The sequence below is a fragment of the Lactuca sativa genome, chromosome 7, assembly GCF_002870075.4.
Source record: "Lactuca sativa cultivar Salinas chromosome 7, Lsat_Salinas_v11, whole genome shotgun sequence".
Classification (NCBI taxonomy): domain Eukaryota; kingdom Viridiplantae; phylum Streptophyta; class Magnoliopsida; order Asterales; family Asteraceae; genus Lactuca; species Lactuca sativa.
In genome coordinates, this window is record NC_056629.2 from 152,428,914 (window position 1) to 152,501,002 (window position 72,089).

Below are 72,089 nucleotides of genomic sequence, written 5' to 3' on the forward strand. Positions count from 1 at the left end.
GACTGCATGACACGTACACTTATTGTTCTGCATTTGACTTGTTCTATGATTTATACTCTGATTATAATGTATCATTTTTCTTTATTTAAACAAGTAATTGATGATCGTTCTTCTATAAAACGAAATTTTATGTCAATATTTTTGTGACGTTTCAAGTTGGTATCATAGACTTGGTTTGAGGAATTCGGGCACACTCTTGGTGTGTGTCTGAACTCAAACTGATGATTTGGTAAAGTTTTTTTTCAAAAATATATATATCTACTTAAGGAAAGAGTTTTCTAAAATAAGAAAAGGTTGTGGTGCATGCAACCAGCCGATCTCAAGTAGCTTTTCCCAAATTACCCATACATGTTATCTTTTATGCTTTGATTTGTGGATTTGTGGAATCGCATGCTAGTTAGGGCTAAGGATCTACTTAGTTTTTTCATGTTAAATGCTAGGAGAGATGCCTTTACATGTCTGTTGTATGAGCTTGTAGACTTACATGCTAGTTCTGATTAGCCAGAGATAGGATGGCCTGATATATGATGCCTAGTAGTCCAGGAAGCATGGGATGCTGGGATGGGTTGGTTTGTATGCGTGAGGCAATCAATAGAGGAAGTGGGAGATCCTAGTATGTATTGTAGTAAGTTGGATTAGAGTTATACTGCACAAATGTTTCTTGCTTTATGCTTTGTGGAAGTCCTAGGTGATGGGAATCAGTTATTAAGTGAATATGTCAAGTCGCATGTGACAAAGGTTGGATAATCTCAGAGTGACAGATTTGACTCTATTGCGCAACTCTTGTTTGATTCCAACCACTTTAGGGATGAGTCTATTACTAGAAGGATTATCTGAGCTTTGTTGAATGTGATTGTATTCATGAGGTGGGTGACTGGCATTATGGGGAGTTCTTTAGCAACTGATGGCAGGGTGAGGTCGGGAATCTAGGGAAGCCTAGGGATTTCTTCAGTGGATTTTGTTGTACTGGTTAGCGAGTGTTGATGTATGGATTTGAAAAGGTGACTTAGAGGATTCAGGAGGATTCTTGAGGAAAGTATGGATAGGTTTGGAAGGCAGTATTGGGCCCGTACTACTGAAAGCACAGGATCAATACTCGAATCAGAGCTCCGGTTAACTGCATGGCACGCACACTTATTGTTCCGCATTTGACTTGTTCTGTGATTTATACTCTAATTATATTGTATCATTTTTCTTTATTTAAACAACTAGTTGATGATCCTTCTACTATAAAACAAAATTTTATGTTAATATTTTTGGGACGTTTCAACATGTCGCAATCTTGTTCCAAGCAGTGGGGAAGAAGTTGTGGGTGAGATTGTGCCACCTGTCACTCTGGGTTTTTAATCCAAAACTAATTATCTTCTAAAATCCATAAATTTCACATACAATTTCACTTTTTGATGTTCTTTATATCCATGCATAGGTAGTAACGTGATCTTTAACTTTCGTTTAGACTCCGTCGGCTAATTTTGAATTTGTTTTTAAAGTTATATTTTAGCAGGCTCAGACAGTTAAAGTTCGTCAAAAATTCATAACTTTGTCATCCGACGTCCGTTTTCGGACGTCTTTATATTGTTCACCTCCTATTAACGAGATCTTCGATTCTCTTTTTGGTTGTGTCAGCTAAAAATCGATCGATCTAAAATTCGATTTATGGGATGAGTACTGCTACGCTAATCTTAGAAAATTCATAACTTCCTCAAATGAAGTCAGATTTGGACGTTATCTATATCTATGCTCTTGGTTTAACGTATACTACAACTTTTATTTAGATTTCTAAGGCTAAAAAGTATTTCATCAAAAATTCACTTTTTACGTTACGTAGAGTCGTGTTGGTTTAGTCACAAAACTTTGACGGGTCATAACTTCTTCGTTATAAGTCAGATTTCATTGTTCTTTATATGTACGAAATCCTTGTGACATATACTATAACTTCGGTTTAGATTATTTAATCGAAATAATCTTCTATCAAAAAGTTGTTTTTAACACTTATTATCTCTAAACTGACTAGCTGAATCAACAAAATAGGAATTGTATAATGTTTCCATATGTTATCTTTTCATCATAGGTAATAACCATAACTCTTATGTCTTTTCACTTGAGTATCTAACTCTTGGACTTCTTGACTACTGACAGTGCTCAATCTTGCATCTGCTCTTCGTACTATGTTAGACTTTCAATTGCTACTTTCGAGTTACAAGCTCGATCCTTATTGGAAGGACCTGCTCCTTCTTAAATAGACTTAACTTAAGATAAGTTCTGTAACTTGATTATCATAACAAACTGATGGGTTATATTCTAATGACCTCAAGTCGTATGATGCAATTCTTAGACTTATGGTCTTTTGAGTCAAATTCCAGAATGGAATATACCTTTCTTCATGTTCTAATGTGATACAATTACATTCTAGCATGTAGCACTTCTAGCTACTAGCTTCTTTACTTTAACGGCGCTCGCGATACTTCTATTGATCGCTTTGATTATCTTTCACTTCAATCTTCTGGCTTAAGTCAGATGTTACATCGAACTTGGTTCTTCGAACATGTAACATACTTATCTTAGTCGGACTCAATTTGATATGACCACTAGGGTCGCAATATCAATCATCTTCTTATTCATTGCTGAAACGATGATAACGACAGACATGAACAAAACAGAATCAATTACTAGTGCCTTGTTAACCTTGTGACTTTCCCTGATTCAAGTGCGAGTCATGTACTTCCAGTAGTATAGGTATCTACTACCTTTCGCACCTACTCATACTCATCCCAAGTATTTCCTCTCAATTTAACAAGTCACTATACAAGAATTTCACATAGTCATTTAACACATTGGATAACATAACTAAGGTTTTATATTATTTCTTGAAATGATTACATAGATGTTCAAGATCACCCTACATTATGCCTCTTATATTAGGCTACACCACATGATACTATCTACATGGATACTTTATATCTTGATCTTTGAATATATAGATCCTTACTCCTGGTCCCTTTCATCCTCGCTTGCTTGATTAAGGATCATCTGAAATTCTCTTGCCTTTGGCTTTGGCGATACGTTTGGCTTGGTAGCTCCTTCCCTCTTTGGGTAGTCTTGCTTGAAGTGTCCTTCTTCACCACACTTAAATAAAACTTCTCTCTTGGTCATGCATTCATTGGCATACTGACCAATCTTCCCATATTTTAAGCAGGTCACCTCTTTAGAGCATCTCCCAATGTGCTTCCTTCTGCACTTTTCACACCATTTTTCTTTATTGCTATCCGCTTACCTGTTGTTGTTGGGGTTAGACTTCGGGAACGTATTTTTCTTCTAGGATCTTAAAGACTCCTCAAACTTCATCTTCTCGCGAACTTCAACCTTATTGGTGGTTCTGACTTTGATCATTTCTTCAACAGATTTAGTAGCCCAGATGGCCGCCTCAAGAGTAGGTTCCTAGGATACTGGCACAGTGTACTCCCATGGTAGTCCTTTTATATACTTATTGATTAGGTACGATGAGCAAAGCAAACTCCATCTTGTCTGTGAAGGCATTGGTATATTCATCAATTGACATGTTGTCCTTTTTCAATGTCAGAAACTGGTTCTCCAACTCTAGCAAGTTTTGGGCTGAGCAGAACTTGCGTTTAAAGTGTACCAAGAATTCTACCCATGTCAATTGTAGTGGCTCATTGGGGCTTATGATCTTTCCCAAAGTGTTCCACCAACAAACAGCCCCACCCCTAAACTAACGCACACCATAAGTAGTTTGTAGCTTGCCCTTGCAATCACATGTTATGAAAGCTAGCTACATCTCAAAGATCCAGTCCATAACTTCGATTGGATCTTCCTTCCCAGTAAAAGTTTATGGTTTGCAAGTCGTAAAGTCTTTATACTTGCATCCGTTCCTTTCAATTCCTTCATCCTGGTTATTTCTCCTAACCACTTGTGGTTCGGCTTGACTAACGGTTCTACTATAATTTCCTTCTTTTGATTGTTCAATGTTCAGTTCAGGTTATATAATGGGTATAGTAGGTTCATCCCTATTAAGCAACATTAGTCTCATCTCTTCCCTTTGTTCGTCCATCATAGCCCGAATCATTGCTTGGACTCCTGCCATGGTGACTGGATCGGGTGTAGCTGCTACCTCTGGTACACGCTCAATTACTCGTAGCTCCGACTGCAAGTTTCCATTAGCGTTTCCTAATCCGTTGCGATTTCTAACCATGTCGATCTATTCACCAAATCAGACGTTCGGTATCTAGTGACGAGAATTAAGATAGGAAAAGCTTTATTCACGACATACGTATAAATCTCTGTATCACTCCGAAAAGTTATATGTCAGTTCTAATACCATAATTAAACGTTTAGAAATCTGAACACATGAAATTTACATATCCGGTCGGCGGTAGACCATAGATTCGATCAAACGATAGCATCATAAAGCATATATCATTTAGCACATAAGAGAAGTTTACCCATATTCCCTAAATAAGCTAGTGCTCATGTCTATTCAGAAATACTTCCTAAAATATAATAGACACACTCCTCACAATCATCGCTTAGCATTCTAAGTTTAAGTCTAGAAATAAATCCTTACTCCTAGTTCGCTTAAACTAATGCTCTAAAACCAACTGTCACATCCTCATTTTCACGGCCAAAAAAGACTGATTTGTTTATGCTCATTTAAAAATCATAGTATCATTTTTGAAGAATAATATTGCTGAATTTGTTCCTAGAAAACATGATAATGATATTATCAAAGCATTTCAAAAGAAATATATTTTATTTATGTTAAAACATTGGGATGTGTAACGACCCGTTTCCGGTATGTTAATTAATTTGTTTTGGGCTAAGTTTTCAAGAGGGACTCGGCGAGTTCTAGCCTGACTCGCCGAGTCGGGTCGCGCATCTTGGGCACGCGGGAGCCGGCGACTCGACGAGTCCATATCCTGGACTCGGCGAGTCCATCCGTCTGGGTGAAACCCTAACTCCCCGGGTTTGCTCACTATTTAAACCCCATTATAGCCTCCATCTCGTCACTTTCCCCCTGAGAGCACTGTGAGAAACCCTAAACCTTCCTCTTGTGAGCTTATAAGTGATCTTATTCCATTTTGGTGAAGGGGTGAAGAAGGAGAAGAAGAAGGAAGCAAGGAAACGAGTTCTAGTGCCAAGATCCAAGTTCAAGTGTGAACTTATTCAGGTATTTTCGGAGTCCCCTTCTGGTTTCATGCTTAAACTTCCATTAGAGCTCTTTTAAGGGCTATTTGATGCTTGTTCCAAGCTTTATGCTTGCTTGATTGTATTATTATGCCGAAATACCTTTGGATCTGAGTGTTGGGGTGTTGAAGAGTCCAGATCCACTGTCTTTTTGGGGTTACATTGCTTATTAGCCATGGATCTACCCTTATTGTGCATATTTGAGTCTTATTTCCCTCATTCATGTAGTTGTGCACGTAAAGTTGGAAACTTTACGTGGTAAAACAGCTTAATGGACCTAGATCTATCTTTTGCATGTGTTGGATTCAAGAGAAATCGAGTAAAAATATGTTGCATGGCGGCGACTCGGCGAGTCGGAAGAACGACTCGACGAGTCACGTCGCGGGTCTCGAGTTCTCCAGTTTCTTCAGTGTCGAGTGGACTAGGTGAGTTAGGGAGTGGACTCAGCGAGTTATGAGTAGACTCAGTAATGGAGGGACTCGGCGAGTTGTTCATACAACTCGGCGAGTCCAAGGCAATCTCCTTAAGGATTAAGAACAACTCGTCGAGTCTGTTCATCTGACTCGGCGAGTCGGATGAAGATCATCTGAGTTCTTGGATCCAGAGGGTACTCGTCGAGTCGATGCCACACTCGACGAGTAACAGCATGTAAGAGTTGAACGGAGAATCTAGGACTCGGCGAGTCGGGTATCCCGACTCGGCGAGTCAGACCTGAGTAAGTCAACTTTGACCAAGGGTAAAAGGGTCATTTTACCCTGAGTATAGTGCTAGTGATTGATTGAGTGTGTTTATGGATTTGTAGCCGAGGAGATTCAGGAGCAGCAGCCGTTAGCTTTCCGAGCCACACACTCATCCGCTAGCTTACGAGGTGAGTCTCCTTTCTGTAGGGACGGGTCTAAGGCCACAATGCCGGCCCGTCCAGTTAATAGTAGTTTCCGGACTTCGGCCCGATGTAGTAGTTCGTATGTTTGATGCCTTCGTGGTTCAGACACGTTTTATGTGCTATGTGTATGTGTTGGTGTTCCGGGCCACGGCCCGATGCAGTATGCTATATAAATGGTTATGATATGTTATGCTATGTGCAGTCAGTCCCGGACCTCGGTCCGATGCAGGGGACACGGTCCCAGCCAGTTCCGGACTTCGGTCCGAAGCAGTCAGTTCCGGACTTCGGTCCGATGCAGTTAGTTCCGGACTTCGGTCCGATGCAGGGGACAAGGTCCCAGTCAGTTCCGGACTTTGGTCCGATGCAGTTTCCAGGCTTCGGCCCGATGCAGTGGGCAAGGCCCAATATGTGTTTATGTGTTATTGTATGGTATGTGGTAGTTTGGGGGAGCTCACTAAGCTTCGTGCTTATAGTTTCAGTTTTGGTTTCAGGTACTTCCGCAAGCAAAGGGAAGAGCTCTGGATGACGGCATCGCACACACCACCGCCTCAGCTTTAGCCTGGGATTGATTTAGATGTTTGATCTGATGTAGCATGATTCAGTTGTTCCGCACAGTATTTTACTATGTTTTGGAATACATCACGTATGGCTTTATTATATGATGCTCTGATTGCAGTTTTTGATTATATTAAAAACAAAAATTTTTGGGTCGTATTTTTGGGTTGTTTCAAGTTGGTATCAGAGCCCTGGTTTGAGGGATTTGGATACACTCTCGGGTGTATCTGAACTCAAACTAAGGGGAAATAAAAGATTTTTAATAAAATGTTTTTACAAAAGAATTTTGGAAAACACTTAGGAGGAAAAAGAATTGTTTTAAGATAGAGGTGTGTGCATGCGGTCAACCGAGCTCAAGTAAGTACTCCCAAATTACCCATACAAGTTATTTGTTCAATTTCAGTTTAGTAGAACAGCATGCTAGAATAGGACTAAGGGTGTAGAAGGATGCCTGATGTGCCTGCTTATGTGTTACAGCTCTATGAATATTGCATGCTAGAATTGAGTAGACAGCAGTAGGATAGCCTGTTTAGGTTATGCCTGATAGTGTGAGCTTAGGATCCTATGATAGTGCAATTTCTTGTTATAAGAATAGCTTGCGTGAGTCTGTTTCCCTTGTCCGAATGCTGCTTGCTTTGTGCTTATTGGGATTCGAGTAATGGGAGTTAGCCATTAGGTGGACACGTCACACCACATGTAATCAGGTTTGAATAATCCCAGAGTGCTGGAACTGGCCCTACTGCGCAGCTCTTCTTTGAGTCCAACCGTTGTAGGGACGGATCTTTTACTTGAAGGATTATCCGATCCTCATCACATGTGATGGTGTTCAGGTGATGGCTAACTGGCAGTGCAAGGAGACCTACAGCAGCTGAGGACCAGTCGTATTGAGCTCGAGTTTTCTCTAGGGCAAGCCTAGGGTGAGGGTAGCAGAAAATAGCAGCGGTAGAAGTAACTTGGGGAAGTCGAGGCAGTTCTTGAGGAAAGTACGGATAGATGTGGAAGGTAGTAGGGGCCCATACTACTGGAAACAGAGGATCCGTATTCGAATCAAGGAAGGCCAAGATTAGACCAGGAAGCTAGTAGTCGTATCATGATCCCTTGAAATATTTCAATGTTCTGATGTTGTTATGATATGTTTCAGAATGGTAGTTTTGCGTCCGAGGCCAGCAGCCGGCAGTTCAGATGCCGAAGGAGGATCAGGATCGGGATCCGACCCGGAGGTCGGACAGATGGATGAGCAGACCAGAGAGTTCCTTTCTTCTGAGATTACTCGCATCATACTTGAGCAGACTCCTGTGATCTTCGGTTCGATCAAGGAGGGCATTTTGGAGATGATGGATGAGAGACTGAGTACCTTCCGTACTGAGATGGCGGCCATGATGGGGTCGCGCACACTCACTTTCAGGGAGTTCAGGGCGTGCGGGGCTCCTGACTACCACGGGGCACGGGACCCCATAGCGAGTACCAGGTGGTTGGCGGATGTGGCCAACGCATTCCGCACTAGCAGATGTCCCGAGGGGGACAAGGTCAGATTGGCGTCCTGTCTCCTGAAGGACAGGGCACGTGACTGGTGGGAGGAGGTAGGACATACCATCGGGGATGATGCGGCATTGGATGCCATGACCTGGGCTGATTTTTCTACCAGGTTCAGAGCGGAGTTCGCACCGGTCATTGAGGTGCAACAGTTAGCCAGGGAGTTCCAGGATCTTACCCAGACTACCGAGACAGTGGCGGAGATCACCGCCAAGTTCAGGGAGCGGGCCCTTCTTGTTCCTCAGTATGCAGCAGACGAGGAGATGAAGAAGGCCCGTTATCACGAGATGTTGCGGAGCGACATTCGTATGTTTGTGAGCCGGTCCAGTTGCAAAACACTGGACGACATGATTGCTAGAGCCAGAGAGAGGGAGATTGATCTCGAGATGGAGAGGAAGAGGAAACCGGAGGCGGTTTCGGGTGCAGGCAGTGTGGGCAAAAAGCCCAAGGTTTCAGATCACAGACCTAGGAGTCAGCAGAGCCACGGTCGATGTGGCAAGTGTGGGAGATTGCACGAGGGAGCGTGCAAGGCAGGGAGTTCCGGCTGCTACAAGTGCGGTCGGATTGGGCATTTGAGTAGGGATTGTACGGCCCCTGCCACTACGGTTACAGCATCGGATCTGATTTGCTTTCAGTGCAATCAGAGGGGACACAAAAGGTCCCAGTGTCCCAGTTTAGCTGCAGCAGGGAAGGTGCATGCACCCGCCCCTGCTACCTTGAGGATCACGGATGGCCGTCAGGGCCGAGCTGATGCGCCGGTGGCGAAGAGCAGGGCATTTCAGATGACAGCAGAGGAGGCGCGAGCGACTCCTGATGTGGTGACGGGTATGTATCTTCCCTTTTATCTCTTTATTATTATTGATTAAATGTTGCTTATGGTTGTATGTTTTATTCAGGGTCGTTCTCTGTGAACGGCATTTCTGCTTTGGTATTATTCGATTCGGGGGCTACCCGATCATTCGTATCTCTTGCGCTTAGCAAGAGGTTCAGTAGAGCTCCAGGGAAACTGGATTGCCCGTTAGAGGTGGAGATAGCAGATGATAGGACCGTGAGGGTCGACAAAGTATATAGAGGGTGTTCCCTTCAGATATTTGAGGAGCAGTTTTCAGTGGATTTGGTTCCGATTCCCCTGCGCGGGAATAAAGTTATTGTGGGAATGGATTGGCTAAGCCCCAACGGGGCGATGATTGACTGTGAGCTTCAGCTTGTGAGGGTTCGCACTCCCAGTGGGGGAGAGATAGTGGTTCAGGGCGAGAGGCCCCAGCGAGGATTGACTTTCTGCTCGGCCGCTAGGGCGAGGCGCTACGTTCAGCAGGGTTGCGCCGGTTATGTAGCCTACGTCTTGGATGCCCGGGATAAGGGCAAGACGACGATCGATGATGTTCCTATTGTTCGAGATTACCCGGATGTGTTTCCCGAGGATTTGCCGGGGATACCTCCTGAGAGGCAGGTTGAGTTCAGGATCGACCTGGTTCCTGGTGCGGCTCTGATAGCCAAAGCACCATATCGACTTGCTCCCCCTGAGATGCAGGAGTTGTCTACACAGCTTCAGGAGCTGTTAGACAAGGGTTTCATTCGACCGAGCAGTTCGCCTTGGGGAGCGCCGATCTTATTTGTGAGGAAGAAAGACGGGTCGCATCGGATGTGTATTGACTACCGGGAGTTGAACAAGGTAACGGTGAAGAACCGTTACCCACTTCCGAGGATAGATGACTTGTTCGATCAGCTCCAGGGAGCGTCTTGGTTCTCCAAGATCGACCTACGCTCCGGTTACCACCAGATGAGGGTCAGGGATGAGGATGTACAGAAGACTGCTTTCAGGACCCGGTATGGTCATTATGAGTTTGTGGTGATGCCATTTGGGCTCACCAATGCCCCAGCCGCGTTCATGGATCTCATGAACCGCGTGTGTAGACCGATGCTGGATCGGTCAGTGATAGTGTTCATCGATGACATCTTGGTGTATTCCAAGACGCAGGAACAGCACGAGGAGCACCTGCGGGAGGTGTTGGAGACTTTGAGGAGGGAGAGACTGTTCGCTAAGTTCTCCAAGTGCGAGTTCTGGTTACGCGAGGTGCAGTTTCTTGGGCATCTCGTTAATCAGAAGGGTATTTTGGTTGACCCGGCCAAGATTGAGGCCGTGATGCAGTGGGAGGTCCCGAGGTCTCCATCTGAGATTCGGAGCTTCCTAGGATTGGCAGGGTATTATCGGAGGTTTATTCAGGATTTCTCCAAGATAGCAGTGCCGCTCACCCGACTAACCAAGAAGTCAGTAGTTTTTCGTTGGGGGCCTGAGCAGCAGGCGGCGTTCGAGACTCTCTGGCAGAGATTGTGCGAGGCTCCGATCCTTACCTTGCCAGAGGGTGTTGAGGATTTCGTGGTCTATTGTGATGCTTCGATCACCGGTATGGGAGCAGTGTTGATGCAGCGAGGCCATGTGGTGGCTTATGCTTCGAGACAGTTGAAGCCTCACGAGGCTAATTATCCTACCCATGATTTGGAGCTGGGAGCAGTTGTATTTGCCCTCAAGATATGGAGGCACTACCTGTATGGGGTCCGCTGTACTATCTACACGGACCACAAGAGTTTACGATACCTTATGGATCAGCCGAGTTTGAATATGAGACAGAGGAGATGGTTGGACGTGCTGAAGGACTATGACTGTGAGATCCTGTATCATCCAGGGAAGGCCAACGTGGTGGCCGATGCCCTGAGCCGCAAGGTGTCGGCGGCCCCTATCAGGGATTTGTGTATGAGGATGACGGTAATCACTCCTCTGTTGGAGCGGATCAAGGAGGCTCAGATGGAAGGTCTCAAGGAGGAAAGGCAGAAGTGCGAGAGAATAGTGGGTCGAGTAGCTTCGTTCGACTACGACAGCCGGGGTTTGATGACGCTTCATGGTAGGGTGTGGGTACCGTACTGGGGTGGGGTACGGCAGATATTGATGGACGAGGCTCATAAGTCTCGATTTTCTATCCATCCAGGGGCGACGAAGATGTATCGAGATCTTCGACCTGATTATTGGTGGCCCTGCATGAAGCGGGACGTCGCTTGGTACGTTGAGAGGTGCTTGACCTGCCGGAAGGTCAAGGCGGAGCACCAGAGACCTCACGGCAAGATGCAGCCGTTGGATATTCCCGTGTGGAAATGGGAGGACATCACCATGGATTTTATCACCAAACTTCCCAGGACCGCACGTGGAGTAGATTCGATATGGGTAGTGGTGGATCGGTTGACGAAGAGTGCCCATTTTATTCCGATCCAGGAGAGTATATCGGCGGAAAGGTTAGCCGATATCTATGTGCGAGAGATTGTGGCACGTCATGGAGTGCCGGTATCGGTAGTGTCGGACCGAGATGTTCGCTTCACGTCCCGATTTTGGAAGCGGTTTCACGACGAGATGGGTACTCGTCTCCATTTCAGCACCGCTTTCCATCCTCAGACTGACGAGCAGAGTGAGAGGACGATTCAGACTCTCGAGGACATGCTTAGGGCATGTGTTCTGGATTTTGGGGGCTGCTGGGATACGTATCTTCCCTTAGCGGAATTCTCGTATAACAACAGCTATCATGCGAGCATTGATCGACCTCCTTTTGAGATGTTATATGGCAGGAAGTGCAGGACCCCGATTTGTTGGGGCGAGGTCGGTCAGCGGGTCATGGGGAGCACCGAAGTGGTGCTCAAGACGACGGAGCTGATCCAGCAGGTCCGTAGTAGACTGCAGACTGCGCAGAGTCGGCAGAAGAGCTACGCCGACAGGAGGCGTTCAGACTTGGAGTTCCAGGTGGGAGACATGGTTCTCCTGAAAGTCTCACCTTGGAAAGGTGTCATCAGGTTCCGGAAGAGGGGCAAATTGGGCCCCAGATTTATTGGTCCTTTCAGGGTTTTGGCCCGGGTGGGTCGGGTTGCTTATCGGTTAGATCTTCCGGAGGAGCTCAGTTTGATACACAACACCTTCCACGTGTCGCAGTTGAGGAAGTGTTTAGTGGACGAGACAGCGGTCGTTCCCATGGAGGATATCCAGGTCGATAGCGGCCTGAATTATATCGAGAAACCGACAGCAATTTTGGAACGAAAGACCAAGACCTTGAGGAACAAGGTAATTCAGCTGGTAAAGGTGCAGTGGCAGCATCGGAAGGGGTCTGAATGGACATGGGAGGCTGAAGAAGAAATGAGAACGCACTACCCGGAGTTATTCGCAGATCCAGCCGTAGCAGACTTCGAGGACGAAGTCTGAAACAAGTTGGGGAGAATTGTAACGACCCGTTTCCGGTATGTTAATTAATTTGTTTTGGGCTAAGTTTTCAAGAGGGACTCGGCGAGTTCTAGCCTGACTCGCCGAGTCGGGTCGCGCATCTTGGGCACGCGGGAGCCGGCGACTCGACGAGTCCATATCCTGGACTCGGCGAGTCCATCCGTCTGGGTGAAACCCTAACTCCCCGGGTTTGCTCACTATTTAAACCCCATTATAGCCTCCATCTCGTCACTTTCCCCCTGAGAGCACTGTGAGAAACCCTAAACCTTCCTCTTGTGAGCTTATAAGTGATCTTATTCCATTTTGGTGAAGGGGTGAAGAAGGAGAAGAAGAAGGAAGCAAGGAAACGAGTTCTAGTGCCAAGATCCAAGTTCAAGTGTGAACTTATTCAGGTATTTTCGGAGTCCCCTTCTGGTTTCATGCTTAAACTTCCATTAGAGCTCTTTTAAGGGCTATTTGATGCTTGTTCCAAGCTTTATGCTTGCTTGATTGTATTATTATGCCGAAATACCTTTGGATCTGAGTGTTGGGGTGTTGAAGAGTCCAGATCCACTGTCTTTTTGGGGTTACATTGCTTATTAGCCATGGATCTACCCTTATTGTGCATATTTGAGTCTTATTTCCCTCATTCATGTAGTTGTGCACGTAAAGTTGGAAACTTTACGTGGTAAAACAGCTTAATGGACCTAGATCTATCTTTTGCATGTGTTGGATTCAAGAGAAATCGAGTAAAAATATGTTGCATGGCGGCGACTCGGCGAGTCGGAAGAACGACTCGACGAGTCACGTCGCGGGTCCCGAGTTCTCCAGTTTCTTCAGTGTCGAGTGGACTAGGTGAGTTAGGGAGTGGACTCAGCGAGTTATGAGTAGACTCAGTAATGGAGGGACTCGGCGAGTTGTTCATACAACTCGGCGAGTCCAAGGCAATCTCCTTAAGGATTAAGAACAACTCGTCGAGTCTGTTCATCTGACTCGGCGAGTCGGATGAAGATCATCTGAGTTCTTGGATCCAGAGGGTACTCGTCGAGTCGATGCCACACTCGACGAGTAACAGCATGTAAGAGTTGAACGGAGAATCTAGGACTCGGCGAGTCGGGTATCCCGACTCGGCGAGTCAGACCTGAGTAAGTCAACTTTGACCAAGGGTAAAAGGGTCATTTTACCCTGAGTATAGTGCTAGTGATTGATTGAGTGTGTTTATGGATTTGTAGCCGAGGAGATTCAGGAGCAGCAGCCGTTAGCTTTCCGAGCCACACACTCATCCGCTAGCTTACGAGGTGAGTCTCCTTTCTGTAGGGACGGGTCTAAGGCCACAATGCCGGCCCGTCCAGTTAATAGTAGTTTCCGGACTTCGGCCCGATGTAGTAGTTCGTATGTTTGATGCCTTCGTGGTTCAGACACGTTTTATGTGCTATGTGTATGTGTTGGTGTTCCGGGCCACGGCCCGATGCAGTATGCTATATAAATGGTTATGATATGTTATGCTATGTGCAGTCAGTCCCGGACCTCGGTCCGATGCAGGGGACACGGTCCCAGCCAGTTCCGGACTTCGGTCCGAAGCAATCAGTTTCGGACTTCGGTCCGATGCAGTTAGTTCCGGACTTCGGTCCGATGCAGGGGACAAGGTCCCAGTCAGTTCCGGACTTTGGTCCGATGCAGTTTCCGGGCTTCGGCCCGATGCAGTGGGCAAGGCCCAATATGTGTTTATGTGTTATTGTATGGTATGTGGTAGTTTGGGGGAGCTCACTAAGCTTCGTGCTTATAGTTTCAGTTTTGGTTTCAGGTACTTCCGCAAGCAAAGGGAAGAGCTCTGGATGACGGCATCGCACACACCACCGCCTCAGCTTTAGCCTGGGATTGATTTAGATGTTTGATCTGATGTAGCATGATTCAGTTGTTCCGCACAGTATTTTACTATGTTTTGGAATACATCACGTATGGCTTTATTATATGATGCTCTGATTGCAGTTTTTGATTATATTAAAAACAAAAATTTTTGGGTCGTATTTTTGGGTTGTTTCAGGATGTCATCGACAAAACAGAAGCATAAGCATAACTTACAGTAATTAAACAAGTGGCCTAATACTCCTTGAATCTCTCAGCATAATGTATCTTTCATATAGCCACCTGTGATACAATAAACTGAGTGGATCAGGTTGAGAAAACTGGTGAGTACATAGGGATTTCAATCTCACAATGTGATAATAATGTATATCTCAAACCTGCAAATCCAACTATTATCATTAATATAGATATATCATATCTCTAAAATAATTTATCCCATCCCATCGATTCCCACGTACAGATCCTATACAACGATCTTACAAAATCTAGCCTAAAGGATCAATATGAACAACAAACTGACGACATTGCTTTGGATATTCCCTGGCAGCAAACAAGGATCAATAAATACATCAAATGAGGGGAATGGAATAAGTTTTACCACGAACCTCCATTCGTATAAACAACAAGACAATTAAGTCAGTGGTGGTTATCTAGATAACTATGCCTAGCAGTGGTCTGACACCGTGAGGTATTTTACCCCTAGACTCACCCTATTCGGCAATACAACATCACATATACCTAGTAGTGGTCTATTTGTGATACACACTATAAGGAAGTCTACAAAGTTCCCTCAATTACTTCATGAAAGGAAACGATGAAACACAAAGCTCATCAAAAGAAAAAGTATAGGGAAATACTAATAAAGTACTCCTGAACACTTTCGTACTCCGCCACATAATAGTGTCAAAAGGACTTTGTACATGATAGTACTTCTGGCACATTATAGTACTCTGATATGAATAGGACTTGTACCCCGGAACATAATAATGCCCCGGCACAAGCAACACCTGAGATACAAATCTTTGGAAAAGACTTGGTACATAGAAAGTACTCTTGTACGTACGACATACTCCATTGATCATCGATCTCCTCGAACAGAGTTTCTACTCTCTATTCCGATAACACACGTACCCTTAATAAGATACTACCCAATATCCAAACTTAATTAAACTAAGCGTCTATTTTAATTAAGTCTTATTCCATCACTAAGCAAGCCTTAATGCTTATAATCAACTTTCAATACTAACTCTATTTTGGCAACACTATCCTAATTTATTGTAATATTTTATATAGAGTATTAAGTATTACCATACATTTATCTTTTCATTTATAATACTTCTATTATTATTATCATGTAAATACATCTTAACACATATAGAACCATGTATGGTTCGCATAGCGTATATCATCAAATATACATATAACACATATTTCCAGATAATAAGCATATAACTCACATATAAACTTTCAACATATATTTAATACCTTTATTAATACTTGTATTAAAATCATGTGCATAAAAGGGACAATGCACTTACTTGTTAAAGCGACGACTTGAAATTTGGGCAGCGCCTCACTTCTAAAAATTGTCTTTTCCTTTGACGTAACCTAGCATTGTTATCACTAAGTTTTAGTCTAATATTTATTGCAACTAATTATTAGTCTAGATTCATCATTAATTCAAAGTCTACTTCAAGATCTATCAAGTAAGGAACAACCAAGTAGGATCATATCGGAGGTAATGTCCATTTCGTATACGAAGTATACTGTTTGGAAATCCCACTTTAAACATCTCACTAAATCACAGCCTAGACATTATCTCCGTAAGTAGATCAATCAGTATAACGACTTGGAATCACTGATAAATCTTTTATATAGGTTTATAATAATGATAACGAACTTAAACATAAGTTATACTTAAATTATGGTAAGCATAACTCACTTACAAGGGGTTTTAGCGAGGAATCGGGCTCTATGCGAGCAGAACATCTGAGCCGAAAGCTCTTCTTCTCGGGGCCTTCTGGCTCTCCGGCATTTGCTTCTAACACTAAGGAGGTGCTAGTGAAAAACTTAGAGGGTTTGGGTTGTTTGGGAGAGAAAGGTTTAGAAAGGCGTGAGATAAATGAGTGAAAACGAGCTCTATTTATAGGATGAGATTTCGAGTTACGTTGGGCGTAATTTAGATGTATGCATGGCGTACTGTTGTATGATGGGTGTACACATGCCACGTGTCGCAATCTTGTTCCAAGATATGGGGAAGAAGTAGTGGCTGAGATTGTGCCACGTATCACTCCGGGGTTTTAATCTAAAACTAATTATCTTCTAAAATCCGTAATTTTCGCATACGAGCTCCTTTTTTGACATTCATTACATCCACGCGTAGGTAGCAACGTGATCTACAACTTTCTTTTATACACCGTCAGCTAATTTTGACTTTAATTTTTGAAGTTATATTTTAACAGACTTAGACAGTTAAAGTTTGTCAAAAATTCATAACTTTTTCATCTGACATCCGTTTTCGAATGTCTTTATATCGATCGTTCTAAAATTCGATTTCCAAGATGTGTACTGCTACGCTAAATCTTAGAAAATTCATAACTTCCTCAAATGAAATCATATTTGGACGTTCTCTATATGCACACTATTGATTTAACGTCTACTACGACTTTTATTTAGATTTCTAAAAGGCTAAAAAGTATTTCATCAAAAATTCACTTTTTACGTTACGTAGAGCCATGTCGGTTTAGTCGCAAAACTTCGACGGGTCATAACTTCTTCGTTATAAGTCGGATTTTAGCGTTCTTTATATGTACAGAATCCTTGTGACATATACTATAACTTTGGTTAAGATTGTTTACTCTAAATAATATTCTATCAAAAAGTCATTTTTAACGTTTATTGTCTCTAAATTGACTAACCCGAATCTGCGAGCGTTACAATTATCTCCCATTAGGATGATTACGTCCTGAAATCATCAACAAAACAGTACATTTACTCAGATCATCATCAGAACAAAGCATGAGAGATTAAGAACCTTTTACTCCGCCAACGCACGACCCCAAAAGGAAGTGTGGTCTCGGAAGAGAATTCCTAAGATCATTGGATATGGTAACAAGGTTTAGAGAAAGTTTGATCTCAATTGCATGATGTACAGATACTACATTTCTAGGAACAAAGAATCCACCATTACAATCACAGATGCAGACTTTCCTTCGATCAAACCAAATGACATTCTCACTTTCGAGATCGTCAATCATGTAAAACAAGCATTGGAGCCTACAGTACTGTAATAAATTTCCTAAAGGACTATATTGATGAATTATGTAGATCCAACATTGAATTTTCTTACCTTTTCGGAACAAGGAGCATTCTAGCAAAAATACTACTAAAATTCCTGAAGCACAAATCTTAGCAGAAGGCCCCATTGAAGTACCGGAACTCGGTTATGTCTATCTCAAAAAGAAGACTAATCAAATAGAATTCTTTAGAGTTCTTAATAAACACCTTATTCCAACAACGATCCTTCAAAAGTTCATTTCCAATGCTGCCAAAAGTGAATCACCCGAGCATGTCAAGAAGAAGTTCATTGAGCATCTCAGATAGCACTTAGAAGTTCGAAGTTGGCTCCAAAGTGCTTATCTCTTAGTATTTGATGAAGCTAAGTGAAGAGTTGTTTGATTGCTAAGGTCACTTAGGAGTAGATTTTTTATACATGAAAGTGAACATCTAGGAATTCGAAGTCAAGCCATTCTGAAGTGATGTGCATTCTGAAGTGTGATGAGTTTTGAAATGAAGCTACTTCCGAAATGAAGTTATATTTGAGAAACACCTTGTATTCAGTGCTATTTTGAGTCTGTATTAGCATTAAATGTTTCTTATCTTTTAGTCTTTGTTTTATTGTAAATATCATGGGACAAGATCAAGAAAATTGTGTGTGTCACGTTTTTGACTTTTCAGCTTTACATAGTCCATGCAGTCTTGTTAGTTTGTCTTTTTATCACTCATTAGCTATTTAAGGAGATGTGATTTTCATGCAATGTAACAGTTAGAGCAACATTCTCTTTCACACCAGTACCAAGTATCTTGCAAGTCAAATCATTCTCTCTGTCATTCTCATTGTTCTTAAATTTCTTTACATTGTTCATACTCATTTACTTGAGTACTTTGTTGAACTTCTTACTTCAAGGCAATATTGGTTTACCATACTTGACTGGACTCTTAATATTAGCAACAGAGATTGATCTTAATTTAGTTCAAGGTTTGAGTTTTCAAACCTATTCCGCGCACATATTCTTGCACTTTCATCTGCTCCAGCCTGCACTTCATCCAAAGTTGCAGCTCAATCTCCCGCTCTCGGGGTCTAGCAATCATATCCTCCAAATTCTTGCAGCTAGATAGGCTCATAAGCTCATGATTATCATCCCGTAACATATCATGGTACCTTGTCTTTCTCATCTCCTCATTTGTTGCATACTGTGTAACTAGCAAAGGTCTCTCCCTAAATGTAGTGGTGATCTCCGCCACAGTCTCATTCGTCTGGTGCAGGTCTTGAATCTCCATCACCAACTGTTACACCTCAATAGTTGGTGCAACTCTGTCTCGAACCTCACCATGAAATCATCTAAAGTCGTGGTCGTCATACTCGTCGACCCTAACTGTCCTACTACAATCTCGACCTAAAAAGCCCTTATATGCTCATCCAAAAGTTTCATGATCCCCCTCTTTGATGGTACCAAACATCACAGGAGTCACATCCAAAATACCATGAGTAATCTCAGACGAAACGAACTCGCGAATCCTCTCATCAAACGGGTCAACCCCAAATCCTACACTTGAACCAGAACTATAACCTCCTCCACGAAAGCTTAGAACATACCCAACGAGTCCTCATTCTACAGATTTCCTAGAATCTCTGTGACTTTCCTTGATTCAAGTATGAATCATGTGCTTTCAGTAGTATGATCCCAATACTGCCTTCCACACCTATCCATACTTTCCTCAAGGATTATCTTGAATCCTCTAAGTCACCTTCTCAAACTGGTACTCCAAGTACCCACTAAAAAACACATCGAAACCTACTAAAACACTTCCTAGGCTCTCCTAAGTTCCTCGCCCCACCCTGCCATCAGTTGTTGAAGAACCTCTACTAATGTCAGCTAACTGCTTCATGAATACAATTACATGCAACAAAGCTTAGATAACCCTTCGACTAAAAGACTCAACCCTATAACGGTTAGACTCAAACGAGAGTTGCAAAATAGGGTCAAGTTAATCACTCAAAGATTATTTAACCTTTATTGCATGTAAATTAACATATTCATGTAATAATCAACTCAAGTCAATATAGGTCCCACAAAGTACAAAGCAAGCAGCATCCGGGCATCGAGAAATCTAAAATAGTGCATCACCTAATCAATCCATTCTATCCAATCATCATATATCCATTCTAACATGCAGTTCTAAAAGCTCAACCAACAAGCATATAAAGGCATCTCTCCTGGTATTCTACCATGCAATCCCGAGCAGATCCTTAGCCCTATTCTAGCATGCAATTTTCATAACATATAACATAACAAGATGTATGGGCATTCTAAGAATCACTTATTTGATCTCGACTGATTCCACGCATCGCACCCTTTTTTATAAAAAAAATCATTTAGAAAATTCATTTTCTATCCAAAAGATTACCAATTCCTCAGTTTGAGTTTAGACACACCGAAGAGTGTGCATAGATCCCTCAAACCAAGGCTCTGATACCAACTTGTAACGATCCAAAAATACTGAGTAAAATTTCATTATAAATAAATTAAAACAATTCTTTCAATGTTCCAAAAGACTATTAGAGTCAAAGTATTCTCAAAACATCAAAGTAATTTGTAAACATTCGGTACAGAATAAATCTCCAGGGGATACAGTGCGATCAAGTCGCGCCCTTCCTCTTGAAAGCGAAAGTACCTGAAACCATAAACATAAAACTGTAAGCACAAAGCTTAGTGAGTTCCCCAAAATACCACATACCATATATACATCGAGCCCTACCCGGCATCCATCAGTCCCTTCCCGACATCGGTCCATGCCGACATCCATCGGGCCCCGCTCGGTAACCATCAGGATCCGCCCGATTACAGTCATGTAACATGTAATGGCCCTACCCAACACATATAGTGGGTCCTGTCTAAACATACATACAAATAAATGCAAGAGTCACAAAGACAGTTAGCATACTACAAACATAATCCATTGGGCCGGAATTGATGCCTTTGACCCACAAATAATGTGATGAGACTCACCTCAATCCGAAGATAACCAAATCTAACACTTGTTGCTGCTACAAAAGCTCCTCACACTAAACATATCCAGACAATCCTAATTAACAATTAAGGTGATAACTCATAATCAAAGTTCCATTTCATATTCTCTTTCTCTCTTTAGGGTAAAAGACTATTTTACCCTTCCAAGGCTAGACACCCCCTCCCCCCCCCCCCCCACACACACACACACCCAAAACTAAAAAATAATTAAAAACATGACAAAATGATCAAAAATGACCAATAACACCTTCTGATCGTACACCATACATACTCTAGCTCTACGCTATGCGTAGAGCCTTCCCATAGAAAACAGGGCAAGTTCACGCTACGCGTTGCATAATCCAAGGTTACACCATGCGTAACCAAGCAGTTGCTAAAATCCCTTTTTAATTGCTTAATACATTAAGACATTTCACTGAAACCATAAATCAGGTCCCTAATAGCTCCATAATGAATAAAGTTTCCAACTTTATCCATTAAGATGGTCCAAACAACCGACATCTAGTCTTTAAGCATCAAAGGGACCAAAAATACATATTTCTTAACTTAATACATGAAGTCCAAGTATCTAACCTTCATATCTGAATCAATATAATGCTTAAATAGATAAAGTTTCCAACTTTATCCATAACATGGTCACAAACTTTGAATATCTAAACTTTATGCACTAAAATGACCAAAAAGTGACAAATATGACAAATGACTAGATTTATGAAACTAATGAGCAAAGTTAGAAGCTTCTTACTCACAATGGTCTAGGAATGATGTAATTTTGTTGGATCTATACTTGAACTCTTCTTCTATACATTTTACCACCACTTTGCTCTTTAAGATTCAACCTTCTAATAGAGAAATAAGCTCATAAATGATGTCGAGGCTCAAAAAACAAGTTAGAATAAGATAGGGTTTCTCAAGGAATGATCTTAGGTGATGGAGGCTGGCAATGAGAGGGTTTCCCATAAGTTAGAGCCCTTAAATAGGGGTTGAAGTTGAAGATTTAGGGTTTTGATCTGCCCATATTACGCTCTGCGTAACATAAATTACGCCCTACATAATTCATTAAACCCTCGTTATGCCCTGTGTAATTATTATGCCCTTGTTACGCCATGCGTAATCAAAAATCCACATTTTCCTTCAACTTCAAACAACCATAAGTTCATCATTTCAACTCCGTTTTCAGCGTTCTTCATATGCACAGAAACGTCTTGGAGAACCCCACAATCCTATCTTATTACATTTAACTTAAAACATAGCGAACTAAAATACTTATTTCATGAAAGAAGTCTGAAACATTACTTTTCCCTTTTTAACCCTTTGACTCCAAAACACAAACTAAGGGATTGGATCACATAACCACTATTATCCACATCTAATAGGATTTAAACTCTATTCATTTGAAGCCCAAGACCTTTACTTGATCCATTTCTTTTTCACAATCCCGAAATAGAAAACTTCTTAAAACAAGATGTTATACCATAAAACCAATATATATATATATATATATATATATATATATATATATATATATATATATATATATATTGGTTTTATGGTATAACATCTTGTTTTGAGAAGTTTTCTATTTGAGGATTGTGAAAAAGAAATGGATCAAGGTCTTGAGAAGTTTTCTATTTCGAGATTGTGAAAACTAATATATATATATATATATATATATATATATATATATATATATATATATATATATATATTGGTTTTATGGTATAACATCTTTTTTTAAGAAATTTTCTATTTCGAGATTGTGAAAAAGAAATAGATCAAATAAAAGTTTTGGGCTTCAAAGAAATAGAGTTTAAATCCTGTTACTGTGGATAATAGTGGTTATGTGATATATATGGGAAGCACTCCAATTGCTGTGACCATTTTTGAAAGCTTGCACTTTGAGCAACCCAAAATTAACTTATTGACTAGTTAAATAAAACATAATTATTGACCAAATAAACGAAATTTATTTGAAATTTGTCATATATTTCGAACTTGTTTTCTTGTTCATAATTTGGAAAAGGAAAAATGATATTACAGCCCATCGAATTTGTGGCTTTTGTTTTAAATTGTCCCATATATATATATATATATATATATATATATATATATATATATATATATATATATATATATATATATATATATATATATATATATATATATATATATATATATAGGCCCGTCCCAAAGATGGGTGATAGGGCGACCGTCCAGGGCCCATCTTTTAAAGGTATCCAAATTTTTTATGAAAATTGTTATATTTAGAAGATAGTACAAATAATTTTCTTTTAATTATTGATTTATTATAAAAAACTTGATAACATTTGTATTTTTTAAGGGCCCATTTTTTTCTCTCGCCCTAAGCCCACAATGTGTTTGGAACGGCCCTATATATATAGTGTTAGGTTCATGTGAGACAGCCTAATTTTGTGAGACCGTGAGACGCATTTTTTTATTTTTTTTAGTTAATTCAAATTTCAAAAATAATATTTAAAAAAACAATTTTTGGATTTTTGTATTTATGTTGCATTTTAAAATTATTTTTTAAGAACATGCACTTGCTGGCGTAATGCCCTATCCTTCCACATTTGTAGCAAGTCACCTTCTCATCATATCCCTCATAGTGCTTTAGCAGTACATTTGTCGTTGTTGCTCTCATTGGACAATCTTGCTTGAAGTGTCCCACTCCACTACACTTGAGGCAAACTTCCTCCTTGGTTGAGCATTTATGGGCATTATGACCAATCTTCCCGCATTTAAAGCAGGTCACTTCCTTAGGGCATTTCCTGTTACACCATTTTGCTTTACCTCTTCCTCCTCTAGACTGTGAAGATAAGTTTTTCCTATTGGACCTTGAAGATCCCTCAAATTTCCTCTTCTTGCCAACTTCAACTTTGTTGGCGATCCTATCGTTGATCTTCTCTCCGACAGACTTAGCAACCCAGATGGTTGCCTCAAGAGCGGGTGCCTGGCGTACTGGCACAGTAAGTTCGTCCTTACTTTGTTGAATTAAGCACCTTGTTTCTCTCATCTGTTGATCCAACATCATCCGCACCATTGCCTGTACTCCTTCCATCGTGATTGGCTCGGGTGCAATTTCTACTTCTCGTGTACGCTCAATCGCTTGAGGCTTAGGCTGCGGGTTACTATCTCTGAATCCGCTTTGAGTGTTCATCATGTCGATCTATACATCGAATTTAGATGTCCGGTGTAGAGTGACGAGAATTTAGATAGAGAAGATTTTATTTACGATCGACGTATAATTCTCCTTATCGCTCCGAAAAATTATATGCCAGTTCTAATATCGTAATTAAACGTTTAGAAATCTGAACACATAAAGTTTCCAGATTCGGTCGGCAACAGACCATAGATCCGTTCATATATTTCATACCATAAAATAAAAAGCATGTTAGGCATTTTCCCTAAATAAGCTAGTGCTGACGCCTCACAATCATCGCTTAGCATTCTAAGTTTAAGTCTAGAAATAAATCCATATTCCTAGTTCGCTTAAACTAATGCTCTGATACCAACTGTGACATCCCCAAAATTACGGCCAGAAAAGACCGATTTCGTTTATGCTTTATAAAATCAGAGTACTTCTTTTTATAAAAATATTGCGGAATTTGTTCCCAGAAAAATACGATAAATGCGTTATCAAAACATTTTCGAAGAAACGTATTTTATTCATTTTAAAACTTTTAGGATGTCATTGTCAATACAGGAACATAAGCATAAACGGAACTTACATTTATTTACACTAGTGATCTACATCTCTTTAATCTCTCAGTGTAATGTGACTTCGTATCAACACCTGTAATATAAATAAACTGAGTGGGTCAGGTTGGGAAACCTGGTGAGTACATAGGGTTTTCAACCCACAATAATATAATTACTATGTTTATACAATCAAACAATCAGCCCAATTACCCATTCCCCATTATCTTCTTTACTCTTAAGGATTTAACCTAAGAGTCATCTATCCTGCATTCATTTATTCCAAAGTCCCTTACTTCTAGGGTCATAGGACTGAGACTAAATCCATAGCTGTTATAGTCTACTCATCGGGTACTAAATCCATAGCTACCAGTGTTCGTCTAATAGGTACTAAGTCCATAGCTACCAATTCCTAACAGGTACTAAATCCATAGCTACCGGTTCCTAACAGGTACTAAATCCATAGCTACCAGCTCCTAACAGGTACTAAATCCATAGCTACCAACGTCTAACAGGTACTAAATCCATAGCTACCAGCTCCTAACAGTTACTAAGTCCATAGCTACCAGCTCCTCACAGGTACTAAATCCATAGCTACCAGTTCCTAACATGTACTAAATCCATAGCTACCAACGTCTAACAGGTACTAAGTCTATAGCTGTCAATGTATACTCTCATCACCTTATATCTCTCATCGTTCATCTACCCATATCATACCCATCATATTCGTATATATAAAATACGTATACAGTTTAAATCATTTAAAACATGTATAAAACGTTCATCCAGCATAGACAGCAAGTATTCAGACAATAAGCCCACATAGCACGTAGTTTATATAAAATACTTCATATCTATGTGTAAGATGAAAGGGACTATGCACTCACCTGAGTAGGTGGTGACTCAGCACTCGAACAGCGCTTCGATACTCTCAAAACAATTTCCTTCGAGAAAACCTAGTATCAATACCACTAGGGTTTAGTCTAACGATAACCACGACAAACTAATAGTCTAGCTATTATTATTATATAAGCGTTAAATAACACTCCATATAACTCATAATAATAGCCCAAATACTCATTATAAGTTCCTAATAATGTTACTATATTAACACATAAGCTATACTAAAGATAGGGTAGGTACAGCTCACTTACAGCGGGTTTTTCGCAAAACCGGGCTTCGCTGGAGCAGCGTTCCAGAGCTGAAAGGCTCTTTTCTCGAGGCTCCGGGAGCCTCGGGGCTTCTTTCGGGTGCTAGGGGGTTTACCCTAGGCTTTAGGGGGTTAGGGAGGCTTAGAGAGAGAGTTTAGAGAGAGAAAGAAGAGGGTTGAGGGGTGAGGAAGTTGGAATGCCCGGCACCTCTATTTATAGGGGTGCTGACTGGTCTACTCGCCGAGTGGGGGGACCTACTCGCCGAGTTGGTCCATGTGGTGGCCTTCTGGTGGTGCCACGTGTCCAATTCTGGTGGTGCCACGTCACCCCCTATCGCGTATCAGCCTTCGAACTTAGAAAAATCATAACTCTCGCATACGAGCTCCGTTTTCGACGTTCTTTATATCCACGCGTAGGTAAAATCAAGATCTACAACTTTTATTTAGACTCCGTCGGCTAATTCTCGACCGATCTCAAATTTAACAGTAGGAGGCGTTTAGACTGTTAAATGACCGCGAAGAATTCGTAACTCCTTCATACGAACTTCGTTTTCGTCCATATTTTTACCGTTGAGTTCCTATTAATGAGATCTTCAACTCTCTTTTAGGTCGCATAAGCCAAAAACCGCTCGAACTAAAATTCGAGTGTCGGGCCGTACACTGCTAAGCCGAATCTTAGAAAAATCATAACTTCCTCATACGAAGTCAGATTTGGGCATTCTTTTTATCGACGCTCTTAGTTTAACATATTCTACAACTTTCGTTTAGATTGCTAAGGCTAAATCTCGCTCTAGCGTAAATTCACTATTTACGCTTCCCGGTGCCGTGTCGGTTTTGCCGTAAAACTTCGACGGGTCATAACTTCTTCGTTATAACTCGGATTTCGGCGTTTTTTATATGTAAAACCTTATGACATATTCCACAACTTGGTTAAGATTATTTATTCTAAATAATCTTTTGTCGAAAAGTCGTTTTCGACCCCTATTGCCTCTAAATTGCCTAGCCCGGATCTACGGGCGTTACACGGTCAATATAATAAAGTAAATCCATTAGATGTATGTGTGCTCAATGTTGAGGGATTTGCAACATGTTTTGTGGTGAAGATGATCCAAAATGTTCATTATGATACACTAGAGATGCATAAACACCAGTTTTAATCTGGTCACCGTTTTTTTATATATAAATAAAAGAATTTGGTTATTGGAAAACCGTTTTTTTTTTGGAATTGAATCTTTGTTCAAGAATGATTTTTTTTTCGGTTTGAAAACGGCCGGTTCAGTTTTCTAAAAACCGGTTCTCAATGACTAAATTTACAGTTTTCTCAAAAACACGAATGTTTCATTTATGTTTCTTCAAAAAAAAATTCCCTTCTTAAAAATTCTTTTTATGTACAGGCTTCGTCTCTTAATGAAGAGCTATAACAGAAAGTACATCCATCTCTAAAGCAATGCCAGAGATAAAAACACAAGATCCCACCAGGTGCAAAATGAAGCTAGGGGCAAAACCGTCCAACTGAGCCAAAAACCTATCAACCATTGTAAAATGTGCAGAGAGAGACATTGACTGAGCTACACTTTGACTGAAAATATTGTTAACTTTCTGTATAACAACATACCTCCATGGGATTTTTATATATATGTAAATCATAACTTTTATATGTAAATCATTGGTTATGGTGAATTACAATCATATTTGTGTCAAGATTTTGCAATAATAATGTTTTCTTCTTGGTGATTTTTGCATAGATGGATGAAGATGACTTTGGAAATGGAAAAGAGTGAAAGGTTATGGATATCAAATATACTAACTTGCAGCTTACTGAAAAGTGTCTTCGCTGCATGTGCATCTTAGTGAGGAAATACTTGGTATCAATGGCTTTTCATCTGTATCAATCTCCAAAGAAGCACCAACCTATTGAAGTTATTTTAATCCAAACACAAGCTCCTTGAACCTACACATACCTGCTGGAACACATTCTTAGAAGTCATGCTGAGGATTTGTCAATAAATATGTAAAAATATATTCTATACTGTTTTAATTTTCCAGTAAGCATTTTGTGACTAGAAAGTGAATTAGTTTGTTGAATTATCAATGTACTTTCGACATGTATTTTCTTTTGGAACATAACATTTTTGTAAAGGAAACATATCATCGAAAGAACTTACGCGCCCCGCTGCTTTGCGCGGGTACACTGCTAGTATATATATATATATATATATATATATATATATATATATATATATATATATATATATATTAGTTTCACAATCCCGAAATAGAAAACTTCTACCTTTACTTGATCCATTTCTTTTTCACAATTCCAAAATAGAAAACTTCTCAAAACAAGATGTTATACCATAAAACCAATATATATATATATATATATATATATATATATATATATATATATATATATATATTAGTTTTCACAATCCTGAAATAGAAAAATTCTCAAAACAAGATGTTATACCATAAAACCAATATATATATATATATATATATATATATATATATATATATATATATATATATATATATATATATATATATAGGTGGGTTCAATTGAAAAAATAAAAAAGGTTGAGAATGGGGGAATCATTCTTAGCCACTCATTTATATAAACATAAAAAGACACGGTGGCAAACTTGTAAATATGATAATAACCTTCAATGTCAAATGCGTAACTATAGAGATTTCGATAGCAGTTCGTTCATCCTCAAAATTTCTCCCCCAACCTTCAACAATCATCCAAATTTCTTCAACTAAACCATCATTAATGTCATCCAGTGTTAATCAATCATCAATATTCGTAGATGGGAGGTTCGTCGTTCAAGACAAATTCACAACCCAAATTCATCAATTTCATTTATTTGTTAAAGTTTGGAACTGGAATTTCCTAGATTCGCATACGAAATCAGTTGGAATCGGAATTTCTTCGCTGTTCATGAAATTGGAATCGGAGTTCTTGACTCACAATCACGGTCGACATTGAAGGACTCAGAATCGATACTCACAGGTTTCCAATCTGATTTTCAGAAATCAAAATCAAAATAAGAAATCGATCAGACATAGGTGTCGCATCTGAAGTTGAAATCGGAAGTATATGATGATTTGGAATTGATAACTTGATGTTTTTAACATTTTTAAAATAGTTAACTTATATGCACTCCAACTGTTTGATGAAATGCATAAACTAAATACCACGTTATATTCATATATGAATATGTTTTCTCGCTTGAATCAGTATATGATTATTAAAACAAAAAAACGAATATGCAAGTCTAGATGTTATTCATATGTGAATAACATATAAAAATTATATATATTTGTGAAAACACATTGTAATATTCATATGTGAATATACTGTGTAATATTCATAGGTGAATATATCATCTAATATTCACAAGTGAATATACTATGTATTATTCACATGTGATATATCATGTAATACTATGTAATATTCAGATATGAAAATATTATCTAATATTCATAAATGAATATATCATTTAATATTCACAAGTGAATATACTATGTAATATTCACAAGTGAATGAATCGTCTAATATTTAAATATAAATATACTATGTTTAGTATATGCTATATTCATATATGAATGATACTTAAAATGTAAAAAAAAAAAAAAAAAAAAAAAAAATCATAGTTTTTATTCATAAGTGAATAACGAATGTACTGTAGAAAAAATTTGATTCATTTTTATTCACGTATGAATAACGATAGCTGAAAATATAAAAAAAATAAATTTTTTATTTTATTTTAAAACTATATCAATATGGATGTCTATTTGTAGAGAATAAAAAATCATGAATTTTGGTATATTTAAAATAATTTTTCGATAAAATTAGTTTCTTAAAAATTAAAAAAAAAAAACGAAAAAGACTATGTTTTTGTATATATTAAGGTAATGATTAGCATAGTTTAAGGAAATATGTTTTGTTGGAAAACACATGTCTATTCTTTTCCCATTTCTGCTGGTACGACGGAGGCTTTTGCGGCAAAAATAAATGAGTAGCTGAGAATGATTCCCCATTCTCAACCTTTTTTTTTCAATTGAATTCTCCCATATATATATATATATATATATATATATATATATATATATATATATATATATATATATATATATATATATATATATATATATATATATATATATATATATATATATATATATATATATATATATATATATATATATGAGACAATTTAAAACAAAAGCCAAAAATTCGATGGGCTGTAATATCATTTTTCCTTTTCCAAATTATGAACAAGACAACAAGTTCGAAATATATGACAAATTTCAAATAAATTTCGTTTATTTGATCAATAATTATGTTTTATTTAACTAGTCAATAAGTTAATTTTGGGTCGCTCAAAGTCAAAGCTTTCAAAAATGGTCACAACAATTGGAGTGCTGCCCATATAACCCTGTGTGAACCTCATTTCCTTCCGGATTATGTTGCTTCCTTTCCAGTGGAGATGATACCCTTTGTCGGTGTTCGTGTTCCTTTTCTTTGATGTACAAAATGGATTTTGGGTTTAATGAGCAGTATATGTTTTGTTTTGTTTTTGTTTTTTTTGTGTGTGTAAGGATTTATAATTGTAATTTAACCTTTCTTAGTTTAGGTATATATTGTTTTCCTTTAAGAACACCGGTGCCTATGGTTTGTTTTCCTTCAAGCTAACTCACTTCTCCATTATGACTTCTAGGGGTGAGCAAAAACCGCACCGTAACTAAAATTAACCGCATAAACTGCAACCGATAAATCGCAACCGCAATAAAATCCGATGGTGAGGTTTTTTGTTTTTCAAAAACCGCAAATTTGCGATGCGGTGCGGTGCGGTTATTAGTTTTCAAAAACCGCAAAAAACCGCACCGCACCACATAATTATATTCAATTTTTTTTATTAATTATTAATATATTAAATATATATAAAATAAGAACAGTTTTATAAATGAAAGATGAATAAAATACTAGAAGACAAAAGTGTTGGTTTTTTGTTATATTTAACTTTGAAAAATGGTAAAATTGGACAATTTTAAGAAATTTATTGGTTAATTACTAATGATTTGACGTTTTTAAGATATTAATTGTTTGTGATTTAAGTTAATTGTCTTATACATTATGTTTTTTTTTTGTTATTACAAGTAATATGTTTGAACTCTTAAAACCTTTTGAGCTCTAAATTGTGGTTAAAAAGCACCCAAAATAACCACACCAAATCCATGCGGTTAATAACCGCAACACAGAAAAAACAAAACCGCACCGCAAAAATAACCGTCTAACCGCACCACAAAAATAACCGCACCAAGCGGTTTTGAAAATGGATTAACAACATTTGCGGTTAGTGGTGAGGTTTTAGCTAATAACCGCACCGAACCGCACCGCGCTCACCCATTGGCTTCCTCATCTAATCAAAGGTAATTTACTCAACAATTTTATTTATTTCACACATGATGATTATGATTACACACACATTTTTATATTAAAATTTTACAATTTTACAAAACATCCAATGGTTTAACATTTGGCAAAAAACAAACTATATACAAAAAAGATTAAACCATTAAACTTAAACCTTCAACTTTCAAAAACCTTGTACCTTCAACACCCCTTTAAGCCTATCAAGAACCTTCAAAACGTTAAACCCTCTTAAGAACTGTCATCCCCTACTTCACTCTGTAACCAAAGGACCTCCATTAGATTGATAAAGTCCATACGGGTCTCCAAATATTTATCTCTGGATCCAAGGAGATAAAGTTGTGCTTGACCTTCTTGTGCGGTGTGGCAAGAAATTAAGTTGTTCAAGCATCAACCCTTCTCCCCATGCCTTGCCAATATAATGCCACATTGCTCCAAAACAAGTTTCTTTTTTTCATGATCCTTCCGTAAGTTGTGTTTAATTTCACTGATTGTTAGATTTTAGGTCTTCTGAATATCAATATAGACTTAATAATTTTTAGGATCGTGATTGCAATTATTTTCTAAAATATATGATTTCGACCCTTATGTATGGGGTATCACGAAATCTGATTTGGGATAATCCAAGAGAGAATTTTTAAATCATGCCACTTCCAAATTCAAAACACATAAATGCCTTGTTATTTTGTGTTCTTGATGAGATAGACAGAATCTGATGAACAAATTTCAAGTATAGAAAATATAACCTTTTTTGTGGAACATTCACATTTCATTTATACAAAGAAGAAAGTGGTTAAACTCGATTAACCAAAAATTGGCCCAAAAGATGATTGTTTTGGACATAATCAACAACTACATAATCATCATGTAATCATTATGTTTTGAGGGGAAAATACATGTCTAGACTCTATCTTGATACAAAAATCCGTTTAGGTTTTGAGGCTTTTGGCCATGTTCTGCCAGTTCGGTATTCATTTCACACTTTTGGCCATATTTGGTTCGATATTTTTCAGTTTGGCCTAGTTCGGGTACCAAGCTCGTCCTTGCTTATTGTGATAACATAAGTGTCATTAACCTATCCAACAACATATTCCAAAATCAACCGGCAAAACACGCTGAGATATAATGTGTCCGAGACAAACTCCTCACTGATTTATTTTAAATCCAAAATTCAACCATGATGGCTTACATAATTTTAAATCAACAACATATTCCAAAATCAACCGGCAAATGTACACTCACTCAAGATTTATTTTAAATCCAAAATTCAACCGAAAACCGGATTGACCTAAAGCCGGTTGAAGAAACCATGATGGCTTACATAATTATGTATGGATCCAAACGGAATCATGAAAATGGTTTCTTACCGGATTGGCGAAACGGAAGCAGGAAAATGGCATGCATAAGTAGGACCACCTTCGTTGTATACCTTTTCATATAAGGATTTAAAAACTTGCCATACCGTTTGCAACCCGTTAAACAGTTGCAGTAGCAGAAAAACATTTTTTTTAATTAAAAAAATACAACGTTGTAAACCATAAAAATCCCGAACTGTCAATAAAACATTAATTACGCCATACGTTCTTCCATTGTGATGAACCCTGAAATTTGGTTAATGTTGACACCGAAAAAAATTCATTAGACTACAGAGAAATTTAGAGGATTTTTTTCATCTAAAAAATATTTTTTTTGTTTAAAACAGCAATCCTATTCGAACTTTAAAAAGAAAAAAATACAAACAAGATCGTATAAAACCCATAAGCAGAGAAGATCACATTAAAGTACGTCATTACATCAAAACTACTAAGGCACAACACCCCAAAACAAAACAAGTTCAAATCACCACCATATAAAGAGTAGTAAAGTCACTCGCGACAGAAAACATACAATCACACCAACTAACAAACACTCAATACTCCTCACCTTCATCACCTTCATCGTCCCCTCCTTCAGCACCAACCTCCTCATAATCCTTCTCAAGCGCAGCCAAATCCTCCCTCGCTTCACTAAACTCCCCTTCCTCCATCCCCTCCCCCACATACCAATGCACAAAAGCCCTCTTCGCATACATCAAGTCAAACTTATGGTCAATCCTCGAAAACACCTCCGCAACTGAAGTCGAATTACTAATCATACAAACCGCCCGTTGCACCTTTGCCAAATCGCCACCTGGCACAACAGTCGGCGGCTCGTAATTAATCCCACACTTAAACCCAGTCGGACACCAATCCACAAACTGGATCGTCCTCTTCGTCTTAATCGTCGCCACCGCAGCATTCACATCCTTCGGAACCACATCCCCTCGGTACATCAAACAACACGCCATATACTTCCCATGCCTCGGATCACACTTCGCCATCATAGAAGAAGGCTCAAACGCACTGTTGGTTATCTCAGCAACTGACAACTGTTCATGGTAAGCCTTTTCAGCTGAAATCACAGGAGCGTAGGAGGAAAGCATGAAGTGAATCCTCGGATATGGAACTAGGTTAGTTTGGAATTCTGTCACGTCCACGTTTAAAGCTCCATCAAAACGTAACGACGCCGTTAGTGAAGAGATGACTTGGGAGACTAAACGGTTGAGATTTGTGTAGGTTGGCCGTTCGATGTCTAGTGACCGGCGGCAGATGTCGTAGATGGCTTCGTTGTCAAGAAGAATCGCGACGTCGGTGTGTTCTAGAAGGGAGTGGGTTGATAAGACGCTGTTGTAGGGCTCGACTACTGATGTTGAGACTTGGGGAGATGGGTAGACTGTGAACCCGAGTTTTGACTTTTTTCCATAGTCAACGGAGAGGCGTTCGAGTAGGAGAGAGCCTAGACCGGAGCCGGTGCCGCCGCCTACGGCGTTGAAGACTAGGAAGCCTTGGAGACCGGTGCAGTTGTCAGCTAGCTTTCGGATTCTGTCTAAACAGAGGTCCACGATTTCTTTCCCAACTGACACATAAAGATAAATTCTTTATAAGAACTTGAAACTGAATCGCCACGTGTCATGAGGTAAGAAATGATTTGGACACGTGTTAAGAAGAGAAAAGTTTTTACTTGTGTAGTGGCCACGTGCGAAGTTGTTAGCGGCGTCTTCTTTGCCGCTGATTAGTTGTTCAGGGTGGAAGAGTTGGCGGTAGGTTCCGGTTCTGACTTCATCGATGACGGTTGGTTCGAGATCTACGAAGACGGCGCGTGGGACGTGTTTTCCGGCGCCGGTTTCGCTGAAGAAGGTGTTGAAAGCGTCGTCGCCTCCTCCGACTGTTTTGTCACTTGGCATTTGTCCATCAGGCTGTATACAAAAGATCGAGGAATCAGTAATGTATCAGGATCAGATCTATTACTTGAAATGAGATGCGAATTTTAAGGCATTTGCTTTTCATAGCAAATATAAATTAAGCGATAAATCTTAAAACTTACATAGTTAAGTCGAAAATTCACGCTCAATTTGAACAAAGAACCAATCTAACTAAATCACAGGTTTCTAATATATCTGTGTACAAACTCATGGTGCTTAATGCTTCTAGATCCACGATTTTCTAGAGATGAATTGGACTAAAAAGTCTCCAAGAGTTGGAAAAAAAATTCACGGTTTAACATTAAGGTAAAAAACTTCAGATCCATAAGTTTTATAAACAGTATTTCTTAATTGCGATGATGAAAACCTAGAATTCAAAAACATATGCATCATAAACAAATGATCTACTAAACTACGCATGCAAGTACGACGAGATCATTAGATCGGCTGAAATAATAAACGAATAGCACACGATCGCTAACGAAGCAACAGATCTAGAACTAATATGTACAGAAGCATTCAGATCTGGCGAATAACTTAACGGATAATCAAAATTTATGCTTTTTATATAGAAAACAGAGAAGTTTAGATGGATGAGATGAAGAATCGGACCTGAATGCCATGTTCGAGGCAGTAAAGTTCCCAGCAAGCGTTTCCGACCTGAATACCGGCCTGACCGATGTGGATCGAGATGCACTCTCTCATTTTCGCAGGAGATTAGACTTGAGATATGACAGGAAATTGGAGATTAAGAACTCGATATACAAACAAACACACAATCAAAAGGCGTTTATCAAGACGCCTTCAGATGCAAATGTATGGTTTTTGAGAATTAGGGCTTGGTATTTATAGTTGTGATACAGATACGCTATAGAAGATTAGAAGTGATGGTGGAACTATGGTTAGGTTAGCGGACAGCAATTGCTGAATGTGACGGTTTACCTTGGGTTGGTTTTTTTTTTTCCGTTTTAAATTTTGATTTGATTTCTTTTGCCGCCCATTGTACATGTCTTTCTTTTTTATTTACAGTTGTTACCCTATATCTTTTAATAATTTCCAAAACGCATACCTCATGAAAACCGTGGATCATTATTTTACTTTTAAAAGGGTGACTAAGGGTCGTTAGTCCGATATGGCGATATGTGGGGTTCTTTGGGTATCTGAGACACTTTATTCCTAGCTTGTGGGGTGTTAAGGTGGCGATATATGGGGTTATTTGAGCTTCTGTTACACCTTATTTCTAGCTTGTGGGGTGCTAAGGTTGATGATTGGAGTTGTATGGAACATACGTCGTCTAAGGCCGTGCCGTTAGACGGTGTGTTTCCTGTTAGAAAAACAAGATTTTAAATACTTCGAAAAACTAAAGATTGTTATCACTTTCAGATCAAAGTCTTTCGATGGTACTCTCGAAATCTTTAATCAAATGAAACCCCGTAGTGTATCAAGAACAAAGAATGAAGATGAAGTTATAACCTCATGTCTGAAAACTGACAAATTTGTAGCGACAGGAATTAACCTCCTTTTTTAAAACTGTCTGAAAATTGGAACAAAACCGTCACTAGACTACCTTAAATTCGGGTATAGGAGTAAGGTACAAAAGTCAGGGGCTCTGCCCCTTTGACTCTGCCAAAGGTTCCCATCCTTTGGACCCCGCTACTAGGGGTGTTGCTCCCGGACCCTCATGGTTCAGAGGTTTCGCCCTAAATGACAATGTATTTTTAAACCTGAATAAACTTAAAGAAGTGTGCACCCCGCACCACCATTATTCAATATTTATCAAGATTTTATTATTCAACAAATTAATCGTATTACACTTAAATAATACTAGTGATACAAATCACTAACACTCCCGTTGTGGTGAAGTGTCGCTAGTTGTTCCTCTATTCCAAAACATTAGGTGTAAATGTTACATTTCTAAAATTTAATATTTTCCTATAAAAATCATTTTACACTTTTATTTTTTATACAAACATTTTGTTAATCTATTTTTTGTTTTAGCCAACATTTTGTTTCTTATTGTCACCAAAATTGTACTTGAATGTTTTACGTCTTAGTCTACCACATTCATGGACTACGGACGAGAAAGTCTTATTGACATTGTAACAACCCAAAAATCCAACCTTAAATTTTTGAAAATCGAAGTATAGGTTTTACTAAAAGGTTTCATTCATATTCATTACTAAATCATGAAATCATATTTTCATGTCACGTTAACATATTCATAGTAAAAATGTGGAAACTAAGTTTTGTTTTGAAAACCATAATGTAAAATAAAATGGTTAATGTAGATGTCATGCCCCTCCGAGAATATCCAAATATCCCAATCATGTCAACTCATTACCCTTCGAGCTTGAAAGACAAGCAATTGTAAGCCTAGGGCTTAATTAGTAATCACAACACTCACCCATTATATAGATCATATGTATAAACATCAAATAATAATCACATATAATTAAACACATAACATATGTTAGCATAAGTGATCCTAACCCACTAGATTCCCTCCAATAGGGCTATCTCTAGTTGACATGATATCAACCACTTCCCTCCAAGAGGTCTCTCATTGTCCTCTATCCTTTAAATTAACTAGATTCTCTTTGAGTGTTGATGTAACACCCATCCAATCAGGTATTTCCATTATTATCTAAAGTATCAAAATTATTTCAAAAATGGTCCTTACCCCATGTGTACTTGGGGCGTACGCATAGTGTAGTTCACTAAAGTATGGTACGAATGTATGTGAGTATGCAGGGCGTACTCATGAGGTACACAGGGCATACTAAGCTGATGAGCAAACCCTATTTTTTAGGGTTTGAGCCCTAGATAATGGTATTATCTTTCTTGATACCCTCCACCTTTAGCCTCCATTCTCCCATTCGACTCCTTGTAAACCCTAACCATTATTTGTGGAATATTTAGCTCATTTTGGTGTTTGGTGTTCATCTTTGAAGGAAGAAAGCTATTGGAAACCTAATGAGAAGCTTCAAGCATTGTGGATATGAGTTTTCACCTTTCAAGCAACCTATAAAAGGTATAAAGTTAAAAACTTGATGAATGTTTCACTAGATCTTGCTAGTTCTTGAGTTTTTGTGCATTGTGGTCCCATAATCTTGGTATATATGAGTATGGCTTACTCTAGACCAAAGGAGTTGCACTTTCAGATGTTTTTGAGTGTTGGGAGCCATAAAAATGTGATCTTGGTCCCTTTCTTCCCTCCATGTAAGAGTTATGAAATTTGGGTTTGTGTAATAAGTTGAGGTTTTGGTTTTTGGACTCCTTCTATCCATGAAAAGTCATAAAGTCGGAAACTTTATGACTTAGAATGACATTTAGGACTAGATATGAGTTATGGACGTAGGTTCTTAATGGAATAAGCACTTATAGAAGAATTTGATATGACGTAAGTACACAGGGCGTACCTTAGGAGTACGCAACGTGTATTGGTCGAGAGTCCTGTTATCTTGGAAGGCATTTCTATGTCATACGTAGTGACTGAGTACGCATGACGTACTCAACCGATGTTGACTTTTTGACTTTTGACTTTGACCTTTGACCATGGATCTGACCAAGTTTTACCTAAGGGCATTTTGGGTAATTTAAATAGTAGATTAAGATTGGTTCCTGTTAATTGTATAGATAATCCATAGAGGCAATATTTTGAGCAGCTATCTATTTAGCTATTTTTCAGGCTGTGAAGTGAGTTTTCTTCTCACTATTATAATGAATGTTCCAAGTATCATTTAATTTCAATGAAAGGTGGATATTAATGATAAAAATAACGAGTTAAGAGTAAAGTCGCAGTCTTCGACTTTTAATGAGGAAATTAGGGATCTTCAACGAGTTGCCAAAGAACGTCATGTGCTATTTGTACAAGATGTTAAAAAGGTTCGTGAAGACGTGAATTGTAAAATTCAAGAAATTCTCGAAGATATGTCTAAAGAGATTGCTATTGTGCAACGTGACTATGCGTCTCTCAATCAGAAAATGGACATTATTGCAGATGCGGTGACAAATTTTGTCAAGTTATATGAAGCTTTGTGTCCTCAAATTGCTCAAATGTCTACTCATGAAGTTCAAAGCTTAAATGAAATCACAACTTTGTTGAATGAATTAAAAGCATTAATCTCAAAGCCTGGATCACCTCCTCTGATCACACCAGAATTTTTATCTCAAAAATTTCTTTTGTTTGAATCAATTCGACATAATTAATTGGCACCATTGTCTCGAATCGCCAGTCTCCTACCAACGAATTCCCCGCCTATTGTTTGAATCAGTTCTTCATAAACAATTGGCACCATTAGTATGTCCTTTCTGTTATAGTATCTTAGCATGTTCTCTTTGTTATCGCGTATTGTCTCTACCTCCCTGTTTCTCTTTATAGTATGCTCTAGTATCTAGTATGAACTGAACCCCTAAACTATACCCCTCATAGTTTACTAGTATTTTACTTGAACTGCTATTGAAAGACTCATTTATCTATTAAGTTATGCAGGTACTTTAAAAACGAAGTTTTGTTAAACTATAAAGTAAAATAACTTTAAAAGAGTTTTTGAAATGTTTTGATCATTTATAAATGACATAAGCAATCTTTTGAAAGATGTTTATAACAAACATTTACACAATTATCATTGTGTTCAACTTGTATTCCCCCCCCCCCTAAAAGCATTTAAAACAGTTTAAAAAATTGATTACGGGGTATGAACTCATCTTTATGTGGGTGATTCAAACAAATATGCGCATAAGGATGAGAAGTTCCACGAATGAAGTCCCGAGACTTAACGAGTCCTAAATGACATATAATGGCATATATTGACATAAATATAGTGTTTAGAAGCAACCAAATGCAAGGAAACACCTCACGGGACTAGGAAACACTTTGACCAAGTGTTGGAATCACATGTGATTCACTAAAAGGGAGTGTACGGCCACTTGGAGGAGTGTGCGGCCATGGGTGTACGGCCAGGGAGTGTACGGACGTACACTCATGGTAACAAGTGAACAAAGGTGTGTTTGAATGGTGGGGAAGCTTGTGGGACTATTGCTTATCAAGTCTTGAAGCTAGAATTGCATTTTGAAGGCCCTTTAGGGGTGTTTTGAGAGGTGTATGGCCACACATGGGTGTAAGGCCGTACACTCCTTATGATCATGAGTTTTGGTTGATTTTAATGTGTTAAACTAGTGTTCCTAACATGTACTAAGCATAGGGAAGGAGTACTTACGATTTTGAGGCTCAAAAGGGTTCATAATCACCAAGAACAAGTGTGTGTTCTTGGTGTTCTTGGTGAAATGGATGAAGATTTGAAGATCTAGCCAAAAGATGATTTCCATGGATGAAATTAAAGGGTGTTACTAGGAGAAGAAGTATAACAACAAATCAAAACGGAAGGAAGGCTTACATTCTTGAAGATCGGGTGAGAAGCTTGATGATAGTTGAGAGAAAACTCGATGTTCTTGACTTGAAAACTGGAGGAATGACTTGAAAATGGAAGGATATCATACTCAGGGAGGGGGTGTACGGCCCAACATGGGTGTACGGTCGTACACACATGTGTACGGCCATACACTCATGTGCACGGACGTATACTCCCTCACATGGAGTGTATGGCTTGATTTTTACTCAAATAACTTCCGCAACTCGATCCTATACCTAACGCTTGAATGTACTGAACCTTGAACCCTTAAACAGGTTCTAAACAAGGCTAAAGATAGAAGAAACGAGTTTGATACACTGTTGGATTGAATGACTGTACTTTACAAAGCAAAAATTTTCGGGTTGTCACATCATCCCCCCGTTAGATGGAATTTCATCCCAAAATTAGCTTCTTTAGCAGTACAACTAAGGTTGCACTCCTCTGATTGGCAGAATACCCACTTGTAGACCTGGCAAATCTGCCCTAATTCTCATGACAGGATTAATACTTGGTCCATCTATCATTTCCCCATGTATACAAGTCATATATAATTAAGATTTGTAAGATGGTCGGATGTGCGACTCTGCTCCAGGTCCGCAACCAAACAAGGAACAGGAGATAGGGCGGAAAAACACATACTAAATCTGCGTAATCATAATCATATACCACCCCTGTGTATACACCGAAATAGTGATAGGTAGACTGTATTCGTCCTTATCCTCTGTGCTCGAACTCGGTCTGCTGGACGAGTGGTATTTCGTGGAAGTCTGCTGAATATACAGCGGCAAGGCTTCGGAAGGCAAAGTACTCTTCGCATGAGTACTTCGGGGTTTAGAATACGATAGATAAAACTGAGGTCTAGGTCAGAATGTCGTGACAAATGACGAAGGTTTCGGGAATTTGACAGTTGAAGCGATAGAAACATATGAACTCAGTACGGTGAGGACCATGTCAACTCATGACGAATGATAGAAACAAACTCTTTACTGTACAAAGTTTGGCCGATTTGAAAGAAATGTTTGTTATACGATGTTGTACTCCTAGTGTGTTCGACAATGTACACTTTGTAAACGTTCTAGTGCTTTTTGTTTTCCCTTTGATTTTAACACTTCTATGTATCGTACCGCGATGAGCGAGTACATACAATGCAAGTGCTTTGATAACTAGTGTCGATATTTTATACTACGATCCTTCTCGGTACCACTATGATCGCCTGAAATATACAAGTTATGAATAATTAAGATGAATAAGACAGTCAACTGAGTAACTCTGCCTCAAATCCACAACCAAACAAGGAACAAGAATTAAGGCGGAATCACTCACTCTAAGGCTGCAAAATATTAGCTATGCACAACCCTGATGTACATACTAAGCCATCATAGCTTCTCTGAACGGATCTTTTAGTTCACTTGAATACGATGACTTGTTTCAATACGTGAGTTATTATAATTACTTTTAAGTGTTTTCTCCAAGTTTTAATCTTATTTAAATATAAATTAGTTTTTAAAGTAATTATTATTTCGAAAACGTACCGCTGCTTGCTGGCGACTCCGGGGTTGATTCTCCTACGGTGATCATCATAATTCGTCCATCTGCTCCTGAGTTCTTCGTTATCGAGCAGTCTCTCTTGTAGTGTCCAGTCTCACTACAGCCATAGAAGGCTTAGTTTTCTTCAACTCCGGGCACTTGGGAGATCGGTTGAGCTGGTGCCCTGCAGTAACGGACTGTGTGTCCCTTTCTTTGGCAATTCAGACACTGCATTTCCCAGCATACTCTGGTGTGGTGATAGTTACACTTTCCACACTTCGGGAGATTTCTAGCATATCGACTGGCATGTGTTGGTGTAGCAGGTGTTCTAGCGGCGTACATAGCACTCGTTTGTTGCTCTCGCGGGGGTTCCTATGTTGTTCACTTCTTCTTCCTCTTGTTCCCCGACTTCCGTTTATAGTCCTCTCCATTTGATAGATTGGGTACGGGGACTTCTACACCATGGCGGACTCCGTGGTCGGTGAGTCGTTGAGCCAGGCATTTGGCGGTATCGAATGTGGTTGGGTTAGAAGACAACACATCTCCTTGGATCGGGGTAGATAAACCCCAGATGTACCTTTCTATCTTCTTACTCTCTGGAGTAACCATCTCAGGGCATAGTGCTGCCAGGTCGCTAAGCCTGTCAGTGTAGGTCAATATGTCTGAGCCAATCATGGTATGCTCTCATAGTTCTTGTTCTAGTTTCTGAACTTCACCCCTTGGGTAGTATGCTTCCAACATCATCTCTTTTAGGTTCTACCAACCTATTGAGTTATCCATTGATATGGTCAGTGACTTAACATGGCTATTACACCATGTTAGGGTTCTGTCAGAGAAGGTGCAAGCAGCAAACTTGACTTTGCTCCCTTCTGGACACGAACACATTGCAAAGACCGAATCTGTTTTCTCGAACCATCGAATTAGAGCGATGACTCCACCATTTCCATTAAAGGATTTGGGTTTGCAGTTCATGAAGTCCTTGTATGAACACTCCCTTGGGTATCCGTGAGAATCTCCGGGGTTGGTTAAGTGGGTACCGCTACCAAATCTGAAGGTACCACTTTCGCCGAAGTGAGCTAGAGCAGTTGCCACTGCAAAGGATATCGCTGCTTCGAAAGCAACAATATCGAATTGTGGCGGAGGTAGTGGTGTTTGAGTTGGAGTTATCATAATAGTGTGTCTGTTCGATCTGCGAGGAGGCATCTTTGCTCAAAGAATACAAATATGAGATGGAATAAGTCTATAGCAGTGGATATAAACCGAAAGCTGAAAGACAATGTTATCCTAGTTCTGGGTGTATTTGGTCCTGACTTCCACAGGGTTCTGTAACGATTCATAAAAGAGTCTATACTGAATAAACTTTATGAATTAGAAATGGCTGTCCTCGAATGAATATTTGTGACCTGAATAACTGTTACCAGTTGCATGTAAAGAAAATAATCCTAACACACAGGGTGAGCAGTGTTTCCACTAACTCAATAAGTTAACAAATATTATTATTTATTAGTGTGGCACATTAAGGCATTTTGGTTATTTCGTTTGATCTTTCTTCGAAAACTTCTCATGAACTTGCTCTTGTTCCTCCTTGACTCTTCTATTGACCGCTATGAGGAAGTGGTTACATTTATCTGGGTTTGTCGTGCGAGAATGGAAGTGTCTAAAGAACCTATGAGATTTAAATGAAACATTATGAGGTGATCCTTACAGAGTCCTTCTATATTTGCACAATGTATACAAGTTGTATATAATTTAAGATTAAATAGACCTTCGAATAAGTGATCCTACTCTAAAACCACAACCAAACAAGGAACATGTAGTGAAGCGTAGATCACAAATTCTAAGTCTATAAAATCTCAATTATATAAAACCTTGGGAGTATACATTGCAAGATTATAGACCTATCCATTGCAAGATTATAGACCTATCTGTAAGGGTCTCTTAAGTTATCATATAAGTTATTTATATAGTGCCTAAAAGACTCATATAGTATTTTAATGTAATGAACTTGGTATGTTTTAAACTTGTTATCATGTTATAGTATCATAGAATACTCTCATAGTATTCTAACTTTCATGTTCTGATCTAGAAATTCCTTGTATAGTGTTAGGTAAGTTTTAAGACTGTTGCCACACCACATCACTCCCAAACACATGTCGGTCACATCTCGAATGAATATAGTTGATCAGGCTATATTGATCCTAGATATGATTACATAACTATCCAGGTTTGACCGCGGTGTTCAACCTTTAAATACTTCTGTTCTGTTCTTCCTGTGATACTTGTGATGGGTTTTGAGCATAACATCAATCCTATGGTGTTCATGCAACCCTAATTGCTTGGATCTAGTTTTTCTACTTTGAACATGCAATAAACTTCCAAGACTTACAAACCCTAGATCTAGCATACTAGTAATCAAATTAACATATGAATTAGGGTTTAGATCTTACCTTGATTGTTATGTAGTAATAACAATCAATTCCTTGGCTTCAGAAAGCTTAGTGCCTCAAGTGTTGCACCTCTAATGGAGTCACAAACACCACTAAGCAACTTGGATGAAGAGAGAAGAGAGAGGAGGCACCAAAACCGGATGGAAACCCTAAAGGAAGTGTTAGCCACGTTTTTGGTGCCCAAGGGTTCCTTATATACTTAGGCAATTAGGGTTATCAAACAAGGAAACCCTAATTTGACTGCTTAAGCCCTAAGATGCCCATGGACCCCTTCTGGAACATGCCTTGAATGATTTCTAATGGGCTTCCCCATAGAATTCGTCCAACCTATTATTCCAAGGTGATCCATAGCCCAATTGCAATTATCTTATAATTACAATTCCAGTCCCCTAAATTTAATTAATCTCTTTTAGCCACAAAATTAATTCTTGACTAATATTAATTAAACATTATGATTTCTCCTTTAATATATTATTCTTATAATATATTAATAAATCATAATTAATCCTTTATCTCCTTAATTCATCCTACATATTGCTATGGTTAAGGCAACCCAAAAGGACCATGCTCATATCGGGTCAAGTACATACCAAAATAGTTATGCACTTAGACACTAATCCAACAACTTGTTCTAGTAGGTATACATGTATAAACAAGTAGGCATATTTTTATAACTTATTGTTATATTCTTAAAATATATTGATGAGATTAAAACTTAATCTTGAAGATCGATTAGATCTTAAACAGGTAAATAAAGATTAAACAGCAAGAACACGAAAATAATAAACAACTCAAGAATGAATCAAACGTGTCGAATGATTATAAAACAACCATCAGAAGAGCTCGATAAAGAACATCAACTCTAGAGGGTTAGAAGGTTTACAGGAACGATAAAGAAAATCAAAGCTATCGTAATTCTATATCTTGTATTCTCGATCGTCATTTTAATATGCATGCAAGCATATTCTTATATAGTAAACCTAACAGGCTCACGGTTGGACAGACCCAAACCGGAGTACAAAACTATTGGACTAATAACCGAGCCCAATGACGCAATACTTAAACGAATCTTCAACCCAACAATCTCCCCCTTTGCGTCAATTGGAGCGAGATCTTCACTTGTTACTTGGGCCAGCAGCAGTGGCAGGTACCTTCTTCTTTACAGACTGAAACAGACGAGAGATAAGAGCAAGTATCGTCTGTCTGAATCTGATGTACCATTGGATCATATCGTTGAAGTATTTGACATCGTCCGCTGCATTCTCTTTACACCGACGGATGATCGACAACACATGCTCAAGACAAGCAGTGGTATAAAGATGTTTATCCGCTAAGGCAAAGAGACATTTTTGTCCTTCTGCTCTAGTGAACATGACCGAATTACGCCTCGGGTCGATCTTGCCCATCTTCATTTGATTGAGATCACTGGCCGATCCAACAGGAGATATCTTCGGTTTCTTCTTGAAGACAGTGGCTACCTCCTGATCCATCAAGGCGACCTCCATGATATAGCATACTAACATCCTTTTGAGATGGTCTATAATCGGACCATATTCAGCTTCATTCGTCAAGAGGATGTTATGCAGAACAATCCAGTCATGGGGGTTGAGGTTCGGTAGATCTGCTAAGGATATAAGATGTTCGGTTCTTGCAGACCCTCGAATCACCCTGAACCGAACGTTGATGAATCTCCCCTCAGAACAAGGCTTCAAAACCCGAACATTAACGATCTTCTGAGCGCTCCATGTTTGGTACTGTGGTTGAGCGACCTTCAGATAGAAATCGATTAACTCCCTATCGACCTCAGGATTAGGATGAGGGACTTCAAAAATGTTGGAGAAGGCGTTGAAGATAAACGTCTTTCGGGTTAAGGGCATGTCGAACTGCGAATCGACAGAATTGTAGCAGTCGAAGGAGATCACCGGTTCGAGCCATAGGATGCTAGGAGTATCTATGGCCTCCTTTATCATTCTCTCCCGAGTCCAAGCAGGAAAAAGAGTCTTCCTGTTCTCAAGGAGATCGCGGGCTTCTTTCTTCTTGCGTTCGGCTTCTTCAGCTTCTCGCGCCACACGAACATTATCATTTTCAACATTGCGACTATTTTTGCGTTTAAGCAAGTCAGCAATGGTTTCTTTATCATCTTCATCTTCTTCCTCAGCTATTTTCTTTCCTTTATCCTTCACACCCGAACCCGAAGTTTGACCAGTCGGAGGTGGTTCGGTTGTGTGAGCAGCTTTTGAGGAAGGAGGTGGTTTCGATCCAGACTTCACTTCTCCCCCTTGTTTCGGATTGGACATGAAACTAGGTAGCCCTTCTATTTTGCTGAGGAGGTCCAGGGCAGGAGCAAGTTTTTCAGCAAGGGTTCGCCTTACCGAATGATTGAGAATCGGATCTGTGCTTCCAGGATGTTGGATAGGGCAGAGTGTACATCCAAAACACATGTTTTGATAACCTCCCGTTCGGATCGAAGAGCTTCAATCTGTTGCTGAGAGTTTGAAAGTTGAGCGCTCTTGACCTGGAGGGCGGTGGTTTTACTAGCAAGAATGTCCATTAACGAGTTTTCGGCAGCGAGATCCTCTTGAAGTTTAGCGAGGCGCTCGTCAATGGAGGCACGAAGGGCCGAGTTGTCGTCGCTGATGGATTGGCGAAGGGTAGCGAACGACTTCAACTCCGTTGAGACGAACGTGGCCAATTGTTGAACAATCGGTTCCAAAGTTGTCTTTGTTGCATCAGTGCTCTCCTGTAAGGACTTTAACAGGGAAGAGGCTTTGGAGAATAGTTTATCGACTTTTGCGGTCGCTGCCTCACATGCTTTTGTGGAGGCATCTATTGCTGCAGTGGCAGAGGCGACGAAATCATGCTGAGCCCTGGAGAAGGCATCAACAATCTTTTGAAGAGCGGCTTCAGAGAGAGAGGACTGAGGGTTGGAGGACGAAGCAAGAAGCAAGTCAACCTTCTCATTTAGCCCCTTAAGATGCTTCTTTGTGACTGGAGCATCGTCCTCGTCGTCGCTTTGGACCTGAAACGAACTAAAGTAGACCGAATCGAAGGTCATATTTTCCCCTCCAAGAAAAGGGTTATCTCCATCAGAGGTATGATTTGGAGATGTTGGGGGTGGGGAAGCTGGGGGTGTGGTGGTATGTGTAGGTTCAGGTTGAGTGTTGGTGGGGGTAGTTTCGGGTGGTGGTTGAGTGTGGATAGGTTCGGTTGTATGCTGGGTTTCGGTTGTATGAGGAGGTTCGGTTACAGGTGGTGTTTCGGTTGCATCGGTATGAACCCCCGTATCAGATACGTTGGTTGTAACCTTTGCAGTTGTTGTAGTTGTATCTGTGAAAATGGGTGGTGGTATAGGGAAAGAGGTTTGAGGAATGGTGGTAGAGGGGTTTATGGTGGGAATGGAAGTAGGGATTGTTTGAGTAGGTGAAGGAATGGGTGAGACATGGATTTCCATGTCTGGGGTAGGTGATCGGGGTGGGGTGTTGTCTCGTGGAGGGGTTTCGCCTCTTTGAGAGCCGTCCGAATCCGAACTCTCACCGTCTGAGTCACTCGAAGAGGAAGCGATTATGAGTTTGCGCTTCGGTTGAGTCTTTCGCCTCTTCGGCTGCGGGGACTGTGCAGCTTTGGTTGGTTTCCTCTTACTAGGAGAAGGACCTTTAGCCCCTTTGGTCACTTGCTTCCCTTTATTTGCCTTTTTTCCCCTATTAACAGGTTTGTCAGCATCATGGATGGACTTGAGCATTTCCTGTGTGAGTTCCCTAGGTCCAGACGCCTTGAACTCCTTAATGGTCCTGATGATCCTGCTGTCAGATGGAACATCGTCGTACATTGTCTCCGGAATGGAGCCAATGAAAGAAAACTTGGATGCATCTGAGACGATGATCTTCGTGGTATGAAAAGTACCGATCGAAGACATCGATGCACCGGCAGCAGTGGGGACATCGAACTTATCCATCGCCCACTTTGTGATGAGAGTCCAGAACCGGGCATACGACACCTCAGAATGTCGTGAAGAAGAAGAGAGGCTCTGGATGAGTTGTTGCCAGAGAACAAACTCATAGTCAAGATTGACACCGTTGTAGACGCCATACATTATCGACAAGAAGAGTCGACTAGAACCATCGGATCCTGAGCTCCATTCAGATAAGCCCTTGAAGAGGACTGTGAACATGCCATTCCACTGTGGCGGCAAGCAGGATTTTTTAAACTTCGCGACGGAGGAGAGCACCTTCGTGTACCCCATATTGTAAAACATGTTGTAAAGATGCCCAATCGGAATCGTCTCCGGATTAATCCTTGAAGGGTCAGCAGCAAACCCTAGCAGTGTACCAAATCGTTGCCTTGAAATCGAGGTCTTGTGATCAGAAACCTCGAAGAGCACCCTATCGACTGATTTATCGTAATGTGCAGTCGCATATACCTGCGAGAGGAGCTCCATGGGCACATACTCAACCCTAGAAAGTGCAGGAGCAATTTGTGAATACTTCAGGCACTCCATGATCGGAAACATGTAGGAATCGTACGCCTGAGGGGTTAGGTCAATCACCAAACACTGTTGAGGGCGAATGGGAAGGATGTGTGAGGTGGCATGGACTGATGATGATTCTGCCATTATTGAAGTTAGGAAGAAGAAGATGAACAGTAAAAGCTTTAGGGGATTTTTGCTCTCTTGGAAATTCGGATGCAGTAAAGAGGTAAATGGGAGTGGAGACTGCCTTTTATAGTGGGTGTAAGGAGAGAGAAAAATCTGTTCAAATCTTCTATGGAAATACGAAAAGGTTTTCCGGAATGACAGATGCGTGACAGTTAACGCATGCGATGATCACGTAGGAGAGAGAGTGTCAGATTCCTAGGAACATGCCGCCCAACAAGCGCCGTTTCAGAAGAAACCGTTTCAATTCCACACGCGCCTTAATGTGCCAGAGAGGAACCGCTTGAAATTCGCACACGCGTCCATTATGTCAGTTAAAGAATGGGCGTTTCAAATTCGCATGCGTCCCTTTTTAACCACCGTTTGAAATTCAATCTTTTTATCTCCCGCTTGAGTCAGCAACCCTTCATCTTGTCTTTTAAATGGCATCTTTTGAATTATTTTCCCACGTGGATGATTGTTGACCACGTCTTAATAATTAACCACCAATGCAATAAAACAGCCTGTAATTATTAGTACCGGATTTTTGGAAAATCAAAGATTTTCGTGCTAAGAGTGTAAAAAGAAAAGAAATAAAGCAACTCTTTTTAGGTATAAATGTGATGTCAATAATGACATGAAACAAATGATCCCGGGCACGAATCTCTTCCTTCAAAGTCAAGAGAGACCTTAAAGTGTAAAGGTGGTTTCCCGTTAAATAACGATCAAACACTTATTAATAAGTGTTGAAAGGCTTCTTTTAATTATGCTACTTAAGGGTGGTTTTTGCTTTGATGCAACAATTCTAATCTTAAAATAAGAAAGAAAGTGATCAAAGTACTTGTGAGACCGGTGTAGTCTGTTGAACAAGTAGGTAGGAATTAATTTTAAATTGGCTTGGAAAATATAAAATCTCAATAAAAAATTAAACACTGGATCCCAAGGGAAGAAATGTTATGGTGTTTAACAATTTCATAGGAATCACACAAAATAAAAATTTGAGATTTCATTAAGATACATCCGTTAATTCTTTGGTGAAAACTTGAGCAAATTTATTACCGTCAATTCAGATTTGGTGTTGAATTTTGGGTTTCACTCAGCTCGTAGTGGCACGAAACTGAGATCATAAACACAGTTGTTGTGTAACCATAAACCTCAGTGGTAATTTCTGAGAGTCTCAAGGGTTACGTTGATGAAACGAATGTAATGGAGAAATGTAATGGAGATGGTGTAAGAAATTAAAGTACCTCGGCTGCGAAAATAAGGACCAAACAGAAAACTCTTATCTCATGTGAGAAGAGAGTGAGGTAACTCACGATTAGAATAAATGTGGTAGCCTAATCGGGAAGACAAGGTTTGTTTATACCAAGTCATTAAGGCTATTATTCAGAATCTTATGAGGCTTGGGACACATACAGCAGCATGCTTCTAGGGACACTTAAGTAATCCAACAATTATATCCCCATAACCGAACAAACACATAAATAAAATAAGAAAATATTTTTGGAGTTTTTGAGATATTTAAAAAAAATAAAAGAAAATAAAATAATAAAAAAAAATTAAGCAAGAAAAAAAATAAGACTTAGAAAGAGTAAAAAAAACTTTGGAAAAATTTGGTAACCGAACCCGAACGTTTGGTTAGTTTCGGTTGAGAAAAGTTTTGAAAAACCGAACCCGAGCGTTCGGTTGGTTTCGGTTTTGGAAAATTTTGAAAAACCGAACCCGAGCGTTCGGTTGGTTTCGGTTTAAGAAAATTTTGAAAAACCGAACCCGAGCGTTCGGTTGGTTTCGGTTTTGGAAAATTTTGAAAAACCGAACCCGAGCGTTCGGTTGGTTTCGGTTTTAGAAAATTTTGAAAAACCGAACCCGAGCGTTCGGTTGGTTTCGGTTTTGGAAAATTTTGAAAAACCGAACCCGAACCTTCGGTAGGTTTCGGTTTTGGAAAATTTTGAAAAACCAAGGAATTTAGGCTTGCAATTAGAAAATACTTTTGACAATAAAATAAACAACTTTGAACATGAAATGTACAACCAAGAAAACTACCTTTGTGGTGATAAGCGAGTCAGATTATGTAACCGAACCTGAACGTTCGGTCAATTTCGCTTCTTACGTTTGTGGTTGAGAGGTAGTTTGAGAGACTGACTCTGATTCCATCATACCTAGCCCTTGTAAAATTCTGTTGAATAATGCTTCTGGAAGAGCTTTGGTAACTACGTCAGTCAGTTGATCAGTGGTTCGAACAAAGTGTACTTCAACGTTTCCATCTTCCACATGATCTTTGATGAAGTGATACCTCAGTGCTATGTGTTTGGTTTTAGAGTGTTGCACTGGGTTATGACAGATCCTAATTGCACTTTCAGAGTCACAATATAGTGGGATCTTCTTCATATTGAGTCCATAGTCGCGAAGTTGACTCTGGATCCAAATCACTTGGGAGGTGCAGGATGCAGCGGCTATGTATTCAGCTTCGGCAGTAGACAACGACACGCACGTTTGTTTCTTTGATTGCCAGCTAACCAATTTCCCGTCAAGGAATTGACAGCCGCCAGTGGTGCTTTTTCTGTCGAGTCCACATCCTCCAAGGTCTGCATCTGAGTAGGCTTGAACGAAGAAGCCTGAGTTGGAAGGATACCATAGACCTAAGGAGGCCGTTCGCTTGAGATATCGTAAAATGTTCTTCACTGCAAGCATGTGAGGTTCGCATGGGTTTGCCTGAAATCTAGCACAATAACACACAGAAAACATGATGTCAGGCCTGCTAGCAGTAAGATACATTAGTGAGCCAATCATTTGTCGATAGAGCGTGATATCAACAGCCGATTTGTCCAGGGATGGAGTTAGTTTGGTGTCGAATGCCATTGGGACTTTGATTTTGGAATCTCCCATCATGCCAAATTTTGCTAAGAGAGTCTTCGTGTAAGCTTCATGATTGATAAAGATGCCTTCGGGTCCCTGTCTAATATTTAAACCAAGGAAAAAGTTAATAGGACCCATTGAGCTCATTTCAAATTTAGTCTCCATCAGCTTTCTGAATTCAGCTGTTAGGCTGGGATTCGTTGAGCCAAAGATGATATCATCGACATAAATTTGAACGATCATAAGGTGGTTACCTTCCTTTTTGCGAAAGAAGGTTGGGTCAACCGAACCTTGTTTGAATTTGGACATCTTTAAGAATTTAGTTAGCGTTTCATACCAGGCTCTCGGAGCTTGTTTGAGTCCATACACAGCTTTATCCAGAATGTAGCAATGATTCGGATACTTTTCGTTCACGAAACCAGGAGGTTGCTCCACGTACACTGTTTCTTCGAGTTCTCCATTAAGAAATGCACATTTGACGTCCATTTGGAAAACTTCAAAGTTTTTGTGGGCAGCATAAGCAAGAAATATTCTTACAGATTCCAGCCTAGCTACAGGAGCGAAAGTCTCTTCATAATCAATCCCTTCCTCCTGACAATATCCTTTTACTACCAGACGAGCTTTGTTCCGTATAACGTTCCCTTCCTTGTCCATTTTATTCCTAAAGACCCATTTGAGACCAACAACCGAGGCATCTGGAGGAGTTGGAATGAGGCGCTAGACTTTGTTCCTCTCGAATTCGTTTAGTTCATCTTGCATTTCTTGAACCCAATCGGAGTGATCGAGAGCAGTGTTAACTGTCTTCGGTTCAACTTTTGATACGAATGAGTTAAACATGCAAAATTCAACTTTGGAAAATAAGGATGTCTGTTTTGCCTTGAGTTGTGATCGGGTCAGAACCTTTTCAGAGACATCTCCAACTACTTGAGAGATAGGATGATCTCTGGTCCATTTGGTGAGAGGAGGGTAGTTTGGATCAAAGGTTGGGTCCAGTTCAGCATTGATCATTTCTTCTGGCTCGGACTGGCTTTCGTAGTCGTATGACATATCAGCTTGCTCCCCCTCGATGTGTGAGCTTTCAGGAATGCTTTGTGAAACTTGAGCTTCAGAGGTTTCTTGTGGTGCTGGGCTTTCAGGCGTTGATGTACCTTCGGATGGTGAAGCACTTTCGGGAGCAGTTGGAGAGCTTGGCTCCCCCTCAACATGTGAGGTCGGCTGAGTTGATGACGATTGATCCTCCCCCTCGACTGAAGCATCGTTTGATGGAGGTTCGTCAGAATTCGATTCCCCTTCATTCATTCTCCTGGCAGCTTCTTCGACAATTTGCTTCATGTGGTCTACCTTGTTGTCTGCTGCGCCTGCTTCTGAGAGAGTAGCTTTCTTTGGTTCGTCAAATAGCTCCATAAACTTCTCGAATAGATTAGCGATCGAGACTGTGACTTGGCCAGTTTGAGGAAAGATTTCCCCAGCTGTGTCGTCTTTGGCCTGTAGCTTTTTGACATAGCTATCGTCGAAAGTCACATAATAAGTCTCTTCGATTTTTCTCAAACGCTTGTTTAGAACTCTGTATGCTTTGGAAGTAAGAGAGTAGCCCAGAAAGATTCCCTCGTCGGCTTTGACATCGAACTTGTTGCGGTGTTCTTTAGAGTTAAAGATGAAACACCGTGAGCCGAACACGTGGAAAAATTTCACATTGGGCTTCCTATTGTTGAGAATCTCATAAGGTGTGAGCGTGAATCGTTTGTTGAGATAAGACCTGTTCTGTGTAAAACAAGCAGCAGAAATAGCATCAGCCCAAAAATAAAGAGGTAAGGAAGCGAAACTTAGCATGGTTCGGGCAGCTTCACACAAAGATCGGTTTCGTCTTTCAACTATTCCGTTCTGTTGAGGTGTGTAGGGAGCTGAGAAGTTGTGACTTATTCCCTTTTCTGCCAGGAATTCTTCAAATTCTCTATTTTTGAATTCCAGACCATTGTCGCTCCTGATGTTGCGAACCACCTTCTTCAGCTGTACTTCAATCTGCTTGATGAACACTTTCAGCTTATGAGTCGCTTCAGATTTAAGCTTTAGAAAGAACACCCAAGTAAACCGCGAAAAGTCAACAACAATAACAAGAATATACTTGCTACCACCAATGCTTTCGATAGATGATGGACCACATAAATCAATATGAAGTAATTCGAGTGGTTCAACAACTTTCGTGTTAATTATAGATGGATGACTTTGACGACTCTGCTTCCCCATTTCGCATGCAACACACAAATGATCTCTGTCGAACTTGAGCAATGGAAGACCTCGAACATGACCTCCAGTGACAAGTTTGTTGATATCTTTAAAGTTGAGATGAGAGAGTCTTCGGTGCCACAACCAGCTTTCATCAGATTGTGCTTTTGACAACAGGCATATAGCTGGGTTTCCTTTGATGGGTTTGAGGTTTAGAGGAAATATTTCACCCTTACGCTCTGATTTGAGAATTACTTTCTTCGTCTTCTTCTCAATAATTTCAGAACCTTCATCGTCGAATGAGACTTTGAGACCTGTACCTCCAACAAGCTGAGATACACTGATGAGGTTGTGTTGTAGTCCTTCCACGTATGCCACCTTCCTTATAGTGAAATCACCATTGGTAATCATTCTGTATCCCTTTATGGTGCCGAAGGAGTTATTTCCAAACTTGACGTTGCCACCATTTGTAAGAGACCTGTATTCCCTGAGCTCTTCTTTCCTCCCTGTCATGTGACGCGAGCAGCCACTATCGATGTACCATTCTTCGTCAAACTGCTCGTCACTTATAACCTGCAAAAATTAAGCAGATTTAGGAACCCAAAGTTTCTTGGGTCCACGTGAGCCTTTCACAGGTACAGAAATAGTAAGAGAGATTTCAACAAGATATGTTCGTTTTATTAGTGTTGTTTCATCTTTCTTTTTGATGGTAAAAACTTTGATTTTATTAGGATTAGGTGCGTTCGGTTTAGACTCTGGTTTGGATGTAGAAACCTTCTGTTTGCCTTTTTGTTCAGCTGACGAATGAGATTTTTGAGAATGAACAGAATGAACTTTAGAGCGAGATGGAGATGAATTGGAAGAATTAGAAGAATTAGATGAGTGAGATTGAGAGGGCTTAGATTGAGATGACTTCTTGGCTGGAGACTCTAGGTGGCCTTTTTGCTTTTGATCATTGGTGGGACTGACCTTAGAGTTTTGATCTCTTTTGATTTCAGAACCGAACTTTTGCTTTCGGTTGGTTTCGTTCTCTGAACCGAACCTTTGCTTTCGGTTGGTATTCGTTTCTGAACCGAGCCTTGGCTTTCGATTGTTGTGGCTCTCGTGCTTTTTAACAGGATTATTCTCAAACTTTAGATTCTTGTCTTGATGTGAGAAATATGCATTCTGAGATTGCCAGAATTGTTTCCTTTCAGAGAGATTCTTCCTGTATCTCTGGTTCCTTTGACGTTTCTGATTCCTCATCTGCTTCGGTTGATGATGGATGTTGGCTTTCATTTTTGGTTTCTCTTTGGCTGGTTCATTTTGAACTGTGGAAGTTTCACTTTGAACTGAGGAACTAGTGGGAAAGTCTTCTTTTACCGAACTTCCATTTTCTTGAGGAATGTCTTTCATACTGCTGGTACTTGGCACATCGAAATTATCTGGCTTGTTCAAAGGTTCTGGTACGTATCTACCTTTACTTTTCCATGAGGTCCTTTCAGATAAGCCTACCGTTTCATCAGCATTATCGATAGGAGCTGACCAGAAGAAATGATCACAGCCATCAGCATTGTCTTCGTTTACAATAGCTGTGAGTTCAGCAGTCTGATGTTCGGTTACTCCTGTGACCTTGTACACTTGATTTGGAGTGGTCCGAACCTTTTGATATACAACAGCTTTCTCTGCTAAGATCGGGGACTTTTGTAGGGACAACCGAGCGAACTCTACTGAATTTTCTGAAATTAGATTCTTGTGGTTTTCAGGTTCGCTTTTCACAAATTCTGAGCAGTCAACCGTGTCCTCTACCGAAATTTCACTCATATTGTCGTCCTCATTAAGCTCAGATGCATTTTCAACATCAATTTTGTTTTCTGAGCTCAAGTTGGAGTTTAAAGAGTCAAATTTTTGTATGGTTTCGGTTCTCAGTTTAAGTCTATCATTTTCATCCAAAAGGTTTTTAAGCATGTCCTTATGGTCCTTGGATTTAATGAAAGATTCTATTTTGTCCAGTCCATACATATAGGTCGGATTGACGTCATTAGATGATATCACACTCTCACAATTATAAGCTTCAGCATCAATTTCATCCTCCTTAAACTCAAGGAAGGGCAAAATCATGCGATGAATCTTTTGTCCTATTTCACAATCCAAGTGAAGCTGAGTAATATTAGTGTAAAGACGTTTGGCAATTAAACAAAAAACATTTCGCTGTTTCAACAACTTTAAATTGTCTCTCTGTAAATAAATGTTTTCATCTTTTATTTTAACTAATTTTGACTCCTTCAACTCGATCCACATGCGTTGTTCCTCACTCTTCGAAGACACCCTGCTTAATTGATCAGTTAGGTTAGAATTGGTGACTCGAGTTTGAGTTAAACTACTATCTAGATGAGAGATTCGTGAATTAACACTTTTTAGTTCTTTTTCATATGAGCATTGTGGTAATTTAAATGAAACAAATACCGATTGTACCTTCTTGATCAGTTCATCGAGCTCGTTGAACTGCACACTGAGCGGTTTGGCTGTAAAGCACATATCCTGCTGCTCCTTCGGTTCATTGCCTCCACCATCAGTGTTGTATCCCCTCATCTGAGATACTTCGGACACCATCAAGCGCCTTCCTCCACTGCTCTCATCTTTAGCCACACATGCCTTTCCATGAGAAGGCTTCCTCACTTCATCGTCTTCAGAGTCGGTTGACCAAACTTCCACGCCACCGAACTCGTCATCAGCAACCGAACCCTGCACAATTAGAGCATTCATGGAAGGGTTAATGGTAGATTTCTTCTTCCTCATCTCATCAAGCTTTTTCTGCAGCAAAGCTTCCTCATCCTTTTCCTCATCCTTTTCAGCCATCTTTTTGAGAACACAATCCTTAGCATAGTGGTTTTTCCCTCCACAGTAGTAACAGCTTACTCCAGAATCACCCTCTGCCTTCGTTTCCTTCTTAGACTCATCAACCTTCGGTTCATCTTTAACCTTTTCTAAACTATAACTCCCCTGCCAGTTTCGGTTTTTGTTGCTGGGGAATCTCTTCTTAATGAACCTCTTGGGGTTAGACACCATCATAGCATAATCCTCAGCCGTGAGGTCATACTCCTCCAAGTTGAGGTCTTCGTCCTCCATCACAGCTTTACTTTTTGACAAGAGGGCCAACGAACCTAGGCTTGAGACAACATTCTTTTCCTGCAGCACAATTTTCTCCTGAGACTTGAGAATACCCACCAGTTTCGCCAAAGAATATGATTTAAACTGCTCATGGGCTTTAATTGTAGACACCACTGCTCTCCACTCTGATCTTAGACCATTTAAAAACGTAACCTTCTGCTTGATAAGCTTCCTTTCGATGTCATGTTTGATCATCTTGCTGAGAAGATGATTGAAGCGATCGAACGTTTGGGTCACAGTTTCTTCGGCTCCTTGCCTGAATTCTCCAAACTCAGATAAGAGTAAGGTTTGGATAGAGTGTTCAAGATCCTCGTCTGTAGAGTACAGTTCACGAAGTCTATCCCAAACTTCCTTTGCCGTCGTGCATGAACTTACTAACCTGAAAGTGTCGGACTGAAGGGCGAATCTGATCAATCTTAACGCCTTGATATTGCACTGGAATTTATCCTTTTCATCTTGCGCAATATCTTTAACATCCTTCAGTAGATCATTATACTCCTTTTGAGTTTTAATAATCCTTGACGTTGCAGAGTGAGAAAACGGTCCATTAATAATTGCTTCCCAGATGAGGTATCCATTATCCTCAGATCCTATAACATAGTCTTCAAAGTGATGCACCCAGACTTCATAATCATGGGTGTACAGGATGGGAATCTTCGTGGTAGATCCAATGTTGTTCGAAATATTGATGGGATTCGATTGCGACTCGTCCATAATGATCGAATAACCTGTTTAAAGATCAGACTTGTAATAAATCAGATTAGGGCAAAATAATAAATATCAGGATACGTCAATAATGAGATGATGGCTCAATAAATATCAGTAATTGCGGAAAACCCTAATTGAAACCTTTTTCACAGAAAAGAAGTGTATCGATTACACAGCCTCCTGCTCTGATACCAATTGATGAGATTAAAACTTAATCTTGAAGATCGATTAGATCTTAAACAGGTAAATAAAGATTAAACAGCAAGAACACGAAAATAATAAACAACTCAAGAATGAATCAAACGTTTCGAATGATTATAAAACAACCCTCAGAAGAGCTCGATAAAGAACATCAACTGTAGAGGGTTAGAAGGTTTACAGGAACGATAAAGAAAATCAAAGCTATCGTAATTCTATATCTTGTATTCTCGATCGTCATTTTAATATGCATGCAAGCATATTCTTATATAGTAAACCTAACAGGCTCACGGTTGGACAGGCCCAAACCGGAGTACAAAACTATTGGACTAATAATCGAGCCCAATGACGCAATACTTAAACGAATCTTCAACCCAACATATATTATTATATAGAGCACTTAATCCCCATTGTATTTATAGTTGTATATCTTTTATCGGTTGATATACTTAGTTCACTATAAACAATACTCTGATACCAATCGGTCACACCCCAAAACCGGAACGGAGAAAACGTTCGGGGGCGGAGGACGTCATGTTTAGTGTCACAAGACATGCATCATAGTAATCAAAGTAATAAACAAACATTTCCTTAGAAAGAAAGTGTTTACAAAGTATGTGTTCATAAACATAGAATACATATGTAAATAACAAACAAGACTTGAAGCTATACCGCTCCATCTTCTGAATTCCCAGTGCGCGTACATGTCTACTAGTTTCTTGAGAATACAAGTTATTTTGTAAGAGTTGATCAGCATTTAAGCTGGTGAGTTCATAAGATTTTAGTGATGTAAGTAAGTTGTAAGAAAGTTTTAGTAAGTTGTAAGTTCTGTTTAGAAAATTTAGCATGTTCCTCCAGAAAATCCTATATTTCCTGCTTTGGTGAAAGATAAGTAAAAATGTCTCTACAATCCTTTCTATGAGTACTAAGTGGATACAAGTTATATAAAAACCCAGAGTAAACAAACAATCGGTTGTGAGTATCTGCCCTAAGCCCACAACCAAACAAGGAATAGGAAATGAGGCGGAAGACACACATCCCATTGTTTGTTAGATCATTGTTGTATATATAACCCTGGCATAGTCACTTGGTACTCACGGAGTTAACTATAATAGTTCCTTTATATTTTATAAAAAGGTTCTTTAAGAAAACCCTTATTTCTTATAATAAAAATAGTAACCACAGCGGTTCCTTCTATAATCACTTAGTTTATACTAGCTATATATAATCTAATATCGAACAGATAGTTAATTATATGGATCTTCCCTAAGCCCACAACCAAACAAGGAACAGGGAATGAGGCGGAAAGCACACATCCAACTACCTATCGGATATTTATTATATATAACCTTGATGTATAAACTAAGGTATTATAGGATTAACCACCTAAGGTCCTTTAAGTTATATTGGTTTTATAAAATGGATTAAACCCTTTACTGGTAAGTTTCTAGTTTTGTATACCAAAAGTTCTGGTTTGAAACGTATGTTTTGTACTAGAAAACTGTGCATTTAATTAGTGCCCTATGACCTGGCCCATACCTGGTACTCCTTATGATTACTTGGTGTATACGGAATATATATAAAGCTAAGATCGAATGGATAGTAGGCTGGGTGAATCTGCTCTAAGCCCACAACCAAACAAGGAACAAGAAATGAAGCGGAAAGCACACATCCTACTACCTGTCGGACCCGATTAATATATATCCCTGAATGCATACACTAAGGAATCATAAAGTTAGCATTTAGGCCCCCTTCTACTGAATGTACTAGACTCGACCGTTCTGTTTGTCGTTTGTAAAATGTAAGTTTTTCCTAGTTTATAACTATCTTAACTCGAAAATAGCTTGCATTAACTTTCAAGTGGAACTGTCACAATATGAAAGTAATGGGAAAATGTAAGTACCCAGTTGTCTTTTGAATTGACATCCTGACGTACCGATTACCTTAAAACATGTATGTTTTACTAAGGTCATAATGTGATGAGTAGTACCCATACTATATGCTCTCCCTGCAAGAGATTCTAGGGACCAAACGCGACTTCAGCAAACCAGTTGCTGAGCCGTGAAGTAGGCTCACATTAAAGTTATACGATCATGTATACCCAATTTAACTATCAACTTTTGTTTAGAACAATGAGTTAGTGATTCATTGGTATAATTAGATCATGTAGTTGTTCTATTCTATAGCATCTTAGTAAGTTCGTTTTGTTATAGTATCTTAGTATGTTCTTTCTATTATCGTATCTTAGCACGTTCTCTTTGTTATCACGTATTGTTTCTACCTCTTTGTTTCTCTTTATAGTATGCTCTAGTATCTAGTATGAATTGAACCCCTAAACTATACCCCTTATAGTTTACTAGTATTTTACTTGAACTGTTATTGAAAAGACTCATTTATCTACTAAGTTATGTTGGTACTTTAAAAACGGAGTTTTTTTAAACTATAAAGTAACATAAATTTAAAAGAGTTTTTGAACTGTTTTGATCACTTATAAATGAAATAAGAAATCTTTTAAAAGATGTTTATAACAAACATTTACACAATTATCATTGTGTTCAACTTGTATCTGTAACGCCCGTAGATCCGGGCTAGTCAAATTAGAGACGATAAGCATCAAAAATGACTTTTTTATGGAAGATTATTTAGAAGGATTAATCTTAACCAAGTTGTAGTATATGTCACTAGGTTTCTGTGCATATAAAGAACGCCAAAATCCGAGTTATAACGAAGAAGTTATGACCTGTCGAAGTTTCGCGACAGAACCGACACGACACAACGTGATGTAAATAGTGAATTTACGTTAGAGCGATATTTATCCAAAACAATCTAAATGAGAATTGAATATCTCATCGATAGTAGTCCAACAATAAAAAGACAGACGAAAACGGAGTTCAGATGAAGGAGTTATGAGTTTATAACGGAGTTTTCCTGTCCCGGCCTACTAAAAATAATATATAAGTAATATAATTATAATATATTAAAAATAAAGTCAAAATTAGCCAATGGAGTCTAAACGAGAGTTTTAGAGCATAATCTCACCTTCGCGTCGATAGAAAGAACGTCGAAAACGGAGTTCGTATGCGAAAGTTATGAATTTTCGAAGTTCGGGGCGCGAAACCCCAAAACTGTCAGAGACCACGACGTGGCAAGTCCTCTGACACCTCCGAGAGTCCCCTAGATGCAACTTTCAATGGCGTATGCAATGACGACCAAGCCCACGACGTGGAAAAAGGATCCCACGACGTGGCAAGGGCCAAATTTGCCCTATAAATAGATTTGAAGGGCCAGCCGACTATGGTTGCTCCATCCCTTCTCTCCCACTCCCGATACACCCTCTAAGCCCTATTTTAACTCCCCCCCCCCCCCCCCCCCCCGAAGCCCTAGTATCAACCCCGAGACCCGAAGCAAGTCCCGAAGCCCGAAGATCCCGAGAAGAAAAGAGTTTCCGAGCCGAAGCTCTGCCCGCGAGAAACCCGGCGTGTGAAGTGATCCCGGTTTCACCGAAGAATACTACTTCTACAAGCCGCAGTGTTGTCCGATCATCTTCTGATCAGGTGAGTGTATAGTCCCTTTCATAAACACGATTGTAATACAAGTATTGTTTGAATGTATTAAGTATATGTTTGGTGTGAGTGTATAGTCCCTTTCATAAACACGATTGTAATACAAGTATTGTTTGAATGTATTAAGTACATGTTTGGTGTGAGTGTATAGTCACTTTCGTCTTACACATAGATATGAAGTATTTTATAAAATACGTGTTATGTGTATATATAGTTGTTTATATGTGTGAATGTGTGGTCACTTTCTTCTAACACATAAATATTAAGTATTTGCTATGAAATATGTGCTATGTGTATAATATAAAGTTGTTTATATGTGTGAGTGTGTGGTTACTTTCTTCTAACGTATAGATATGAAGTATTTGCTAAGAAATACGTGTTATATGTTTATATATTGTTTGCTTATTTAAGATGAGTGTGGAATGGACGTTTTATATAGTTTTTAAATGAGTTAAACTGTATATGTATTTTATATCTGCGAATATGTTGGGTAGAACATGGGTGGATGAGATAGTTGGTATGTGATAAAATAAGGAGGTATGAAAGATGCTTAAGAATAATATCGGTAGATGCACCAAGTAGTGAATGTCGTAATCTTAGCAGATGCGCTTATAGGATAATGTCGGCAGATGCGCCAAATAGAGATGTCATAATACTAGCAGATGCGCTTAAGAATAATATTGGTAGATGCACCAAATAGAGATGTCATAATACTAGCAGATGCACTTAAGAATAATATTGGTAGATGCACCAAATAGAGATGTCATAATACTAGCAGCTGCGCTTAAGAATAATATTGGTAGATGCACCAAATAGAGAATGTCATAATACTAGCGGATGCGCTTATAGGATAATCCTGGCAGATGCGCTTATAGGATAAGGTCGGCAGATGCGCCTAATAGTGAATGTCGTAATCCTGGCAGAGGCGCTTAAATGATAAAGTTGGTAGATGCGCCTTAAATAACAGTAGAATTTGTGTCTATTCCTTAAAGTCAAATTTTAGGAATGAATGAATAAAGGATAGGTGATTCTTAGGGTAAAACCTTAAGAAATAAAGAAGATAATGGGGATGGGTAATTGGGTTGATTGTTTGATGATTAAATATAATAATTATATTATTGTGGGTTGAAAACCCTATATGCTCACCAGGCTCCCAAGCCTGACCCACTCAGTTTAATTGTATCACATGTATCGATACGAAGCTGCTTTGCATTGAGAGATTATAGGAGATGTAAATCATTAGAGTAAATGAATGTATGTTCTGTTTATGCTTATGTGTCTGTATCGGAACATGACATCCCGAGGTTTTACTATTTAATGAAAATACATTCTTTTTGAGAAATGTTTTGATAAGTTTTTATCATATCTATTTTTGGGAACAAATTCTGCAATCGTTTTCGTTAAACGATTACTCTGATTTTAAAATAAAGCATAAACAAATCGGTCTTTTCTGGCCGTGAAATTGGGGATGTCACAGTATCCCCCCTAAAAGCATTTAAAACAATTTAAAAGATTGATTATGGGGTATGAACTCACCTTATGTGGGTGATTCAAACGAATATGCGCGTAAGGATGAGAAGTTCCACGAATGAAGTCCCAAGACTTAACGAGTTCTAAATGACATATAATGGCATATATTGACATAAATATAGTGTTTAGAAGCAACCAAATGCAAGGAAACACCTCACGATATTAGGAAACACTTTGACCAAGCGTTGGAATCACATTGTGATTCACTAAAAGGGAGTGTACGACCACTTTGAGGAGTGTGCGGCCATGGGTGTACGGCCAGGAGTGTACGGTTGTACACTCATGGTAACAAGTGCACAAAGGTGTGTTTGAATGGTGAGGAAGCTTGTGGGACTATTGTTTATCAAGTCTTGAAGCTAGAATTGCATTTTGAAGGCCCTTTAGGGGTGTTTTGAGGGGTGTACGACCACACATGGGTGTACGGCCGTACACTCCTTATGATCATGATTTTTGGTCAATTTTAAGGTGTTAAACTAGTGTTCCTAACATGTACTAAGCATAGGGAAGGAGTACTTACGATTTGGAGGCTCAAAAGGGTTCATAATCACCAAGAACAAGTGTGTGTTCTTGGTGTTCTTGGTGAAATGGATGAAGATTTGAAGATCTAGCCAAAAGATGATTTCCATGGATGAAATCAAAGGGTGTTACTAGGAGAAGAAGTATAACAACAAATCAAAACGGAAGGAAGGCTTACATTCTTGAAGATCGGGTGAGAAGCTTGATGATAGTTGAGAGAAAACTCGATGTTCTTGACTTGAAAACTGGAGGAATGACTTGAAAATGGAAGGATATCATACTTAGGGAGGGGGTGTATGGCCCAACATGGGTGTACGACTGTACACACATATATATATACGGTCGTACACTCCCTCACATGGAGTGTATGGCTTGATTTTTACTCGAAGAACTTCAGCAACTCGATCCTATACCTAATGATTGAATGTACTGAGCCTTGAACCCTTAAACGGGTTCTAAACAAGGCTAAAAGATAGAAGAAATGAGTCTGATACACTATTGGATTGAATGACTGTACTTTACAAAGCAAAAAATTTTGGGTTGTCACAGAACAGGTGAAGGTTGGTAAAGGAGAAGGTGCATCTGGTGTGATAAATGAAGAAGCGAAGGTAGTTGGAAAGGTGTACACAACCCAAATTCCGACATCAAAACCAACTGTGCCGAAAGCTGAGCCAGTAAGTTCAACTGTTGTTACTAAAAGGCCAATTACGAAAGGCATTGTAATTGGTTCAGTTGGTGAAGGGGGAAGTGGGTCGAAACCTAAGGAAACTCCTATAAATCAAGATAGTGGGAAGAAGATTCTTGTTTAAAAATCCAAAGAAGAAAGAAAGGCTGAGATTGAGGCAGAAATGGATAAACAAAGACAAATTGCAAGCATCTTGAGGCTTCGACAAAACGAACCTCCGCATTTGAATAAGGGAGATCCAAGGAAGCTGCATGGTTACGAGAATATCGAAGCCAAAGTATATTTTAATGAGATGTATGAATTTGAGAAAATTCCCAGGAAAAGTTATGCTATTGAGAATTCGGATTTGAATCAACTTGATCTTCCCATCAACGAAATGTTGTTTCTTACTGCACAGACAAGGTGGTGGATAGATTCAAAAAGTAGGTGGATTTTATACACATGAAATTAAGGTTTCATGCTGTCTTGGGAAAAGATCATGAGGATGTTTGGTCGTTTCTGAAAATTACTCAAGTGCTAAGCATTTCGAAAGGTGAACTCTTTGAAAATATGCTACAAAATTTTTCGATATCATGTAGTATGGGCGAACAAGGTTCCTTTTGAGTTTTCTATTGCTGATTTCCCATTGATGAACTTGAATGACTTGATTCAAGTGGCATACATACTCAAAGACATAGATGCTTCAAAACTTCAAAATACCAGCAAAGAGGAGTTACATTTTGGGATTTGGTCACACCAAATTGTTTATAGACAATTATTATGATATTCTAGCATTGACCGATGTTGAGTTCGCAACTTCGATTGGAAAAGAAGTAACAATTCCACAATAAAAGGTTTTAAGTGAAGCTGTGTTGAAGAAATATGTGGATGGTGAAATTTGTTTGAAGCCATTTGGGTTAATTTTTGCTGGAAAGAGTAAGAAGGGAAAGTCATTGAAGTATTTTTTCCAAACAAGTGAAGTCGAAAGATATACAACTACTCACTATACAAACTTCATTGTGCGTATAAATAGTTGTAAGAAGAATAATGATGGGGATAAAGCTGAATTAAAGAAAATAATGAATTGGTATGCTGAAATTCGAAGAACATTACACATGGCAGGTCAACTTTTGATCAACTGATTTCGACATTGCTTACAAAGGGGAAGATTGTTAGGGTCAAAATTAGGTTGTAAGATGTCGAAATTGTAATGTTATTTTACAAAGGCATTATATGTCGAAACTTAATGTTTTAGTCATTTGTAATTTTTTGTATGCTTTAATATGGGATATATACAGTAAAGTCCTAATATTTTCATCGATTTGACAAGAAAGTCCTAAACTTTATTTTTTTGACAGTAAAGTCCAAATTACCGGCAGTTTTTGACATTTTTACCATTTTTTCCTGGTTAGCCGGTAATTAGGACTTTTTTGTCAAAAAAATGAAGTTTAGGACTTTCTTGTCAAATCGTCAGTTAGGATTTTACTGTCAAAAAAATAAAGTTTAGGATTTTTTTGTCAAATCGTTGAAAATATTGAGACTTTAGTGTATATATAATTTTTTTGGGTTAAAAATTTAATGGTCTAATACTCTTTAAGCATAAGAGTTATTGAAACTTTCTCTAATCAGCTAGATCCTATTGAAATCCTTTATGTTTGCTTCTTGTTAAATCGTTTTTTTAATCTCAACAAACCGACATTGAAAAAAATTGAGATAATCAAGAAAGAAAGAAAGAACCAGGGTTGTGTTGGCTTTTTGCACTCTCAAAAATGGAGAAATTAGAAACCTAAAAAAACGAAATTGCCCTGACTTTATACAAACACAAACAACACATGCCTAGTTAAAAGGGTGTGAATGTGGAGAAGGGAAAGAAAGGCAATTTCGTTTTTTTTTTTCGGTTTCTTATTTCTCCATTTTTGAGACTGCAAAAAGCCAACACAACCCTGGTTCTTTCTTTCTTTCTTGATTATCTCAACTTTTTTCAATGTCGGTTTGTTGAATTAAAAAAACGATTTAACAAGAAGCAAACGTAAAAGATTTCAATAGGATATAGCTGATTAGAGAAGGTTTCAATAACTCTTATGCTTAAAGACTATCATATCATTAAATTTCTAACCAAAAAAATTTATATATACACTAAAGTCCCAATATTTTCAACGATTTGACAAAAAAGTCCTAAAGTTTATTTTTTTGACAGTAAAGTCCTAATTGAAGATTTGACAACAAAGTCCTAAACTTTATTTTGTTGACAAAAAAGTCCTAATTACCGGCTAACCGGGAAAAAAGGGTAAAAGTGTCAAAAAATGCCGGTAATTTGGACTTTAATGTCAAAAAAATAAAGTTTAGGGTTTTCTTGTCAAATCGATGAAAATATTGGGACTTTACTATATATATCCTGCTTTAATATTCTTCTATAAATAGGGGAGTTACTTAGAGTTAGATAATAACTTTGGAGTCAGTCTTGTCTATTGTTCTCTCTGTAACCTTTGAAGCATAATACGAGCTGAAATAAGATCATATTTACATTTTGTGTTCATAATTCTCTTTACTCTGATTTACATTTCATTTCTCAATTCAATACTTCATCAGTGACAAGTAATATTTATTTAAAAAAAAATAAAGGGATTCTTACATAAATAACCTCAATATTTCTTTTTAAAAAGTATTATTTAATCAAAAAGTATAATCATATCCAATAGATTGACTTTCCAAATGGATGGGGTTTCATTGGGATTATACGGTAGCGGTAAGAGTTAGATAAAATTGCATAATAATATTAGAAACCTAAGTTTTCCATGTCAGATCATTCAAAAAGAGATTGAAACGAAGAGGGTGAAAGTCAAACACAGGACCAATCAGTTTTGAGATATTCGTGTTTACTGTTACAACAAGTAGCTATGTTAATAATGTTATAATTATATCTTTTATGGAGTTTATACCGTGATTTGTTATTGCATATGTAATAATACTGTTGCAGAATCATGACCCAACAAATAGATTGTGTAATGACACCCGATGGATATGTAAAAGTTTTCAACACAATGTTATTGATGCCGAAATAGTTGTTTGTCAACATGTTGGAAAAATGGTATTTTTTCCAAAGATTCCTCTATGTCTGTTTGAAGATGACATGTTCTCATTCAAGCTGAAGTGAACAATTTCCAATTCGATTATGTTTCTTTCACGACGAAATTTAATAAAGCTCAGGGAGAAACAATTCCAAATGTAGGTATTTATCTTTCAGAAATAGTTTTCTCGCATGGTCAACTTTATGTAACATTATCCAGAGGGATATCATGTGTCAATATAAAAATATTAGTGAACTCTGACTAACAATTCAACGCAGTGAAGTTTATACATCAAATATGGTGTATAAAGAAGTATTGCACAATTAATAATACACACTCAATCATGTGGTCATGTACATTTGTAAAGAATCTTAATTTGTCATTTTTAATTCTTATTGATTTTTTTATGCTAGCATGTCTCTTATTGATAATTGTTTTCTATTTAGTAAACTATTTGCACAAAAGAACAAAATAATTAATCGCCTCTAGAAACTAATTTCTGAAAAAAATTATTTGCACCCGTTGCTTGGCGGGTAAACGGCTAGTGTGTGTGTCTATATATATATATATATATATATATATATATATATATATATATATATATATATATATATATATATATATATATATATATAGGTACAAAAATCAAATATCACAATAAACTATAATAAGTATAGTTTAGGTGAACCTAACACTATTGTAACATGTTGAGCAAAGTGTATGAACACATTGAAATTTAAATATAACTTGTCATGCTATTTTGTTATCATGGAAAAGTGATAATCATAAATATAAAGAATTACATTACTACAAAACATTTATGATATATTATAATCGGTATAGTTTATGGGTCATTTACACTATTTTTTCATTTTGGGGCGAACAAATAATTATTTAAAGATATAATTATTTTACACTATGAAATTTCTATGGAAGGTTATTATTCCACTTACAAAAGGGTTTTCATTCCACTATACGTAAACTCATTGAATCAAATTTTATGAGCCAAAATCTTTACGTACAGTTCAGTCTACCTACAAAAGTCATGTATTATAACCGGAGTCTCTAGTAAGAGAGCGTGATAGTTGTGTATAGATATATCTATATGGGACTGACAATCCCGCACTTAAGCTGCTTGCAATAGCTAGACCGGCAGGTCTGGGGTGACAAATGTCATAACATTCTGACGTCTGAAGAACGTCATAACAGGCCATCTATGTCATTGGCATGGTTATAATAACTTACATGGGGAAACAATGATACTTTTAGTTTACGTGAAAACATAAATTGAAACGGTTTTGTATAAATTAAAACTGCATATTACTACTTTAAGTATGGAAATACTTGTACATTTCGGTCTTAGGGTTCTTCTAAGACTACAACTCATTTATAAAGAAAATATCGGATTTTTTTTTTGAAATAAATACTATCATTTTACAAGGAAAGACTTACATTTCACTCATACAAATTCTTATGAACTCACCAACTTAATTGTTGACACTCTTTCAAAACTACTTGTATTCTCAGATAATCACCAAAACAGGTAACTATCAACTTTTGAGGATAGGACGTTAAGGCGTCAGAAAAATCATTTTTATCATCATAATGCAATTAATTTTAAAACATGTAACTCATACAACAATGTAACATTTTCAATTATATTTATGATGGTTGTGTTTGCTTTGGTCACTATTATTCTCTATGTTATGATACAATATATGAAAATCATCCGCCCCCGGTGTAAGTCCCCAATCTGCTTGTGTATCAGTCAGATCTGTTTGATTGTGCGGAATCTCAATCAAACGGATAATGCCAGATCACAATAGAAGAGAATAAGAAGAAGAATAATATGAATCTTGTATGATATGATTAGAATGAAGTTCCTTACACAAGATTCACACACTTACACACACTTATGCTCCTTTCTCTCTCTCTTGGCCATACACAATCTTCTGTTCATCTATCCCTCCTCACCCACCTAACACTTATATATATATATATATATATATATATATATATATATATATATATATATATATATATATATATATACTTGGGGAACATGGGCCGTAAATGGGTTCACGACCATAAATGGGTTTACGACCATGAACTGGTTTACAGCCGTAAACACTCACCTGGCCGTGAACACAGCCACAAACACTTATTACATAATAGAAACATATATTTTCCTAGAAAACTAAAGTATAAACCAATATTTTAGACCTAACACCCGGAAATTTCTGTCATCCTAGTTTGGGGGTGTGACATCACTCTCATATATATTGAAGTTATCTATACTACATATCACGTATAGACGCTAAAGAATCAAAAACTGATTAATGAACAAAGCTAGAAGACAACAAATCTGAATATCTGGTGAAGATAACTTTTATGCTTTGTTTTTAAAGGTGACAACAACTTTTTCTTAGATATATTTAGACCAGATGAAGAAGAAATAAAAGTCAGCAGACTATTGCGTAATTCATCATTATATAGCAACTCCACTTTAGCTCGAAGCCCTTCCACTTTAGCGTTATATCACATTTGGTCCTTGTTATCCATTCCATATTCCAAATCTGATCCTTAAGCTTTTCATGACAAAAAAAAACCATTATTTTATGACAAAACTGCAAGATTGGTCCCTATGGTATTCAAAACACTTTGGATGGGGTCCAAAAATTTTCCCACTTGCATAGAAGGTCCAAAATCAAGTTTTTCCGTGATTTGGGTCCATGATGCACTTTAAAGGTCATTTATACCCTTTTCATTTCTTTCTTCTATTTTTTTTGTTTATTTTAGTATTTAAATAATTAAAATAAAATCTCAACCTACCCCATCCCAACTCTCTCCACCGGTCCCTCCTTATTCCTCTCTCTCTCTCTCTCTCTCTCTCTCTCTCTCTCTCTCTCTTTCACACACACACAAACACACACACACACACTATCTTTCTAATCATTGGTATGAATCGATTTAGCTGCTAATAATCGATTGATTATTTGTCATCGTTTGAGTTGTCTTCTTTCATGAACCGATTTCCAGTGAGAATCGATTGATTCCTGGAAACCGATGGTTCATTACAATGCTTGCTAAGTAAACAAAATCTATTTTAATTAATATTGGTTATTGAAAATCGAATTGTGATGAAAAATGATACTTGCTATGTAGAAAAGAAAACCATCTGAGAAGCATTTTCATCTTCAAGGACCGGTAAGGTATTGGAACTGATGGTCACCTTATAATCACTTCTGGGTTTTTGATCTTCATCACGATTGGTCTATTGGAGATAGATGGTCGTTGTTTATCTGGAAATCTATGAAGAAGGTAAGGGATGAATATGGTATTTTGATTGGAATTTGATGGGTTCTAGGCCTTGATTCCTGTATAAGAGATATACAATGTATGATTTTCATTTGTGATGCAGTTTTAGATCTTGAAATCCTCTTTAATAGCACATTTCTTCTTCATCTGAATCTGCAAATGGATCGATTTTAAGATTTTCCCAATAATTTTGTTTTGATTTTTTGGCATCAGCTATGTAAGAGCTATAAATGCCAAAAATTTTATCTATTATTTGTGTTGATGAATGGGGATTTGTTTATCGATCCTTGTGAGTTTTGAAATAGGAAGGTAAGATTAGTCGAACGGAGTTTTCGAATGTATGATTTTTCATTTGTGTTACTGTTCATGGTTATGAAATGGGTGTTGATGTATTTGTTTTTTGTAATTTATGGTTATCCAATGAAGATGAAGACTGGAACATAGGTGAGTTTTGCAGGTTGATGTGCATAGAGGGGATGGAGACATCAATAATGGTGGTGTGTGTAGGTGTGTGTGTGAGTCAAAGAGAGTAAGAAAGTCAAAAAGAGAGAGAGAGAGAGAGAGAGAGAGAGAGGGAGAGAGAGATTAGGGGAGGGGGCGGGGTTATGGGTGAGAGATGAGTAGGTAGATATTTTTTTTATTTTAAATTGTAAATGTATTAATATAGATTTAAAAATTTGAAAAAAGAAATGAAAAATGCTAAAATAGTCTTTTCAAGTTATTTAAGGACTAAAAACATGGAAAAACCTTGATTTTGGACCTTCTATACAAGTGAAAAAGTTTTTGGACCTCATCCAAATTTGTTTGAATACCACATAGACCAATCTTACAGTTTTGTCTTATTTTATCCCTACAAAGTACTAGCACCACAATTAAGCCCATTTTCATTTATCCTCCCAAATACAAGATTGGAACTATTATTTATTTTAACATAAAGGAATCGAAATGTAGAGTTAATAAGTTTATATTCGATTATTATTATTATTATTATTATTATTATTATTATTATTATTATTATTAGAGATAATTACAAAAAATAATCCATATGATTTGTTGTTTTTTAGTCTATATTGTAATTTCAAAATTATATAGTCATTTTGAAAGTTGTTCGTTATTGGAAAAACGACATAGAGTACGGATTGATTATTGATACCCGTGTAGTATGTTGATTAGTGTCAAAGTGTTAACCAAACATGTGCGAAAAAGAAATATCCATCAAAACATTTGATAAATAGAATGAAGCCCATGTTATTAGGTTTAAAATCGTTTTAGGTTATCAATTATTTTTATATACTTATAAAAGAGACATTTTTATTTGCACCACATGCATTTGAAACCTTATGATTTTTCAATTTCTTTCTAATAATTATTAAAAATTGGTCAATAATGTTAAATTAATATAAAAACTAAAATTTAATCATAAATTAACTAAACTACAATATTAAAATATCATAGTTTACTCATATTTATAAAATTATGACTTAAACTCTTTAAAATATTATAGATTATATATTAGTTTAAAAATGTTGTCGTATGTGATCAATTTTCATTTTAAAGTCACAATTTTTTTATAATTTATGATTTTATGCAAAATAGTTAAATTATTAATTTCAATATAATGTTAAACGGTTAACTTAAATCAAAATTTCAGTTAAACCTGAAAAGTAATCGAAAGAGTAATTTATAAATAGTTAAAAGTTATAAATTATAGTCTTAAACATATATTATAATCCTAAATTAACAAAAAAAAAAAACATTAAACTACTTTTTGTAATCATTAAGAAATTTCAAATAAATAGCTTAAATTAACTTATAATAAGAATAATTAAAATATATTATATAAAAATTATAATGTTATCTTTAAAAACAAAAACAATATTTGTTATTTTAAATAATTACAATAAAAAAAACTAACGATATTCATCAAAAAACATTCTAAAAAGTTAAATTTTAAAACCAAATTAAAATAGTTATCAGTTTCCAAATACATTATTTTAAATAACTTACAAAAACAATAATTAAAAGTAACATTTTATACAAAAATTATATTGTTCTCTTTAAAAATAAAAATAATGTTTGATGTTTTAAATAATTACAATGATAGAAATTAAA

The 72,089-nt window shown here is 38.3% G+C and overlaps 1 protein-coding gene across 1 annotated transcript; it reads right to left on the minus strand.

Moving 5' to 3' along the window:
* Positions 1 to 32,640: 32,640 nt before the first annotated feature.
* LOC111904238 (tubulin alpha-2 chain) lies at positions 32,641 to 35,005 on the minus strand. The gene is made up of 3 exons (XM_023900018.2): positions 34,784 to 35,005; positions 33,931 to 34,165; positions 32,641 to 33,825 (listed from the first exon to the last, which is right to left on the minus strand). The coding sequence occupies exons 1-3, from the start codon at positions 34,874 to 34,876 to the stop codon at positions 32,801 to 32,803; spliced, it is 1,353 nt and encodes a 450-aa protein (XP_023755786.1). The 5' UTR covers positions 34,877 to 35,005; the 3' UTR covers positions 32,641 to 32,800.
* Between the last annotated feature and the right edge of the window lie 37,084 nt (positions 35,006 to 72,089).

What these genes read in the sequence shown, in the direction of transcription:
- LOC111904238 (XM_023900018.2), bottom strand. Translation starts at nt 34,876, where the DNA reads ATGAGAGAGTGCATCTCGATCCACATCGGTCAGGCCGGTATTCAGGTC. An exon ending in GCCTCGAACATGGCATTCAG is followed by an intron (nt 34,166 to 34,783) that starts GTCCGATTCTTC and finishes TTTTGTATACAG; the next exon opens with CCTGATGGACAAATGCCAAG. An exon ending in CGCACGTGGCCACTACACAA is followed by an intron (nt 33,826 to 33,930) that starts GTAAAAACTTTT and finishes TTTATGTGTCAG; the next exon opens with TTGGGAAAGAAATCGTGGAC.